General features: G+C 39.6%; 5 protein-coding genes across 6 annotated transcripts in view; 3 read left to right on the top strand and 2 right to left on the bottom strand.

The window, feature by feature from the left end:
* Positions 1-418, top strand: part of LOC122703436 (olfactory receptor 1J4-like) — a 12,340-nt gene extending 11,922 nt beyond the window's left edge. For both annotated transcript variants that reach the window (XM_043917720.1, XM_043917722.1), the window contains exon 2: positions 1-418. This exon is cut by the window's left edge. In XM_043917720.1, coding sequence (XP_043773655.1) covers positions 1-418 — 418 coding nt within the window.
* A 9,178-nt stretch (positions 419-9,596) lies between these two features.
* Positions 9,597-36,515, top strand: LOC122702576 (olfactory receptor 1N2-like). The gene is given in 3 exon segments (XM_043916144.1): positions 9,597-9,911; positions 9,913-10,094; positions 35,561-36,515. Coding segments are annotated over 3 exon segments (1,452 nt in total).
* On the bottom strand, positions 19,227-42,477 carry LOC122702577 (olfactory receptor 1N1). The gene is made up of 2 exons (XM_043916145.1): positions 41,973-42,477; positions 19,227-20,164 (listed from the first exon to the last, which is right to left on the bottom strand). The coding sequence occupies exons 1-2, from the start codon at positions 42,475-42,477 to the stop codon at positions 19,227-19,229; spliced, it is 1,443 nt and encodes a 480-aa protein (XP_043772080.1).
* A 19,483-nt stretch (positions 42,478-61,960) lies between these two features.
* On the top strand, positions 61,961-62,902 carry LOC122702940 (olfactory receptor 1J1-like). The gene has a single exon (XM_043916949.1). It carries the CDS (start codon positions 61,961-61,963, stop codon positions 62,900-62,902), a length of 942 nt encoding a protein of 313 aa, XP_043772884.1.
* Positions 62,903-68,030: 5,128 nt separating this feature from the next.
* Positions 68,031-68,966, bottom strand: LOC122703086 (olfactory receptor 50-like). The gene has a single exon (XM_043917179.1). It carries the CDS (start codon positions 68,964-68,966, stop codon positions 68,031-68,033), a length of 936 nt encoding a protein of 311 aa, XP_043773114.1.
* Positions 68,967-72,089: the final 3,123 nt, after the last annotated feature.

A 72,089-nucleotide genomic window follows, 5' to 3' on the forward strand; every position in this document is an offset into this window, starting at 1 on the left:
CCATTTCTTCTGTGACCTTGGTGCCCTGCTGAAGCTCTCCTGCTCAGACACATCCCTCAATGAGCTGGCCATTTTCACAGTAGGAGTGGTTGTCATCATCCTCCCACTAGTATGCATCCTGATCTCTTATGGACGCATCGGGGCCACCATCCTGAAGGTCCCCTCCACCAAGGGGATCTGCAAAGCATTGTCCACATGTGGCTCTCACCTCTCTGTGGTGTCTCTGTATTATGGAACAATTATTGGGCTGTATATTTTCCCCTCATCCAGCACCTCCAGGGACAAGATCACCATTGCCTCTGTGATGTACACAGTGGTCACTCCACTGCTGAACCCCTTCATTTATAGCCTAAGGAACAGGGACATGATGGGGGCCGTGGAGAGACTCTTGCACAGGGCAAAAGTCTTGTCTCAATGACATTTGCTTGTCTTTGTAACAGCCATGAGTGTTCACAAAACCTCAGATCATATATACCTAGATTTGATCCCAGCATGGAATGAATAGTCAGTAAATGTTTGATAGTTGAATTACATTCCTTTACAATTATTATCTATTTCCTAACAGTTCACTAGCATAAATTGTGAATTTTGAGTTTATGGTCTTGATTTTTGATCTTGTCGATAAGGCTGAGAATTATAGCTGGTAGTACTTAGTCTCTCCTGTTATAACCTGGGAATTTATTTCTTTTTAAAAAATGTATTTAATTAGTTATTTATTTTTCATTGGAAGATAATTGCTCTACAATATTTTGTTTGTTTTTGCTGTACCACAGTTGAAACAGGTATAAGTACATATATACTTGCCCTCCTGATCCTCCCTCCTACCCTCCCTATGTTTGCAGCCCTCAGGTCATCACAGAGTTCCACACTGAGTTTTCTGTGCTATGCAGCAGTTTCTCATTAGCAATCTAATTACACGTGGTTGTGTACATATGTCAATGGTACTCTTTCAATTTTTCCACCCTCTCCTTTCCTGTGAGCAAACTATGTGAAGAACAGGAGAGCCTCGTATGCTGCAGTCCATGGCCTTGCAGAAAGTCAGACATGTGACTGAATAACAACAACTCCTCCTTCAACTGTGTCCAGAAATTCATTCTCTATGTCTGCTTCTCTATTCTTGCCTGTCTAATCTGCTCATCACTACCATTTTTCTAGATTCCATGTATAGACATTAACATATAATATTTATTTTTCTCTTTACTCTGTATGTCAGACCCAGACACTTTGTAGACCCATTCACATCCCGGCAAATGGCACAATTTTGTTACATTTTGTGGCTGTATAATATTCTATTGTATATATGTGCCACATCTTCTGTATCTATTCCTCTGTCAATGGACATTTACTACAGTGTATAAAATAAATACTAATGAGAATCTACTGTATAGCACAGGAAACTCTGCTCAAAGCTCTATGGTGGCCTAAATGGGAAGGAAATTCAAAAAAGGGGGGTATAGATATATATACGTACGGCAGATTCATTTTTCTGAGGCCAAAAAATATAACATTGTTATGCAACTATAGTCCAATAAATTTTTATTAAAAATTTTCTTTGGAAAAGCAAATGCCTTTTATTTTTTTGAAATCAAGATTCTGCTCTTTTCCTTGTAGTGTTATGACTTTTGTGTCCTATTTAAGAATATGTTGCCTACCCCACATTTACCAAAATTTTGTCCAACGTTTCTTCAGAATAGTTTTATAGTTACAGTTCTTACACATTTGACCCATTCTGAGTTATGTTTTGCATGCACAAGAGTCCATGTTCACTTAAGACATATTGATACTGAAGCATGCTGGCACCATTTATTGAAACTCTATCCTTGCCACATTTAAATTGCCTTGGTGCATTGTAAACTATTAATTGACTTTATGTGTATTGATCTATTTCAAAATTATTCACTGTTCTATTGATCTATATTCCTATTCTCATGCAATGGCTTTTATTTTGCTTGCTATGGAGTATAAAAGTTTTGAAATTAGGTAAACTAAGTATGGCAGTTTCCTTTTCATTTTAAGATTTTTTTGTCTTCCCTTTTGCTTGTATGTAATATTAAGAATCAGCTTCTGCAAGTAGGCTACTGATACATTGCCTTTGATTGCACTGACCCTATAGATCAATTGGAGGAGAGACCTGGCTCCATAATGATATTGAGTTATCCAGTCTATGGGCAAAGTGTATCTGTATTCATCCTCTTTAAATTTACCATGAATGTGTTTGTAGTTTTTAACATACCAGTACTTTGGTAAATTCATCCATAAGCATATTTTGCTTTTTAAACTGTTTTAATTAGTATATTAAAATTTCAATTCTCAGTACTCACTGCTAGGATATAAAGTATCAGTGATTTTTGTTCTTTATTCATCAATTTGTAATCCTGCTACCTTGAAAATCTCACTTAGTACAAATAGATTTGGAGAAAGATTTTTTGCTTTCTTTTCCCTCTTTTTGGCCTTCTTTGAGATTAGTTTATACTATTCATTTTATCTCTCTTATTGACATACTACATATATGTCTTTTTTTGAGCATCATGTTTTTACCCCTGTTTTTTCATCTTGTCCCTTTGCGCGTGTGTGTCTGCACTATGCAAGATGTAATATGTTTACCAATGTTATACAGAAGCAGAAGACTAATTAGCATGTAACCAGTAGCTGGAGTGACATGCAAGGTTGTGATGATGTCCACAACTCTAGTCTGTTTGGGGTGTAAAGATGGAAATCACACTTTTTGAAAGCCTTGGATATATGATACATGTATAAAATATTATGATGCGACTTTCCTCATTATTCATTTATTTCATTCCATAAGCTCTGACTTAGATGATTCCTTAGGTGAATGAAGACAGTCTGGCTTTATTGCCTCTCTTTCCATGGGCTTCGACCTAGACTTCCAGCCTTCATGTATTTTCATGGGCATTTTCACAGCTCGGTTGTTCTCTCTTTAAAGGAGCAAGCCACAGGCATGGGGAAACTAAGACATTGGAGCCTTTTAAAATGGATGCTTTGGAGATAATAAAGTAACTTTGATCAGACAACAGACTCAGGAAAAGATTTCAGGGTGTACTATAATATTTAATAAAGTTTTACCTTATTGAAGAATTAGAGATCCTTTGTTAAAGAATCACTCAGTTAATTCAGCCAGAGAGTAACTAAAAATTTGAAAATTTATAAGATTAATGTATTGATGTTATGTATATTCTATGCACTGATAAGCAAAGACGTAGACTTGCAAGTATTATTGCAATAAATTTATCTTAGGACAAGAAAGCTCTAAGATACCATGCAAAATAAATCCCATTTATGTAAATATGTCCTAAAAGATGATGCTGTTAAACAGCTGCACTCAGTAAGCCAGCAAATTTGGAAAACTCACCAGTGGCCCCAGGACTAGAAAAGGGAAGTTTTTATTTCAATCCCAAAGAAAGGCAAGGCCAAAGAATGTTAAAACTACAGTACAACTGCACTCATTTCACATGCTAGGAAGCTTATACTCAAAGCCATTCATACTAGGCTTCAGCAGTATGTGAACCAAGAACTTCCGGAAGTCCAAGCTAGATTTAGAAAAGGTAGAGAAACCAGAGATCAAATCGCCAACATCTGTTGGATAATAGAAACATCAAGAGAATTAAAGACACTCCTCTTTCACTGACTATGCTAAAGCCTTTGACTGTGTAGATCTCAACAAACTGGAAAATTTTTCAAGAGATGAAAATACCAGAGCACCTTACCTGCCTCCTGAGAAACCTGTGTGCAGGTCAAGAAGCAATAGTTAGCATGGGACATAGAACAACTGACGGGTAACAAACTGGGAAAGGAGTACATAAAGGCTGTATATTGTCACCCTGCTTATTTAATTTGTATATAGAATGCATCATGCAAAATGCCAGACTGGATAAATCACCAGCTGGAATCAAGATTGCTGGGTGAAATATCAACGACCTCACATATGCAGATGACACCTCTTTAATGGCAAAAAGTGAAGAGGAACAAAAGAGCTTCTTGATGAGGGTAGAAGAGGAGAATGAAAAAGCTGGCTTAAAATTCAACATGCAAAAGACAAAGATCATGGCATCCCATCCCGTTGCTCATGGCAAATAGATGGGGGAAAAGTGGAAACAGTGACAGATTTTCTTTTCTTAGGTTCAAAATCACTTCATTCGGTGACTGCAGTCATGAAAATTAAAGACACCGATCTTGGAAGAACAGCTATGACAAATCTACTTGGAATATTAAAAAACAGAGACATTACTGTTCTAAAAAAGGTAATTTAGTCAAAGTATTGGTTTTCCAGTAGTCATGTACAGATGTGAGAGTTGGGCCATAAAGAAGACTGAGTGCCAAATACTGATGCTTTTGACATGTGGGGCTGGAGAAGACCCTTGAGAGTCCCTTGAACAGCAAGGAGGTCGCACCAGTCAATCCTAAAGGAAATCAACCCTGAATATTCATTGGAAGGACTGATACTGAAGCTGAAATTCCAATACTTTGGCCACCTGATGCAAAGAGTCAACTCACTGGAAGAGACCCTGATGCTTGGAAAGATTGAGGACAGGAAAAGAAGGGGATAATAGAGAATGAGATGGTTGGATGGCATTACTGACTCAATAAACATGAGTCTGAGCAAACTCTGAAAGACAGCAAAAACAGGGAAGCCTGGCCGAGTGCAGTTCATGGGGTTGCAAAGAGTTGGACAGAGCTTAGGAATTGAAAACAACAAATGGTTGAACAACATTGGAGTTAAACAACAAGTCCAGTATTCTTGCCTGGAGAATAAAAGAGGGGAAATACGTTGGCTTTCTCATTTTATATTTGAATTTCTACCATGAAGCAGATTTACTTAAAAGGCAACAAACTAAGAAGGCATCTCGGCTTGGGAGAAAACTCCATCCTCAAATCCCAAGCTTTGACTTAACTAGTGGAAACTTTAAGCTTGTAGGAAGGGTCAATAATGGGGTCCTTCCACATCTCATTTGGGCTCACACTCACAGGGCATCATCATGGCATTCTTCCTAAGGACACCGTTTTCTCAGCATTGGCCCTTAGGACCACATGTGTCAGAGTTCCCTGGTCACAGAGTTCAAGAATGAGCATCACTGGAGCTGGAGCTGGGATCTGCATCTTTAATAATCTCTCCAGGGCATTCTAGGGAACATCAAAGTTTAGGAACCACTGCCATAGGGCATGTGTCCTGGAGGGAGAAACAAGAAAACTGAGCAATTAATACATGTTTAATGCATGTCTGTAGCCAAGAGCTTGGAGCCCTGTCCCTTTGGGTCCCCTCCCTGGTGGACAGAGCAGTTTTCACAGTTCCGTTTCTGAAGTTGGTGAATTGAGGTTCAAACTCCTTTTTCTCTGATGCTGGTGAGTGTTTCAAGACCACAGAAGTGGATAAATCTTGTCTCCAGGTGTCCTACAGAGAAGCTGAGAAACCAGTTCTTACTCAAGGCATCTTGATCACTTGAGCATAAAATTCGGAGAATAACTGGGTCTCCTATGGCAATAGCAGGTGTGTATTAGTTTGTGTGTGTGTGTGTGTGTGTGTGTCTGTGTCTGTGTGTATATATATATATATATACACACATATATACACAGATGCTCAGGACTTCTCTGTGTTCTTGCTTATGATACTTTTTATTACTAGTTCTTAAAGATGAGGGGAGAAGGCATATCAGGGAGTATCTCTTCAACACCTCTTGGCAGCAACTGTTTTTATTTTGGATTAGACAACTGGTCAACAAGAGGACTTTGTTGAATCAGGAGGATATTTGAGGATGATAAATATGAGTAGTAGGTGAGTGATCAGACCATTGTGATTATCTGGGTTGTGAAGATCTTTTATGACAGTTCCTCTGTGTATTCTTGCCACCTCTTCTTAATATCTTCTGCTTCTGTTAGGTCCATATCATTTCTGTCCTTTATCGAACCCATCTGTGCATGAAATGTTCCCTTGGTATCTCTAATTTTCTTGAAGAAATCTCTAGTCTTTCCCATTCTGTTGTTTTCCTCTATTTTTCTTTGCATTGATCGCTGAGGAAGGCTTTCTTATCTCTCCTTGCTATTCTTTGGAACTCTACATTCAAATGGGAATATTCTTCCTTTTCTCCTTTGCTTTTAGCTTCTCTTCTTCTCACAGTTATTTGTAAGGCTGCCTCAGACAGCGATTTTGCTTTTTTGCATTTCTTTTCCACGAGGATGGTCTTAATCCCTGTCTCCTGTACAATGTCACGAACCACTGTCGATAGTTCATCAGGCACTCTGTCTATCAGATCTAGTCCCTTAAACCTATTTCTCACTTCCACTGTATAATCATAAAGGATATGATTTAGGTCATACCTGAATGGCCTAGTGGTTTTCCCTACTTTCTTCAATTTAAGTCTGAATTTGGCAATAAGGAGTTCATGATCTGAGCTACAGTCACCTCCCGGTCTTGTTTTTGCTAACTGTATAGAGCTTCTCCATCTTTGGCTGCAAAGAATATAATAAATCTGATTTTGGTGTTGACCATCTGGTCAGATAATCACGATGGTGTGATCACTCACCTAGAGCCAGATGTCCTGGAATGTGAAGTCAAGTGGGCCTTAGGAAGCATCACTATGAACAAAGCTAGTGGAGGTGATGGAATTCCAGTTGAGCTATTTCAAGTCCTGAAAGATGATGCTGTGAAGGTGCTGCACTCAATATGCCAGCAAATTTGGAAAATGCACAGTGGCCACAGGACTGGAAAAGGTCAGTTTTCATTCCAATCCCAAAGAAAGGCAATGCCAAAGAGTGCTCAAACTACTGCACAGTTATGCTCATCTCACATGCTAGTGAAGTAATGCTCAAAATTCTCCAAGCCATGCTTCAACAGTTCGTGAACCATGAACTTACAGATGTTCAAGCTGATTTTAGAAAAAGCAGAGGAACCAGAGATCAAATTGCCAACATCCGCTGGATCACTGAAAGAGAGTTTCAGAAATACATCTACTTCTGCTTTAATGACTATGCCAAAGCCTTTGACTGTGTGGATCACAATAAACTGTGGAAAATTCTGAAAGAGATGGGAATACCAGACCACCTGACCTGCCTCTTGAGAAACCTATATGCAGGTCAGGAAGCAACAGTTAGAACTGGACATGGAACAACAAACTGGTTCCAAATAGGAAAAGGAGTATGTCAAGGCTGTATATTGTACTCTGCTTATTTAACTTATATGCAGAGTACATCATGAGAAACACTGGGCTGGAAGAAGCACAAGCTAGAATCAAGATTGCCAGGAGAAATATCAATAACCTCAGATATGCAGATGACACCACCCTTATGGCAGAAAGTGAAGAGGAACTAAAAAGCTTCTTGATGAAAGTGAAGGAGAAGAGTGAAAAAGTTGGCTTAAAGCTCAACATTCAGAAAACTAAGATCATGGCATCTGGTCCCATCACTTCATTGCAAATAGATGGTGAAACAGTGGCTGACTTTATTTTTTGGGCTCCAAAATCACTGCAGATGGTGATTGTAGCCATGAAATTAAAAGACACTTACTCCTTGGAAGGAAAGATATGACCAACATAGATAGCATATTAAAAAGCAGAGACATTACCTTGGCAACAAAGGTACGTCTAGTCAAGGCTATGGTTTTTCCAGTGGTCATGTATGGATGTGAGAGTCGGACTGTAAAGAAAGCTGAGCACTGAAGAATTGATCCTTTTGAACTGTGGTGTTGGAGAAGACTCTTGAGAGTCCACTGGACTGCAAGGAGATCCAACCAGTCCATCCTAAAGGAGATCAGTCCTGGGTGTTCATTGGAAGGACTGATGCTGAAGCTGAAACTCCAATACTTTGGCCACCTCATGCGAAGAGTTGACTCATTGGAAAAGACCCTGATGCTGGGAGGGATTTGGGGCAGGAGGAGAAGGGGACGACAGAGGATGAGATGGCTGGATGGCATCACCAACTCGATGGACATGAGTTTGAGTAAACTCTGGGAGTTGGTGATGGGCAGGGAGGCCTGGCGTGCTGCGATTCATGGGGTTGCAAGGAGTTGGACACGACTGAGGGACTGAACTGAACTGAACTGAACTGAAATATGAGTACTAGTATGAAAGTGAAAGAGAAGAGTGAAATAGTTGGCTTCAAGCTTAACATTCAGAAAACTAAGATCATGGCATCTGGTCCCATCACTTCATGGCAAATAGATGGTGAAACAGTGGAAACAGTGAGAGACTTTATTTTTGGGCTCCAAAATCACTGCAGATGATGATTGCAGCCATGAAATTAAAAGACGGTTACTCCTTGGAAGGACAGTTGTGACGAACCTAGAAAGCATATTAAAAAACAGAGACACTACTTTGTCAACAAAGGTCTGTCTAGTCAAGGTTATGGTTTTTCCAGTAGTTATGTATGGATGTGAGTGCTGGACTATAAAGAAAGCTGAGCATGAACGCATTGATGCTTTCGAACTATGGTGTTGGAGAAGACTCTTGAGAGTCCCTTGGACTGCAAGGAGATCCAACCAGTCCATCCTAAAGGAGATCAGTCCTGTGTGTTCACTGGAAGGACTGATGTTGAAGCTGAAACTCCAATAGTTTGGCCACCTGATGCAAAGAGCTGACTCATTTGAAAAGACCCTGATGCTCGGAAAGATTGAGGGCAGAAGGAGAAGGGGACAAGAGGATAGATGGTTGGATGGCATCACTAACTCAATGGACATGGTTTGGGTGAACTCTGGGAGTTGGTGATGGACAGGGAGGCCTGGTGTGCTGCAGTTCATGGGGTTGCAAAGAGTCGGACACGACTGAAAGACTTAACTGAACTGAATTGAAACTGCTATAAAGTATTATAACTGACAGTAATATTTTTACTTCATAGAGCAGTGATATTGCAAGATTGGCCTCTAAGTTCAGTTGACAGTTAAGCATCTTTCTTCAACCTTTATACATACTGGAGCTGACTATTTATTTGCTTATTTATTTTTAAAGAAATTTTTTCATGTCGATCATTTTTTAAATTCTTTGTTGAATTTGTTACCACATTGTTTTGTTTCATGTTTTGGTTTTTAGCCATAAGGCATGTGATATCTTTATACCTGGAACAGGGATTGAACCCACACCCCCTGACTTGCAAGGTGAAGTCTTAAGCACTGGACTGCCAGGAAATTCCTTGGCTGTGTACTTTTGATCCAGTTTCCTTTAAGAATTTGTTAATGAAACGTCCTCCTTATACTTTACATATGAAAGGACTTTGAATTCAGATTTCAATATGTCAATATGTCACAGCCTGAAGGTCTAAACCTTATGATTATATGTATAGAAATAGAAGAGATATTAGGGAGGTTTTTAACTTACTATTTCTCTGCTAAGACAGTGTGACACTTTCTGTTTACTGAGGTGATGGAAAAATGCCACTGAGCCAGTATCTCGTTTGTATAAAATTGTCTTCTTGGTTGGTAAATTCTCTCATTATACATGGTAATACCATTCATCTTAGGGGTTTTTGCAAGGACATAGCAATGCAGACAGACACTGACATATTCACCAAGAGAAAGGACTCATTTATATATACCTACTGCAATCAAAATATACTTCTTTCACTCTCCTTTCATTCCCAGCAGACAGGCGAGGAACATGAAGAGGGAGAATCAGAGCAGCATGTCTGAGTTCCTCCTCCTGGGGCTCCCTATCTGGCCAGAGCAGCAGGGTGTGTTCTTTGCCCTGTTCCTGGACATGCACCTGACCACAGTGCTGGGCAATCTGCTCATTGTCCTGCTCATCAGGCTGGACGCTCGCCTCCACACCTCGATGTACTTCTTTCTCAGCCACTTGGCCCTCACTGACATCTCCTTTTCATCTGTCACTGTCCCGAAAATGCTGATAAACATGCAGACTCAGGATCAATCCATCCCCTATGCAGGATGCGTAACACAGATGTATTTTTTCCTATTTTTTTACTGGTCTGGATGACTTTCTGCTCACCTCGATGGCCTATGATCAGTACATGGCCATCTGTCACCCTCTCCACTACAGCACCATCATGGGACAGGGGCTGTGCACCTTACTAGTAACTGTGTCCTGGATTCTCTCCTGTGCCAATGCCCTGTGTCACACCCTCCTCCTGACCCGGCTGTCCTTTTGTGCTGACCACACTGTCCCCCATTTCTTCTGTGACCTTGGTGCCCTGCTGAAGCTCTCCTGTTCAGACACATCCCTCAATGAGCTGGCCATTTTCAGAGCAGGAGTGGCCATCATCATCCTCCCACTAGTATGCATTCTGATCTCTTATGGATGCTTTGGGGCCACCATCCTGAAGGTCCCTTCCACCAAGGGGATCTGCAAAGCATTGTCCACATGTGGCTCCCACCTCTCTGTGGTGTCTCTGTATTATGGAACAATTATTGGGCTGTATGTTTTCCCCTCATCCAGCACCTCTAGGGACAAGATCACCATTCCCTCTGTGATGTACACAGTGGTCACTCCACTGCTGAACCCCTTCATTTATAGCCTAAGGAATAGGGACATGACGGGGGCCGTGGAGAGACTCTTTCACAGGGCAAAAGTCTTGTCTCAATGATGTTTGCTTGTCTTTGTAACTGCCATGTGTGTTCACATAAACCCCAGATCCTACACCACTAGATTTGAGCCTGTAAAAAATGAATACTCAATGAATGTTTGACCACTTGATTGCATTCTGTTAGTTATTGCTCCCTTATGATTTATTATTGTGAATTATGGATTCTGAGTAGATATTCTTGATTTTTGATCTTGCATATTAGATTGAGAAATTACACAGCTGGTCATACTTTTGTCTCTAGTCTTATTTTTCAGGAATTTATTAGTTCTATCTATGAGCTAAAATTGTCATATACACATTGTATATATTTACTGTGCATGTTTGATATTTTGATGTATATGCATTGTGAAATAACCACTACAATCAAGTTCACATATTCATCATCATTATCAGTTTAATACATTTGTGTGTGTGTCTGTTAAGAAGATATAATTTATTATCCACTCTACTAGTAAATATCAAGCATACAGTATGTGTGTGTTTGTTAAACAGTCATATCCCACTCTTTGTGACCCCATGGGCTGTAGCCCACCAGGTTCCTCTGTCCATGAAATTCTCAGGCAAAACTACTGGAGTGGGTTGTCATTCCCTTCTCCAGGGGATCTCCCCAACCCAAGGATCAAACCCAGGTCTCCTGCATTGCAGGCAGATTCTTTACCATCTGAGCCACCAGGGAAGCCATACAATATAGCACATTTAACTTTAGTCCTCATGCCATACTTTGGACCCCCCAAGAAGTTGTACATCTGCATAACTGGAACTTTGTACATCATGCCAAGTGAAATAAGTCAAATTCAAAAAAGAACAATATTTCATGATCTCACTTACATATGGAATCTAATATAGTCAAATTCATAGAAGCAGAGAACAGAATCGTAGTTCCTAGAGGATAGAGCCAAAGAAATGGGGTGCTTATGACCTGCTGGAAGATACTAACAAGCCTCCCACAGCATAGAAAGCTTGGGACTTGTAATGTATCTCCTTTCCTTTCCTCACTTCCTCTTCAGCGTTCTTTTCAGTTTTTCTTGGTGATGGTAATGATGGTGGATCAAGAGAAGAAACTGTTTAGTAGCCTTTATTGCTCCAGGAAACAATCTACAGATATGAGTTCAGGTCCCCCACTTTAGGACTCAAAGCTTGTTCTTGATTTAGAAACACTGAAACAAAGTGTATGGACTTTTCTGACTGCATGTGTGAGTTTCAAGAAGATACCTGCTCAGTCCAGACTGGGACTGGAGTCTTCGGTTGCCCACACTGAATTTGGAGCATGTCACATTCAATGTCAAAATCTGTCTCCCAGAAACTCATTTATACTCAGTTTAGTGAACCTAGGTTTGTTTTATAAGCCACATAATCTATTTTCTTTGACATCCAGTGAAGGATCGCATAGTTTTCTTTGTTCAGGCTGCAGTCATTTAAGGACAAACATGATCAACTCTGCTGCTGAGGCTCAGCACCACATAGCTATAAGAGGAGAGTATTTGGGGAAGACAGAGCTCATGGAAGTTGTATCTGCCATAGGGTATGGCCTCAGACAACTCACTTAACTCCTCTAAATATCAATTTCTCCTCTGTAAATTAAAATATTATAAAACATTTATATATTTTTGATTAAAAAATTAAATACTAAATTTTGTCAACTTTACAATTGACCAAGAATAACCAACATTAGCTTTCCCTACCGATTCATCAGAGGTGAATTTTGGAGGAGAACTTGCATAAGTATTCCTGAATTACGCTGACTTGGAATCATGGAATAGAGATTATATTCCCAATACAAAGGTAATCTGCTGTCCTAAGGACACAGTTACACATCTTGACTGATGGGGCTAGAACCAAATGACTAAGAAGCAATGGATAAGTTGGTGGTTGAGTAGATGAGGAAAGAGATCAGAAGAGTATCTTAATCTCTACTTGTTTAGCATTCACTCAGAGAGTGATCCTTGACCTGGAGCGGATATGCTCATGTTCAGTCGTGTCTGACTCTTTCTGAGTAGCCTATGGACTGTAGCCCACCAGGCTCCTCTGTCCATGGGACTTTTCAGGCAAGAATACTGGAGTGAGTTGCCATTTCCTTCTCCAGGGGGTCCTCCCAACCCAGGAATCGGACCTGTATCTCCTGTGTCTCCTGCATTGCAGGCAGATTCTTTCCCAGCTGAGCCATTAGGGAAGCCCCTGGAGCTGATGAAGCTGCTAGTCAACATCCCAGTTTCCTTTGTAGGAGGACAAATGTGTCCCTACCCCAACCCTGAACAATGAAGCTGCAGATGTGGAGTTACTGCGTCCGCGGGCTTAGTATCCTCCAGCTCCAGAACCCAAACCTGAACAGAGCTGAGGACTTTCGTGCTGTCCTAGAGAAAGGATGCTGTGTGTGACCCGGACACACCCATGAGTGCCTGGCTCAGCATCCCTGTTAGCACTGGAGTTCTGTTTTTGGATCCCCGATCTTCTACCTGGTCATCTCTGGCCCATTCCCTAAAGAGGTCATTGCTGTTCTTCACATTTTTGGTCATGTGTGGGTGACAGTGCTCTGAATGGATTTTTCTCAAAAAAAGTCAAAGGCACTTGCTTGTTGGGAAGAATTTTATCACCACCTGCTATGCTAGATTGGCTTTCCTTGGCTGTGGACAGTCCAAAGCAAGCTGGTACGTGCCATATGGATTTGGTTATGTATATAAAACTTCTGAAAATCTCTCTGAAAGTATGAACTTTGTTTGGAGCATTTTCTCTCAACCATGCCAGGGCTGTCTACACTGTAATAGTCTTAAATGAGAGAGAGAATCAGTTTCTAACTACCTGCTTTTTTATAAAAGGGCTCCAAACAAGAAGAAGGCAAGTACACTGAATAGTAAAGGGGTGACCAGAAACTTCATCACCCACCCACGAACAGATCCCAATTAAAAGCACTTCTTACTCACATTACACTACCAAAATGCAGAGTTAGAAATGGCTTGTAATCCAGTGTGAATTGTTTTAATGTCAATATCACATTAACTTTATTTGAATTGGGGACCTAAAATAATTGAGTGTTGAACTTAAAGGTTGGGGTCTGGATGATAGGATGTATCAGGAGATAAATAAGTTTGTAAATTTGAATACAGTGATAACTATTCTGGTTGTGGTGAACCCAGTCTCATCTCCTAGTCTGTCTGGGACCTGTAGGATAAATGTAAATCCAGCCACCTAGCAGGGTTCTTATGTGCACTCTATTGTTACTGGATTAAGATTACCTGAGGGTCAGAATGAGTAGAGAAGGTGAGCTGATGGGGCCAGTGTGAGCAGCAAGTTCAGGGTATCAGAGGGGTCATGGATGGCCAGGTTGGTTGGATGCTGTGTTCAGTAATCTCACATCCCAGCCCTTGTCATGTCCATGTGATCTGTCAACATGAGCTTTATTTATTTATTTTTTTAAATTTTTATTATTTATTTATTTATTTTTATTACTTGGAGGCTAATTACTTCACAACATTTCAGTGGGTTTTGTCATACATTGATATGAATCAGCCATAGATTTACACGTATTCCCCATCCCAATCCCCCCTCCCACCTCCCTCTCCACCCGATTCCTCTGGGTCTTCCCAGTGCACCAGGCCCGAGCACTTGTCTCATGCATCCCACCTGGGCTGGTGATCTGTTTCACCATAGATATGCTGTTCACATGCTGTTCTTTTGAAACATCCCACCCTCACATTCTCCCACAGAGTTCAAAAGTCTGTTCTGTATTTCTGTGTCTCTTTTTCTGTTTTGCATATAGGGTTATCGTTACTATCTTTCTAAATTCCATATATGTGTTAGTATGCTGTAATGTTCTTTATCTTTCTGGCTTACTTCACTCTGTATAAGGGGCTCCAGTTTCATCCATCTCATTAGGACTGATTCAAATGAATTCTTTTTAACGGCTGAGTAATATTCCATGGTGTATATGTACCACAGCTTCCTTATCCATTCGTCTGCTGATGGCCATCTAGGTTGCTTCCATGTCCTGGCTATTATAAACAGTGCTGTGATGAACATTGGGGTGCACGTGTCTCTTTCAGATCTGGTTTCCTCAGTGTGTATGCCCAGAAGTGGGATTGCTGGGTCATATGACAGTTCTATTTCCAGTTTTTAAAGAAATCTCCACACTGTTCTCCATAGTGGCTGTACTAGTTTGCATTCCCACCAACAGTGTAAGAGGGTTCCCTTTTCTCCACACCCTCTCCAGCATTTATTGCTTGTAGACTTTTGGATAGCAGCCATCCTGACTGGCGTGTAATGGTCCCTCATTGTGGTTTTGATTTGCATTTCTCTGATTATGAGTGATGTTGAGCATCTTTTCATGTGTTTGTTAGCCATCTGTATGTCTTCTTTGGAGAAATGTCTGTTTAGTTCTTTGGCCCATTTTTTGATTGGGTCATTTATTTTTCTGGAATTGAGCTGCAGGAGTTGCTTGTATGTTTTTGAGATTAATCCTTTGTCTGTTGCTTCATTTGCTATTATTTTCTCCCAATCTGAGGGCTGTCTTTTCACCTTACTTATAGTTTCCTTTGTTGTGCAAAAGCTTTTAAGTTTCATTAGGTCCCATTTGTTTAGTTTTGCTTTTATTTCCAATATTCTGGGAGGTGGGTCATAGAGGATCTTGCTGTGATTTATGTCAGAGAGTGTTTTGCCTATGTTCTCCTCTAGGAGTTTTATAGTTTCTGGTCTTACATTTAGATCTTTAATCCATTCTGAGTTTATTTTTGTGTATGGTATTAGAAAGTGTTCTAGTTTCATTCTTTTACAAATGGTTGACCAGTTTTCCCAGCACCACTTGTTAAAGAGGTTGTCTTTTTTCCATTGGAGGTATATCCTTGCCTCCTTTGTCAAAGATAAGGTGTCCATAGGTCCTTGGATTTATCTCTGGGCTTTCTATTCTGTTCCATTGATCTATATTTCTGTCTTTGTGCCAGTACCATACTGTCTTGATGACTGTGGCTTTGTAGTAGAGTCTGAAGTCAGGCAGGTTGATTCCTCCAGTTCCATTCTTCTTTCTGAAGATTACTTTGGCTATTCGAGGTTTTTTGTATTTCCATACAAATTGTGAAATTATTTGTTCTAGTTCTGTGAAAAATACCGTTGGTAGCTTGATAGGGATTGCATTGAATCTATAGATTGCTTTGGGTAGAATAGCCATTTTGACAATATTGATTCTTCCAATCCATGAACACAGTATGTTTCTCCATCTGTTTGTGTCCTCTTTGATTTCTTTCATCAGTGTTTTATAGTTTTCTATGTATAGGTCTTTTGTTTCTTTAGGTAGATATACTCCTAAGTATTTTATTCTTTTTGTTGCAATGGTGAATGGTATTGTTTCCTTAATTGCTCTTTCTGTTTTTTCATTGTTAGTATATAGGAATGCAAGGGATTTTTGTGTGTTAATTTTATATCCTGCAACTTTACTATATTCATTGATTAGCTCTAGTAATTTTCTGGTAGAGTCTTTAGGGTTTTCTATGTAGAGGATCATGTCATCTGCAAACAGTGAGAGTTTCACTTCTTCTTTTCCTATCTGGATTCCTTTTACTTCCTTTTCTGCTCTGATTGCTGTGGCCAAAACTTCCAACACTATGTTGAATAGTAGTGGTGAGAGTGGGCACACTTACACCTAAAGCAATTAGAGAAGGAAGAAATGAAGAACCCCAGGGTTAGCAGAAGGAAAGAAATCTTAAAAATCAGGGAAGAAATAAATGCAATAGAAACTAAAGAGACCATAGCAAAAATCAACAAAGCTAAAAGCTGGTTTTTTGAAAAAATAAACAAAATTGACAAGCCATTAGCAAGACTCATTAAGAAACAAAGAGAGAAGAACCAAATTAACAAAATTAGAAATGAAAATGGAGAGATCACAACAGACAACACTGAAATACAAAGGATCATCAGAGACTACTACCAGCAGCTCTATGCCAATAAAATGGACAACTTGGATGAAATGGACAAATTCTTAGAAAAGTATAACTTTCCAAAACTGAACCAGGAAGAAATAGAAGATCTTAACAGACCCATCACAAGCAAGGAAATGGAAACTGTAATCAAAAATCTTCCAGCAAACAAAAGCCCAGGACCAGATGGCTTCACAGCTGAATTCTACCAAAAATTTAGAGAAGAGCTAACACCTATCTTACTCAAACTCTTCCAGAAAATTGCAGAGGAAGGTAAACTTCCAAACTCATTCTATGAGGCCACCATCACCCTAATTCCAAAACCAGACAAAGATGCCACAAAAAAAGAAAACTACAGGCCAATATCACTGATGAACATAGATGCAAAAATCCTTAACAAAATTCTAGCAAACAGATTCCAACAACATATTAAAAAAATCATACACCACGACCAAGTGGGCTTTATCCCAGGAATGCAAGGATTCTTTAATATCCGCAAATCAATCAATGTAATACACCACATTAACAAATTGAAAGATAAAAATCATATGATTATCTCAATAGATGTAGAGAAAGCCGTTGACAAAATTCAACACTCATTTATGATTAAAACTCTCCAGAAAGCAGGAATAGAAGGAACATACCTCAACATAATAAAAGCTATATATGACAAACCCACAGCAAGCATCACCCTCAATGGTGAAAAATTGAAAGCATTTCCCCTGAAAACATGAGCTTTAGAACCCTGTCAGAGATGCCTTTCCTGAAAGAGCCAATCATGAAGGGCAGAAGATATTTTCTTGCCAATTCGAAGGAGAGAAAGAATGCTAGAGGTTAATAGTTCGGTGAGACTAGACTATCAGTTCCCCATAGACTGCAAAATAACAGATGTCAAGAGAATGAAAGGAGAGTCATCGACAAGAAGATGGGACAGAAGGACTCTGGGCTTCAATAGCTCCAGCTCTGATTATTTGAGATGGTCCTCCTCATAGCCATCCTCTGTGTCTGCATCTCTATTCCTGACCTGAAAATAGGTTCATCTATACCATTTTTCTAGATTCCACATATATGCATTAATATTTGAATTTGTTTTTCTCTTTCTGACTTATTCATTTCATATGACATGACAGACTCTGTGTCGGTCCACATCTCTACAAATGAACCAATTTTGTTACATTTTATGGCTGAGTAGTATTCCATTGTGTATATGTACTACATCTTCCTTACCCATAAACCTGTTATTGAACATTAAGGTTGTTTCTGTGTCCTGACTATTGTAAATAGTGCTGCAATCAATGAATTGGGAGATTAGGATTGACACATATACACTATCATGTGTAAAATAGGTAGCTTGTGAGGACAGGCTGTGTAGCACAGGGAGCTCAGCAATGAACTAGAGGGGTGGGAGGAAGGTCCAAGAGGGAAGGGATATATGTATACATATAACTGATACACTTGATTATGTAGCAGAAAGTAACACAACGTTATAGAGCAACCATGCCTCATTACAAAAAAGGGAAAAAAAGAAAGCCCCTCTCACCGAGTCAAGGACTCCTAGAGAGACTATCCGGAAAGGAGATCTCAAGAGAATAGAAGCCCCACCTCCAATCAGCAAACAAATGGAATCGTCAAGTATTAAGATGAGGCGTGCTGCTTGAAATGATTCATATTTGTGCCTTCCACTGCTGAAGGCTGGGAGAATTTGATTCCATGAAGGATGCTCAGTAATTAAAATTAATTTAAACATATAGGTATTATGAGACATTTTAAGACAGACTGATTCTGAGAAACAAACTGCTTTGGGGAGGGGTTTTAGGTAGCCAGTGGACTCCTGGTCACACCAGGAGGGTGTGAGGAGTCAAAATTTTATGGTCGTTATTTTTAACAATAATATTTTTAATGTGTTTAAGATTCTCAAAGGTAGAAGAAAACTTAGGTGCCCATAAAAAGGTTGGTTTTTTTTTTTTTTTTCTATTTCTGCAATTGTTTAAGCTGTGGTGGTGCCCCTTTTAGACCTGAAGACAAACCTGAAGGTAAATAAGGAAAAGTTTGCAGTGTTCACTCCTTCAGGTCACACAAAAGATGCTTGGCATTGAACATTTTGGCCTGTAAGTAGGATGAAGAGGCAGCCCATGGAACTCAATCATCTTTCCTGGTTGAAATTTTGGTAAACCGTGGAATATAAAGTAACCATCATGGAAACCTAAACACTGAAATATCAGTGTTCTGTCAGGGGAGTCTTTACCTATTTTGCATCTCCTAGAATGGACTTCTATTCTTTATTTCTTTTGTCCAAACCTCCACTTAGTGCTGTAAACAGAGAGATGACCCCCAATTTTTGTGATTGACAAATTAACAACCTGGAATGAAAGTGTCACGAAAGCAAGGTCAATGTCTTGTTCAGGGTTCTATTCCCAGAAATTATTAAACCTCCCCCCACATAGTAGGTGTCTGGTGTATATTTGTTTAAAGAGTGGATCTCAAACAAAAGATTTTTATACCTTTTCAGTGAAAGAGGGATGAAGATTGAGGATGATGCTAATAATGATAGCCATCATTTATTAAAAACATCCTATTATGAGCCAGTATACTACACACACTTTGTAGTTTATCTTAGTTAATCCTCCAAGTCACGTTATTAAATAGATATTATATTTCCATTTTATCAATGAGAAGTCTAAGGTTCAGCGAGGTTAGGTAACTTTTATGACTATTGTGTGGCCGATCAAAACTGAAGCCAAGTTTGACTCGTCTATGTCTTTTCACTGAAAGTTACTATCACTCGCGCTAAGAAGCAATAATTCTCCTATGACCGAGGAGCCTCTTGAGGGCCACGTTCATGTCCTTGTTTCGTAGGCTGTAGATGAAGGGGTTCAGCATGGGGGTCACTACAGTGTACACTGCAGCGGCTGCAATGTCTTTGTCTTCAGAGGCAACGGATGGAGGACACAGATAGGCGCTGAAGAGGGTCCCATAGAAGACACAGACCACACAGAGATGGGAACTGCAGGTGGAAAAGGCCTTGCCACCCCCACCAGGCGTTCGGACCCTCAGGACGGCAGATACAATGTGAATGTAGGAGATGACAATGCATATGAAGGGGACCATGAGCACGGTGCCTCCTAAGGCAAAAACCATCAACTCATTGATGTGGGTGTCAGAACAGGACAGCTTCAGGACAGGAGTTATGTCACAGAAAAAGTGAGCTATTTCCCCAACAACACAGAAGGATAGCCGAGCCATGAGGAGGGTATGAGTCAAGGCAACAATGTGGGTGAGGCTCCAACACAGTGCAAGCAGCAGGACACAGGCTCGCAGACTCATAACCGTGCAGTAGTGGAGAGGGCGGCAAATGGCCATATAGCGATCATATGCCATCACGGCCAGGAAGAAGCTGTCTAGATCACCGAACATCAGAAAGAAGTACATCTGTGTGAGGCAGCCAACATAGGAGATGGTACGAAGTTGTGTCTGTACATTTACCAGCATCTTGGTTACTGTGGAGGATGTTAAACCCATGTCAACAAAAGACAGATTGGCCAAAAAGAAGTACATGGGGGTGTGGAGGTGTGGGTCAGAGACGATGGCCAGGATGATGAGCACATTCCCCGTCAAGGTGACAAGATACATACACAGGAAAATTCCAAAGAATAACTGCTGTTGCTCTGGTGAGCCAGATATTCCTCGCAGGAAAAATTCAGAAATGCTGGTTTGGTTTTCCATGACTTTGCTGCACCTGGAAGGTAGGAAGGAGAGTTAGAATGCTAGATTTCTTCTAGAACTCTGTCTGTGCTGTCTCTCAAATTTTCCAACTCCCAAATCTCCCTTTTATTTCATTTTCATCCCTAATCCGGACTTCACCTCCAATCTGACCATACTTCCTTCCTTCCTCCTTATGAATATCATAGTTTTTCTCTTTCTTCTCTCTTCCCTCTGGTCAATCTTTTATACAGACATGATTCTTTTAGGGAGTCTCTGGGCATGTTCAACTTCAGTCTTACAAAGTTTTGGTCTACTTCTCTAGCCCTGTATCAGTGTCATCACTTTTAGTAGCGTGGATCCACGAGTAGGTGGAGGTGAGTTAAATCTTATACTCTGTTGATAGCTCCTGAATTCCATAAAAAAATTGTTTTTAAAACCCTCACAATATCTCATTTTAGAGTGAAAGGCATTATTTTCTTATCTTTTCTTCTGAAATAGAAACTGTGGAGTGCATTTTTTCCCTGCCTTTCAGTTTTTATCTTTGGCATAGGGTCATGCTGCAGCTAACATTTGTGTCCGCTTGTTACATGTCAGGTGCTCAACTAAGCACTTCATACATATTGTCTGCTTTAGCCCTTAAACAAAACAAGGAAGGAGAGATTGTTACACTTAAGACTGTGTGTTGAAGAAAACTGAGGCTAAGGATACTTGAATCATTTGCACCAACAATTTGTAAATATTGGAGCTAGAATTCAAACCCATAGCATTAGATGCCAGAGACTGAATAATAAATCAATATAGATAGAAAGTGGTTTTCTATTTACATTTTCTATTTTATTTTATCTCTTTATATTTTATCACCTTTATATTTTATCTCTCAGTATTTCTATTTTAGAATCTTTAACCTCACTTGTGGTTTTGCTATCTTATATACTTATTTTTCATAGAAGTACAATGAAATTTAAGAACTAGATAGAACCAACAGAATCATATGGCATTCCTGGGTGACTCAGTGGTAAAGAATCCACCTGCCAATACAGGAGTCGAAGGAGATGCAGAGTCAATCCCTGGGTCAGGAATATCCCCTGGAGGAGGAAATGGTCCCCAATCCAGTATTCTTGTCAGGAAAGTCCCATAGACAGAGGAGCCTGTCGAGCTGCAGTCTGTGGGGTCACAAAGAGTTGGACATGAGTGAGTGACTGAGCACACACACATATACAAGATCATATGGCCTAGAGATCCCCAAACATTGGTCACAATCATAACCAAATGAGACGCTTTTTAAAAATACAGACTCCTCAGACTTACCCAAATTTACTGAGTTAAATTTTTTAGGATATAGTCTGGTTACCCAGTTTAAATACTGGGTATTATTTAAAAACAAAAGCTAACTTCTCCTCAAGTATTTTAATGCTCAGTAGGGACTAAGAAGGGCTTCCCTCATGGCTCAGATGGTAAGAATCTCCCTGCAATGCAGGAGACCCTGGGTTCCATGCCAGGCTCCGGAAGGTCCCCTGGAGAAAGAAAGGACAATCCACTCCAGCATTCTTGCCTGAAGAATTCCACGGACAGAGGAGCCTGGCGGGCTACAATCCATGGGTCACAAAAAGTTGGACACAACTGAGTTATTAACACTTTCACTTTTTCAGAGACTAAGAATAAATAATTTTGCTTAACTCCTCCGTTTGATTCACAGATGAATAAGCTAAAGTTCAAAAATAAAGTTATTGAAATAATTTACATCTGTGCTTTAGAGGAAGATATGGTATGGCAACCAGGATATTCAGCCTCTCTGACTAGTGCCCTGTCTATTAAGTTAGTTATCTTTTTTATTATTTTTTTTGTTATCAGTATCTTGAGGATCTAAATATGTTCCTATTCCTAACTTCTATTCAAACTCCACACCTAAAGAAAAACTTACATATAGATGGATAAGAAGATTTACTGAAACATTATTCATATTTTGAAGTTAATACTTCATGAACATGAAGAATATCTGATTTCTATTGCATATTTATTTATTCCTGAACCCTGTACTAATTTAGGAATGTATCTCAGAACTATATAACTTTTCTCAAGAGGTCATAAAACCACTAAGTTATTTTTCTCCTACTCCATCTTTCCATGGAGAATACGATGCCTCATAAAGATTGGACTCCCCTGACTGGGCATATTCTAATAACCATGTTCTGGAAAGTGACAGACTCTTAAGACCCAAATGATTGTGTATCTCATTGAGAGGAGAGTGATACAGATTGAGTGACTAGACAATTTTATGCTTTCCTGACTGCAGACCTTGCCTTTAGTGAGAACATCTACTTATCCCCACAAAGCTTCTCAAGGGGACTGTAAGTTATCTTAGGACGGAGTTGCATTTGTTTCACTATATCTGTCAGCATGTAATGCCTGAATCAGGTTATTCCCTAAGTGCTCTCTTCATCAATAGCACTGACCATTTAACATCAGAAAATTTTCAAAATCCTCAACAAAGGGTCTGAAACTCTCCATTGTAAACCCTGATTTGTACCTTTTGTCTTTTTTTCCCCTATCCAGGGCCTTATCCTTTGATTCTAATGTCCTATCCTTTGGTTCTTCTTTCCCTAAAAGAGTTTCTCATCCTTCATCCTGACTATAACCTCAAAAAATTCTACAGATCTTAGAGACAAAAATGAGCAGCTCCAGATCCTTGGGCCAGCTTCTGTCTTTATCACCCCAGGGTGATAAGTTCCCTTTACTTAGTTCTGCTGCTTCTTCACCTACTATGTCGCCAACAGGTAAGAAATGGCTTGGCCTTGACTTGGAGAGGATTTTTCTAAAGGCAGGGCTTACTATTTCGCAGCTGTTTGTTTCATTTCTCTTCTTACTGCTATACCAGTTGCCAGGAAGAAGGTACTATGGTTATCCTTAATTTGGAAGGAAGGAGGAAGAGCTCAGATTCTTCCTGACAACCTTCGTGATGGGATTATGTGGAATCAGGATTTAGGATCAAGAATAATACAATTGGCAAATATCCAGAAACATAAGTCAGATTGCTAAACTGATGTTAAAAACAAGTTTAGGGTGAGGAAGGGAGAGAAAGAAATACCAGAATTCCCAGTAAGGATCCCAGGAAATAAACAAAAGATTGCAAAGTCAATCCATGGCTAGGTGTGAAGGGGAAGTCAGAGCAATCACAGTTACCTTGGTCAACTGGAACAGAGAAGCCCAGAATGAGAAGCATTTAAGACTATCTGGGACACATGGTACACTGACCCCACTCAGGTCTTCAGGAATTTTGAAATATTTTATATTTATATTTTGAAACCTGAACAAGGGACTCAGAAATGGAGAGACTAATACCAGGAAGAGGCTGAACAGGGCTCTACATTGGCCATATGTAGACAGGGAGTCATGGGAAAGAGTTCCCCAGAGCCTTGTTAGAACAGTCATAATTGCCCACTTTCTCCTCTATATCTCATATAATAGACCAAATTAGTACAGTGTTGGCTTCATTAAAACAACTTGGAAGCTTTACTTATTTCTTTTCTTAAATGGTAGCATTAAGGATTGGTGCTATTTGTATTGATTTGCAGTCTATGACAAAAATGCCACTTTCTATGTAAAGAAGTCTCCTAGCTGCCCACTTGCAACAAGATTACTGTCCCTAAGCTCCTCCTTTAGAAAATGAAGAAACAGACAAAGGATTAATCTCAAAAATATACAAGCAACTCCTGCAGCTCAATTCCAGAAAAATAAATGACCCAATCAAAAAATGGGCCAAAGAACTAAACAGACATTTCTCCAAAGAAGACATACAGATGGCTAACAAACACATGAAAAGATGCTCAACATCACTCATTATTAGAGAAATGCAAATCAAAACCACAATGAGGGACCATTACATGCCAGTCAGGATGGCTGCTATCCAAAAGTCTACAAGCAATAAATGTTGGAGAGGGTGTGGAGAAAAGGGAACACTCTTACACTGTTGGTGGGAATGCAAACTAGTACAGCCACTATGGAAAACAGTGTGGAGATTTCTTTAAAAACTGGAAATAGAACTGCCATATGACCCAGCAATCCCACTTCTGGGCATACACACTGAGGAAACCAGATCTGAAAGAGACACGTGCACCCCAATGTTCATCACAGCACTGTTTATAATAGCCAGGACATGGAAGCAACCTAGCTGCCCGTCAGCAGATGAATGGATAAGGAAGCTGTGGTACATACACACCATGGAATATTACTCAGCCGTTAAAAATAATTCATTTGAATCAGTTCTAATGAGATGGATGAAACTGGAGCCCCTTATACAGAGTGAAGTAAGCCAGAAAGATAAAGAACAGTAATGTATGTAATGCTGTAAAGCATACTAACACATATATATGGAATATAGAAAGATAGTAACGATAACCCTATATGCAAAACAGAAAAAGAGACACAAAAATACAGAACAGACTTTTGAACTCTGTGGGAGAATGTGAGGGTGGGATATTTCTAAAGAACAGCATGTATACTATCTATGGTGAAACAGATCACCAGCCCAGGTGGGATGCATGAGACAAGTGCTCGGGCCTGGTGCACTGGGAAGACCCAGAGGAATTGGGTGGAGAGGGAGGTGGGAGGGGGGATCGGGATGGGGAATACGTGTAAATCTATGGCTGATTCATATCAATGTATGACAAAACCCACTGAAATGTTGTGAAGTAATTAGGCTCCAACTAATAAAAAAATAAAATAAAAATAGATTACAAAAAAAAAAAAAAAAAGAAATCCAGAAACTGCCTGTATTCACATGTGCAGTTTAGTGGCGTACGACATGCTTAAAGAATTCTTGAACTTCTGGTTCAAGATGTTATGTTATAGCCATGCATTCAATTTTACCATCCCCCCAAACCTACTAAAAGTAAAGTGACTTTTTAAAAAAGACATAAAACCCATGAGGGCAGAGAAGAGTGGAAAGCAAACAGTAGTAAAATTTCAAAAGTTGGAAAGCAGAGTGATGAGTGAGTGGTTATCAAAACGCTCTTTCTTTCCTCAACTTGACTAAATGTTAGTTTTTTCCTGACTATAGACTGCTGACCTCCCATTTTTTAGAACATCTATTTTAGAAAAATTGTGTTTTAAAATTCTTTCTTTGCCCTTTTGGGCTGTAAGTCTCCCAGGTTCTTGTCTGTTATACTAGTTCTTATACCTTAAGAATGTCTTTCTCAAGGCCCTGGGAGCTATCCCTTTGAAATGTAATTATCAATAAAGATAACACCCCAGTCTCCCAGTCTCTGTGAATGGGTAGGAACCTAACTTCAATAGATGCCAATTAGCAAGCATATTAAAAGATGGTCTATATCTCTGACCTACCTTCTTTATAACATCCTCCAATACTTTTCCACTAGCTAATCCCAGCTCTTATAAATCCCCCTGCCTTTGTTTCAGCAGAATTGACTTCAGTCTGTCTCTCCAATTGCAGTTCTTGAATAAAGTCTTTCTTGCTTCTTTAACTCCACATGTGTAATTTATCTTTGACAGTGGTGAGTGGGTTAAAAGACATGAAAAAGCTAGATACTAAGCTGGCAGTAGATGAAATAAAACAATCAATTTTGTCAATACTGAAGAATCCACAAAAAAAACCCAGAAACTGGGAGCTCTGGGTATAGGAAATAAACCCAGAGGTGATAGCTATTTCAGAAATTGAATCTCTAGATTCTAGTTTTCACTCCTCACTACTGGAATACTGTCTTCTTTTATCCCAGCAGAAGTTGGTAGTTTTACTTTCTGGAGAAGTTGTGACTAGGGATTGCCACATAAAATTCAGATTAATGAATCATATACAAAAACGGGAATTACATGACTATGTGCATGTGTGCTAAGTTCAGTCATGTCCAACTCTGTACGACCCTACGGATTGTAGCCCTTAAGGCTCCTCCATCCAAGGGGATTCTCCAGGCAAGAATCTGGAGTGAGTTGCCATGCCCTCCTCCAGGGGATCTTCCCCACTCAGGGATAAACCCATCTCTCTTGTGTCTTCTGCATTCGCTGTGCTATGCTTAGTCACTCAGTCACGTCCTACTCTTTGTGACCCCATGGACTGAAGCCCACTAGGCTCTTCTGTCCATAGGGATTTTCAGGCAAAAATACTGGAGTGCGTTGCCATGCCCACCTCCAGGGGAATCTTCCCAACCCAGAGATCGAACCCAGGTCTCCCACACTGCAGGCGGATTCTTTACTGTCTGAGCCCAGACGGGTTACCACTAGCACCACCTAGGAAGCCTTTTGCATGACTCTGTGTGTGTGTGTGTGTGTGTGTGTGTGTGTGTGTGTGTGTGCGCGCGCATGTGCGCACTAAATTCTTCAGTCGTGTCCGACTCTTTGCGACCCTATGGACATAACCCGCCAGGCTCCTCAGTCCATAGCATTTCCCCAGGCAAGGATACTGGAGTGGGTTGCCATTTCCTTCCCCAGGGGATCTTCTTGATCCAGGGAGGGAACCCACCTATCCTGCATTGGCAGGCGGGTTCTTAACCACTAGCACCACGTGGGAAGCACTTACATGACTATATATAACACTAAATGATAAATCCTGAAACCTGCAGACCTGTATCATGAATACAGAATAGTGTAAGAATTTCTTTGACATTCAAGTAGCTGAACAGGAAAGAACTAAGGATACTGGCATTGGCCTTCCTCCGAAAGTTTTCCCAGCCAGATAATCCTACAGTGAAACTCAAAATCAACAGCTCCTTCTATAAACACAGTGCTTCCAGACAGTTCCAGTGCAAAATTCGTTGTAGTTAGCACTTCAAATTTATATGCTTTTCACAAAATTGTCACAGTTAATTGGACATTCAAATGAAAAATCAATTAATTTGATTCCAACCTCATGTTGCATAAAAAATCCAACTAGATTCATATACAAATAAAAGACAAAATAACAAAATTTTAGATGAAAACACAATATCTTCATAATCAAGAAGTATGCAGCTATCTCTTAAACAGGACACAAACAGAATAACTGAAAGTAAATAAATAAATGGAACCATATTAAAATTAAGAACTTCTATTTTTCAAAAAGCACCAATAAAAGAGTGAAAAGTCAACACACAGGCAAGAAGGAGACATGTGTCATGCATGCACTTCACAAAATATTGTATACTAGTATATATAAGACACTTTTCAAATCAAGGAATAGGAATAAACTCCAAAAGACAATAAAAATATATCAGAATGTAATGTCAAATATTTTTAAAAACACATGAAGATGTTTCCAACCTCATTAGTTATCAGGACAGCTTAAATTTAACCTACAATGTGTTACTACTACACATCTATCAGAATAGCTAAAAAGAAAAAGACTGTACCAAAAGTTAGTGAGATTGGAGCAACCAGAATCTCATAATCACTGTCAACACCATAGAACAATCCCTCTGAAAAACTAAAGCTGAATACATGTAAAACCTAGACTTCCCAAATTCTACTATTAAATATATACCCAACCAAAATGTGGATACACATTCCTCAAGAGGTCTGGATAAAAATGTTAATACCAGCACTATCTATAAAATACCAAACTGAAAATCAGCTCAACAGTTATCAACAATAGATTAGATGAATTGTGGTAATTTCCTAATGAATATCAGCAGCAATGAGAATGAATGAAACACAGCTTTGAGTTTCCTGCTTGCTTCCCTGCCTATTCTCCCACTTCCAGAGGATTTCCACTGTAGTTATCCCATGTCTGCACCACCCTTGTATTGGGTATATGTGTAGAGGACATAAAATCCAAGTTCTTCAGACTGAAAGGAACACTACACAGAAGGGTGCATCTAAGGAGACATTTTTCCACTTGGACCTCATTTAGATGACAAGATCTTGGACCTTGATCACATGTTCCAATGGAATGAGATTCTGAGGCTTTTTCAGTTCAGTTCAGTTGCTCAGTCATATCTGACTCTTTGTGACCCCATGGACTGCAGGATGCCAGGAGTCCAGGTCCATCACCAACTCTTGAAGCTTGCTCAAACTCATGTCCACTGAGTCAGTGATGCCATCCAACTATCTCATCCTCTGTTGTCCACTTCTCCTCCTGCCTTCAATCTTTCCCATCATCAGGGTCTTTTCCAATGAGTCAGTTCTTCCCATCAGGTGGCCAAAGTATTAGAGTTTCAGCTTCAGTATCAGTCCTTCCAGTGAATATTCAAGACTGATTTCCTTTAGGATTGACTTCTTTGATCTCCTTGCAGTCCAAGGAACTCTCAAGAGTCTTCTCCAACACCACAGTTCAAAAGCATCAATTCCTTGGTGCTCAGCTTTCTTTATAGTCCAACTCTCACATCATACATGATTATTGGAAAAACCATAGCTTTGACTAGATGGACCTTTGTTGGCAAAGTAATGTCTCTGCTTTTTAACATGCTGTCTAGGTTGGTCATAGCTTTTCTTCCAAGGAGCAAGCATCTTTTACTTTCATAGCTGCAGTCACCATCTGCAGTGATTTTGGAGCCCAAGAAAATAAAGTCTGACACTATTTCCACTGTTTCCCCATCTATTTGCCATGAAGTGATGGGTCCGGATGCTATGATCCTCATTTTCTGAATGTTGTTTTAAGCCAACTTTTTTTACTCTCCTTTTTCACTTTCATCAAGAGGCTCTTTAGTTCTTTGCTTTCTGCCATAAGGGTGGTATCATCTGCGTATCTAAGGTTATCTATATTTCTCCCAGCAATCTTGATTCCAGCTTGTGTTTCATCCATCCGGCATTTCGCATGATGTACTCTGCATATAAGTTAAATAAGCAGGGTGACAATACATAGCCTTGATGAACTCCTTTCCCAATTTGGAGCCAGTCTGTTGTTCCATGACCAGTTCTAACTGTGGCTTCTTGATCTGCATACAGATTTCTCAGAAGGCAGGTGAGATAGTCTGGTATTACCATCTCTTGAAGAATTTTCCACAATTTGCTGTGATCCGCAGTCAGGGTCTTTGGCATAGTCAATAAAGCAGAAGTAGATGTTTTTCTGGAACTCTCTTGCTTTTTTGATGACCCAGTGGATGTTGGCAATTTGATCTCTGGTTCCTCTTCCTTTTCTAAATCCAGCTTGAACATCTGGAAGTTCATGGTTCACATATTGCTGAAGCCTGGCTTGGAGAATTTTGAGCATTACTTTACTAGCCTGTGAGATGAGCGCAATTCTTTGGTAGTTTGAGCGTTCTTTGGCATTGCCTTTCTTTGGGATTGGAATGAAAACTGACCTTTTCCAGTCCTGTGGCCACTGCTGAGTTTTCCAAATTTTCTGCATATTGAGTCCAGCACTTTCACAGCATCATTTTTTAGGATTTGAAATCACTCAACTGGAATTCCATCACCTCCACTAGCTTTGTTCATAGGAATGCTTCCTAAAGCTCACTTAACTTTGCATTCCAGGATGTCTGGCTCTAGATGAGTGATCACACCATCATGATTATCTGGGTCATGAAGATCTCTTTTGTATAGTTTTTCTATGTATTCTCACCACCTCTTCTTAATATCTTCTGCTTCTGTTAGGTCCATATCATTTCTGTCATTTATTGTGCCCATCTTTGCATGAAATGTTCCCTTGGTATCTCTAATTTTCTTGAAGAGATCTCTAGACTTTCCCATTCTATTGTTTTCCTCTACTTCGTTGCATTGATCCCTGATGAAGGCTTTCTTATCTCTCCTTGGTATTCTTTGGAACTCTGCACTCAGATGGGTATATCTTTCCTCTTCTCCTTTGCTTTTAGCTTCTCTTCTTTTCTCAGCTATTTGTAAGTCCTCCTCAGACAACCATTTTGCCTTTTTGCATTTCTTTTTCTTGGGAATGGTCTTGATCACTGCCTCCTGTACAATGTCATGAACCTCTGCCTACAGTTCTTTAGGCACTCTATCAGATCTAATCCCTTGAATCTATTTCTCACTTCCACTGTATAATCATAAGGGATTTATTTTAGGTCATACCTGAATGGTCTAGTGGTTTTCCCTACTTTCTTCAATTTAAGTCTGAATTTGGCAATAAGGAGTTCATGATCTGAGCCACAGTCAGCTCCTGGTCTTGTTTTGGCTGACTGTGTAGAGCTTCTCCACCTTTGGCTGCAAAGAATATAATCAATCTGATTTCAGTATTGACCATCTGGTGATGTCCATGTGTAGAGTCTTCTCTTGTGTTGTTGGAAGAGGGTGTTTGCTATGACCAGTGTGTTCTCTTGGCAAAACTCTGTTAGCCTTTGCCCTGCTCCCTTTTGTACTCCAAGGCCAAATTTGCCTGTTACTCCAGGTATCTCTTGACTTCCTACTTTTGCATTCCAGTCCTCTATGATGTAAAGGACCTCTTTTTTTGTATTAGTTCTAGAAGGTCTTGTAGGTCTTCATAGAACTGTTCAACTTCAGCTTCTTCAGTATTACTCATTGGGTCATAGGTGTGGATTACTGTGATATTGAATGGTTTGCCTTGGAAATGAACAGAGATCATTCTGTCGTTTTTGAGGTTACACCCAAGTACTGTATTTTGGACTCTTTTGTTGACTATGAGGGCTACTCTGTTTCTTATAAGGGATTATTTCCCACAGTAGTAGATAAAATGGTCATCTGAGTTAAATTCACCTTTTCCAGTCGATTTAGTTAACTTTGCTAAAATGTCAATGTTCACTCTTGCCATCTCCTGCTTGACCACTTCCAATTTACCTTGATTCATGGATCTAACATTCTAGGTTCCTATGCAGTATTATTCATTACAGCATAAGACTTTACTTCCATCACCAGTCATATCCAAAACTGGGTGCTGTTTTTGCTTTGGCTCCATCTCTTCATTCTTTCTGGAGTTATTTCTCCACTGTTCTCCAGTAACATATTGGGCACCTACTGACCTGGGGAGTTCATCTTTCAGTGTCCTATCTTTTTGCCTTTTCTTACTGTTCATGTGACTCTCAAGGCAAGAATACTGAAGTGTCTTGCCATTTCCTTCTCTTGTGGACCATGTTTTATCAGAACTCTCCACCATAACCATCCGTTTTGGGTGGCCGTCCATCTTGGGTGGCCCTACGCTGCATGGCTCATAGTTTCATTGAGTTAGACAAGTCCGTAGTCCATGTGGATTCTGAGGCTTTACAGAAGGAACAAGTCTATTCTGAATCTGGGAAGAATATAAATAATTTGAGTCAAGAGTGCAGGCTGTACTAAATGAAAGAGGGTCCCAAATTCTTTCCTATTTTTCCTATGGAGGGATGGAGCTTAACTTCTTTCCCTTAGTCACTGGGCTGGCCTTAGTGATTGATTGCTCTATAGAAGACAGTGAAAGCGAGATTCTCGGATTTCCAAAGCTAGGTTTTATGAAGACCATGTAGCTTCCATCATGACTTCTTAGATGGTTGGCTCTCAAAATGCCCCATTTCTGAAGCCTGCTGCTGTGCTGTGAGTAGCCCAGATATATATGGAAAGGCTAGGTATAGGTGCTCAGACCTAACAAACAAATGGAGAATGTGTGAGTTACTAAAAAGTGGTACTGATAAAACTGTTGCTGTTGTTAGTCACTCAGCCATGTCTGCTGACTCTTTGTGACCCCATGAACTGCAGCCTACCAGGCTTCCCTGTCCTTCACTATCTCCCTGAGTTTACTCAAACTCATGTCCATTGATTGAATCGATGATGCCATACAACCATCTCATCCTCTGTCACCCCCTTCTCATGCCCCAATCAAACTAGCTATGTGTGAAAAATTAAAAGTAAAGATAGATCCTTTTTTCTCACCCCACAGCAACATAAATTGCAAGTAAATGAAAAACTTAGTGTAGTGTTTAAAACCAGAAGAAAGAACTAAATGGAATTTCCTTGATCTACATGATGGAAAGGACATTTTAGTATAAAAGTAATGGGAAGAAATACAAAGCTAAATATCTATCAATTTTGACTAAAAAATAATTTTGAAATCTTCTATAAAAATAGATGAACAGTCAAAGTTTGATGCATGAAACAGGGCACTCAAAGCCGGTGAACTGGGACAACCCAGAGGTATGGGATGGGGAGGGGGCTGGGAGGAGAGTTCGGTATGGGGGACACATGTACACCTGTGGCTGATTCATGTCAATATATGGCAAAAACCACCACAGTATTGTAAAGTAATTAGCCTCTAATTAAGATAAGTTAATTAATTTAAAAAACAATAAACATTCAATAGAAAGGACATAAAAAACACCACAAATAAAATGTTTTAATTTTGTTTTATTGCCTTTAATATCCATTTTAAAAACACAAACACCCCAGTAGGAAGAAGACAAATATATTAACAGGATAATTTGAAGAATAATTACTCATGGTTAAAAATCAGATGAAAAAAAATAGTCAATCTTGCTAGCAACCAAAAGCACACACAGAGAAAATGAGATTTTCACATAGAAAATGAGATTATTCTGTGCCAGTGATATTGCTGCTGCTGCTGCTGCTGAGTCGCTTCAGTCGTGTCTGACTCTGTGTGACCCCATAGACAACAGCCCACCAGGCTCCGCCGTCCCTGGGATTCTCCAGGCAAGAGTACTGGAGTGGGTTGCCAATGCCTTCTCCAATGCATGAAAGTGAAAAGTGAAAGTGAAGTCACTTAGTAGTGTCTGACTCTTCACGACCCCATGGACTGCAGCCTGCCGGGCTCCTCCATCCATGGGATTTTCCAGGCGAGAGTACTGGAGTGGGTTGCCTTTGCCTTCTCTAGCCAATGATATTGCTAATGATTAAAATCAACAATGATACTGGGACAAAGTATGGTGGTTAAGAGCATGGACTCAAGCCACTCCATCCTTTCTTCCTTCTTTCCTTCCCCTGTGTACACTCTCCATCTCCAGGTCTCCATCCAACTTCTGATTTTCTCCTGTCTCTTTTCCAGTCTGCCAATACTACACCCTGCACTATCTGTCTCAAAAAAAAAAAAAAAAAATGTGGACACTAGAGTCATGTAGACATAGATTAGAATTCCATACTCTCCATTTAGTTGGTCAAGTCATTATCTTCACTGGGCCTCAGTTTTCTCATCTGTAAAATAGGGAAAACAATAGTTTCTTTATTCTAATAAACTTATATTACTTGAGATCATTTAATGGAAGTGTGCAGTAAGTAATACAGTATTTTTTTAAAGACATTTTATGTGGACAATTTTTAAAATCTTTATAGAACTTTTTACAATATTGTTTCTGTTTCATGCTTTGGTTTTTTGACCCCGAGGCTTGTGGGATCTTAACTCCCCAACCAGGGAGAAACCTATGCCTTCTGCACTGGAAGGTGAAGTTTTAACCACTGAATCACCAGGGAAGTCCCAGTACTACTAGTATTAATGACGATACTGAAGATGTTACATTTTTGCTGTGGTTATGTATCAGATATTATGGCTGGTGTGTTCTACATAGGCTGCCTTATGTAACTGAGAGTTTAGGACTTGGGGGAGTTGCTTCTTAGCATTACTCTGTTTAGAGAGGTAATACCTAGGTGGCACTAGTGGTAAAGAACCTGCCTGCCAATGCAGGAGACATAAGAGATATGGGTTCGATCCCTGGGTCAGGAAGATCCCCTGGAGGAGGGCATGGCAACCCACTCCAGTGTTCTTGCCTAGATAATCCCAAGGTCAGAGGAGCCTGGCAGGCTACAGTCCATTTACAGAAATCACCAGCAGGGCCATTATATTTTAAGCTCTTACTGTCTCCCTCAATCCAGTTTAACCTAGAACCTGGGACAGACATTAAATGGTCCAGGGCAGAGGCAAGAGTTCCCAGGAGAACTGCTGGTCAGGCTGGAGTGCACAGCATCCCAGCTAAAGGCCTCAGAATCTTACCCCTGAGTCCCCCATCTGAGAGCTTAACCCCTGGGAAAGAGATGCCCTCTATTCCCCCAGGGCCCCAGCAGAGCTGGCTGGAGAACAGGCTGCAGGGGAACACTGAGGTTGGCACTAATGAGCACTTTGGGGATGATGTCCTAGGGATCTTTAAAACCCCAAGAAAGACTCCTGTCTTCCCAGGTCTGAAAAATTCATTATACACTCCAGGTATTCCTGATGACCCCAGGACTCCATAGACCCCAGCTTTACAAGGTCAGAAAGATCTCAGAGAGTTCCTTATTGTGAATCTCCCATCCACAGGAGAGAATTGGAGAATCTGAAGATGCTTGAAACCAGTCCACACTCTGATAGGTGAGAGAATCTGGAAGGGTAGGGCACAAACACACACACACTTATACAAACACCTCCCTTCCCAGCCCAAGGACCAGGTAGAAGTTTTTAGGGTAGCCGATCTGAATGCCTAAGATTAGAAGCCTCTCTATAAACCAAGAACAAATGGAGTACTAATGCAGTGGCAAAATCTAATAAGGTCTGGGCGAATGTGAAATGACATCTTATACCAGCTTGCTCCAAATCCTAGGAGAACTGAAGGTCAGAGTGGCCATTTTCAAGCCCAGAGAACCAGACACTGATTCCTTCTACCTTCCCTTTGATGAAAAGAAACATCAGAGAGTTAGAGTACAAGTGTAGAGGGAAGGTATAGACATTGAAGTCAGACACACCTGCTGTTGAATCACATTCATTAGCTTTTTGATCTTGAGTACATCAAATATTTCTAAGACTCAATTGTACCATTTGCAGAATTGTGGAGGAGAATGATACCTACCGGACTTGAAAGAACAAAAACCATGCCATCAAATTCTCTGGAACATAGCAAGCATCTACAAAGAGGTACCGATCATGTTCATGTCCAAGAAACTAGGAAGAGAGAAATATCAGTTTTCAAATGTCTAGATGTGCCACAGGGAAGATGCCAGCAAAAAAAGAGAAAGAGTGATGAGGGTCAAGGGTTGGCAGCCCTGTGCTGGTTGTCTTACTGTGGATGCAGAGAATGGAACATCATAGACACTCCCTGCCCTCAGCCCATATATCCATGCCCCCAGTGAGGTAAGAGTACAGGGAGTGGAGCTAAATGGGTGAAGTCAAGTTCTAGGGATTGAGGAGGCTAGTAGAAATAGACTATCTTGTCTATGGTGTATGTCAAGGGGTGGGTGTTGGGGGAGGGGCAGCAAGGAATATCATGCATTTCCTTTTTACTTGGTGAGCAAAAGTTATTTTTCCAATCTTGCCTTTAAGGATATGCTCAATTCTTATCTCCTCCAATTGCCAACATGGACTTCTCTGGTCAAACTGATCACTTTCCTGAGGACCCTATTATATACAGCTATGAAGGCACGGTTCATATTTGCATGGGTATTGGTTTGCCTGTTCTCTAATGCCCCATGTATATTTTCTCACACCATAATGACATCCAGAGATTCTCATGGGCAAAGTCCACTTCTTCTTTTTTTCCTGGAACAGTTTGGTCTACACAGATATTATCTGTGAATTGATCTAATATGTAAATATTGACATGTGAAAGTGTTTTATCTGCACAGATAGCAAAACTACAAAGGATGGGAAAACCAAGCAGAGTGAACCAAACCACCCTTTCAGACTTCCTCCTTCTAGGGATCTCTGAGCAGCCAGAGGAGCAAACTCTCCTGTTTGTCATCTTCCTGGGCATGTACCTGGTCACTGTGATGGGAAACCTACTCATCATCCTGGCCATCACCTCTGACCCTCACCTCCATACTCCCATGTACTTCTTTCTGGCCAACCTATCAATAACAGATGCCTGCTTCACTTCTGCCTCCATCCCCAAATTGCTGATCAACATGCATACTCAGAGTCAGACCATCTCCTATTCTGGGTGCTTTGCACAGCTGTATTTTCTCCTTGTGTTTGGTGGCCTTGACAACTTACTTCTGGCAGTGATGGCATATGACCGCTATGTGGCCATCTGTCAGCCACTTCATTACAGCACAGCTATGAGTCCCCAACTCTGTGCATTAATGTTGAGCATTTGCTGGGTGCTAACCAACTGTCCTGCCCTGACACACACACTATTGCTGACCCGTGTGGCCTTCTGTGCCCACAAGGTCATTCCCCACTTCTACTGCGATCCCAGTGCTCTCCTGAAGCTTGCCTGCTCAGATACCCGAATTAATGAGCTGATGATCATCATCATGGGCCTGATGTTCCTCACTGCTCCCCTGCTGCTGATTGTCCTCTCCTATGTCCGCATTTCCTGGGCTGTGTTTGGCATCTCATCTCCTGGAGGGCGGTGGAAGGCCTTCTCGACATGTGGTTCTCACCTCACAGTGGTCCTGCTCTTCTATGGGTCTCTTATGGGTGTGTATTTACTTCCTCCATCAACTCACTCTGCGGAGAGGGAGAGCAGGGCTGCCATTCTCTACATGGTGATTATTCCCATGCTGAACCCTTTCATATACAGCTTGAGGAATAAAGATATGAATGAGGCTTTGAGTAAACTCTTCGGCAGTGGGAAAACCATCTCTTTACCATGAGAGTGATGGCCAATCCTGGTATCTGAATTAACCCCTGCTCTTCATCATTTGAATGACCCCGCTATTCTCAGACTGATTTAAGGGAACTTTATCAAGACATTTAAAAATTAGGTGTTTAACAAAGAAGATATTTCCATTCTTTCACTGGGCCCTGGCAACCACCATTCTATTCTCTGCTTCTATGATTTGACCGTGTTAGATGCCACAAGTAAGTGAAATCATACAGTATTTGTCTTTCTGTGTCTGACTTATTTCACCTAGCATAATGTACAAAGTTCCAGTTATGCAAGATGAATGAGTTTTTTGAGATCGAATATTCAGCAAGATGACTATAGTGAATGACACTGTATTGTGTGCTTGTCATGTACTATGAAGGTGGGTCTTGAATTAAGTCTTCTCACCAAACACACAAAAATAAAATGGTCATTATATGGAGGTGATAAATACATTAATTAACTTGACTACGGTGATAATTTCACAACATATACATACCAAATATCAAGCTGTACATTTTAAATACATACAATATTTATATGTCAAATATACCTCAATAGTGAAAGTGAAAGTCACTCAGTCATGTCCAACTCTTTGTGATCCCATGGACTATACAGCCCATGGAATTCTCCAGGCCAGAATACTGGAGTGGGTAGCCTTTACCTTCTCCAGGGGATCTTCCCAATCCAGGGATCGAACCCAGGTCTCCCAAATTGCAGGCAGATTCTTTACCAGCTGAGCCACAAGGGAAGCCCATATACCTCAATAAAGTTGTTTAAAAAAGAACAGCATCGAAACATGTATATTATCTATAGTGAAACAGATCACCAGCCCAGGTTGGATGCATGAGACAAGTGCTCAGGCCTGGTGCATTGGGAAGAGCCAGAGGAATCGGGTGGAGAGGGAGGTGGGAGGGGGCATCGGGATGGGGAATACATGTAACTCCATGGCTGATTCATGTCAATGTATGACAAAACCCACTGCAATATTGTAAAGTAATTAGCCTCCAACTAATAAAAATAAATGAAAAAAAAAAGAACTAATAATTTCTCAGGAAATAAGACTAGAGACTTAAGTTCTACTAGTGATGTTAATTTCTCAATTTAATACACGAGAGCTATCATTAATAATAACTAGAATTCACAATTTATATAAAGAATTACTAAGACAAGAGAATAATTAGAAACAAATGCAATTCAAGCTGTCATATATTTTCTGAGTATTTATTCCAGCTTACTGCTTCTCCTAGTTAAGTCACAGCTTGGGAAGTGAAGAAGGATTTTTCTCCTAAGTGGAAATTCCTTTTTGATTTGCTGCTTTTAAAATGAAATCTGCTTTATGATGGAAATCCAAATATAGTAACATAGACCTGAAAACGAAGGATACAAAGTACTTCACTCTTCTGTTATTCATTTTTTATTCTTCTAAAATGGTTCTTATTCGTAAAATTTTATGTTTGCATAAATGGGATTTATTTTACATGGTATTTTATAGCTTTCCTTTTCTATAATAATTTAGTTTTATTGTATTATAATATCTACATTTCTGCTTCTATACATATCAATACATAGAATGTACACAGCATCAATACAGCAATCCACTTAAAATTTTTAAGTTTTAGTTGATCTTATTGAATTAACACAATAATTCATTGTGAAACTTTATTAACAATTATACTACACTTGAAATGTCTTGTGTCAGTTGTCTTATCAAGGTTACTTTCATATCTCCAAAGCATCTATTTTAATGAGCTCCATTGTCTTAGTTCCCCAGTGCCTGTGGCTTGCTCCTTTGAAAAGAGAAGCATGAACTTTGAAAATATCCATGAAAATACATGAAGAATGGAAGTCTGGGTTCAACCCCATGGAAAGCGAGACAACAAAGCCAGATTGTCTTCATTCACCTAAGGGATTGCCTAAGTCAGAGCTTACAAAATGAAATAAATGAATGATAAAAGAAAGTTGCTATCAAAATATACTACATATGTAGTATATTGATATCAAATATCAAGCTTCTTCCAAAATTTCTGACTTCCATCTTCATACCTCAAACAGACTAGAGTTGGGGACCTCACCTTAGCCTTAAATGTCACTCCAGATGCTGGTTGCATACTAATTAGTCTTATATTTATGTACAAAATGGATAAACATATTGCATTTTACATAGGGCAGACACATACACACAAAGAGAAGAGGAAAAGGTGGGTAAAGTAGCCTCAATGCCCATAATATTGGATTCAAGACAAATTCTATCCTTTGTACTGTGTCAAGAAACATGGCAAGGTACATGAGGGCTTTTAGACATGAATAGCGTCATACAACAAAACCTTTATAGTGTCCTGTCAAGAACTCAAGTGGGACTTCCCTGGTGGTCCACTGGATAAAAATCTGCCTGCCAATACAGGGGACACTGGTTTCATCTCTAGTCTGGGAAGATTCCACCTGCCCTGGAGCAACCAAGCTCCTGAGCCACTAAGCACCTGAACCACAACTGCCGAAGCCCATGTGCATAGAGCCTGTACTTTGCAACAAGAGAAGTCACCGCAGTGAGAAACCTGCACACCACAACTAGAGAGTAGCCCCTGATTGCTGCAACTAGAGAAAGCCCACGCAAAGCAACGAAGACCCAGCATGGCCAAAAATAATTAAATATTAGAAAAGAACTCAAAGGTCCCTTTGTGGAGGTACAGATGCTCTGAAATCAACTAATTCTGTATAACAGATGTACAGTTTTTGGCAGCATATGTGAAATAACTGTTAGTTTAAAATATTAAAATGGGGGAGGGGAAGGAAGGGATACATGTATAATTATGGCTGATAAGCATTGTTGTACAGCAGAAACCAACACAAACTTCTAAAGCAATTTTCCTCCAAATGAAAAATAAATTAAAAAACAAAATATTAAAATGTTTTTGAGTGACATTAGCAAAGCTGCAAGTCACACTGAAATTCCACGTAGCTTAATAAAAACAAGAAGCCACCAATGAACATAGAATGCAATTTTTTTTCCAAAGCTTTGGGTTTTTTTCATTGAACATACAGTCAGCAGTGTCTGATATGTCTGTAGTGTGTGTGAAAGAGAGAAGAGAATCCGATAGCTCAGGAACAATCCTCTTCTATTTGAAATTGAAAAAGGGAATTTACTGTAGCTAGAATTAATCAGAAAATATCACCATGAACCACTGATTCCTCTATTCCCCAAATAATCCGAGTGTTCTCTTGTTTCACTCTACCCACTCTCTCAGAATTCTTGGAAGATGTTATAAACCTGCATCCTACCACTTCCACCGTTTAATTTTTCACTGATCCTCAAGTCACTGTTCACAAATCTGCAGTGTCCACATCATGTGGGAGCTTGTTAGAAATGCAAATTCTTGGATCTCGTCCCAGAACTACGGAATTGGAATGCACGGAGATAGATTCAGGAATCTCTGTTTTAACAAGCTTTCAAGGAATTCTTAGGCATGTTAAAGTTTGAAAAGCCTTGCTTTCATTCTTTATTTGGGAAAGCAAGAAGTCCAGGAAGGATAGAGAGTGCTGACTCTGCAGTGATATTAACAAAAATCAGTGACGTTTTCAGAGATTATGCACTGGAATAATCTAGTGCGTTTCATTATACATACAAAGGAGGCCAGCACTACGTGTACTTTCACTGCTGACTGTGTTTGGGGGTTAATCAATGTCAACCACACAGTGCTGGCAAAGGGGAAATTCCTGGCCAGTCTTGATCTCCTCCAGGTTCCCTTATCATCAGAGTTGTTTTTGTAACATTTTATACCACAGGCAGAAAGTTATGCATTTCCTTTTATTTAAGTGACAGTTTGGATTCTATGATTTAATAGACCCATAAAGACAAAAAGAAAATCCTGCATTTTCTGCATAAGAGTGTAGTGTAAAAATATAGGTAATTCTTTAGATTCTCAGGGTGCAAAAGCCTGAGATTATGGGCCTAAAATATATCGGTTTCCAAATTCTCCTCAAATAAAAGATAACTAAATGACCTGTAAATTTCTGTATTATTAATGCCCCCAAGTTGTAGAAATAAGTAATAAAATTAATTTAGCATTTTCTGATCAAAAGTTGTTTCTGAAGGAGAGCACTGCTTGTTTTTTTTAAAATTTTTATTGAAGTATAGTTGAGTACAATGTCGTGTTAATCCCTGTTGTTCAGCAAAGTAATTCAGTTATACATAGATACACATTTAAAAAATATTTTTTACTATATCGTTTATCATAGGGTACTGAACATAGTTCTCTGTGCTATACAATAAGACATGGCTGTTTATCCATTCTATATATAATAGTTTACATCTGCTAACCCTCCTGTCCATCCTCCCCCATTTCTCTTCCCCTTGGCAACCACAAGTCTGTTCTCTATGTCCATGAATCCGTTTCTGTTTCATAAATAAGTTCATTTGCGTTATATTTTAGATTCCATGTATAAGTGATAGCGTGTGTATTTGTCTTTCTCTTTCTGAGTTACTTCATGTAAGTATGATTGATAATCTCTAGGTCCATCCATGTTGCTGTTAATGGTGTTATTTCATTCTTTTTTATGGCTGAGTAATATTCCATTGTATATATATACCATATCTTCTTTATCCCTTCATCTAAACGTTGGTGGACATTTAGGTTGTTTCTATGTCTTGGCTATTGTAAATAGTGTTGCTATGAACATAATAAGGGTGCACATATCTTTTTGAATTACAGTTTTGTTTGGATATATGCCCAGGAGTGGGATTGCTAAATCATATGGAAATTCTGGGAGACCTCCATCCTGTTTTCCATAGTTACTGAACCAACTTACATTTCTACCAACAGTGCAGAGGGTTCCTTTTACTCCACACCAGGAGAGTACTGCTAATAAGGGAAAGAAATTCTGGTCAACGAACATTTGTCAAGCAAATACAACATGCCATCATTTTTCTTAGGGTTTGGAGACATTAAAGCTTTGAGTTATATTCAAATGGAAAATCAAATACAAGAGATGAATCAAAATGAGGTTCTGATTTAAATAAAAGTTGAGTGTCACTGTAAGAAAAATATTGCTCTACTGCAGAGCTTCCCCAGGGCCCCCTTTATGTCCTTGTTCCTAAGGCTGTAGATAAAGGGGTTCAACATGGGTGTGACCACCGTGTACATCAGAGCCACAATGATGTCTTTGTTAATGAAATCGCTCAGTGTTGAGAAGAGGTACTGCCCAAATATGGACCCATAGTACAGAGTCACTACAGAGAGATGGGAGCCACACGTGGACAATGCTTTGCAGATTCCCTTGGTTGAAGGGACCCTTAGGACGGTGACCCCGATGTACCCATAAGATACCAGGATACATGTGAATGGCAGAGTAATGACCACCACGCCTACTGTGAACATGACCAACTCATTGAGGAAGATGTCTGAGCAGGACAATTTGAGCAGAGCACCAAGGTCACAGAAGAAATGGGGGATGGTGTTGTCAGCACAGAAGGATAATCGGGTCAGGAGGAGAGTGTGAGAAAGGGAGCTGGCACCAGACAGGATCCAGGATCCGGCGACTAGGGAGGCACACAGCTCCTGCCTCATGATGGTGGTGTAGTGAAGGGGGCGACACACAGCAACATAGCGGTCATATGCCATAGAGGTAATAAGGAAGCTGTCCAGATCAGTAAAAAATATGAAAAAATACATCTGTGCTATGCACCCTGCATAGGGGATGGATTGGTCCTGGGTTTGCATGCTTATTAGCATCTTAGGGACGGTGACAGATGAAAAGGAGACATCAGTGAGGGCCAAGTGGCTGAGGAAGAAGTACATGGGGATGTGGAGGTGAGGGTCCAGCCTGATGAGCAGAATGATGAGCAGATTACCCAGCACCGTGGTCAGGTACACGCCCAGGAACAGGGCAAAGAACACACCCTGCTGCTCTGGCCGGATGGGGAGCCCCAGGAGGAGGAACTCAGACACACTGCTCTGGTTCTCCCTCCTCATGCTTCTCTCCTGTATGCTGTGGATGAAGAATGATTGAGAATATGAAGCTCTCTGAAATAATTTTAGCAGTCATGTAAAAAATACATGTCTGATTTTGGGAAGTGGGAAACAACGTCTTTCTTATATACTCCTTATATGTTGACACATAAAGGAATTAGAAAAAATTATCAGCAAGGGACTGGTAAAGAAAGCCACTTTTTCTTGATTCACTAGCAAAATAGCATTCGTGTATCTGTGTCGCCGAGGGTGAGTACATGATGACACAGCCATTTTACTGCCCCGTGAGTGCTCTGTAATGAGGACCATCAACCACTGCACAGCAACCTTTAGAAGAGCTGACTTCAACAACCACTGTTAAATTTTGTAAGGGAGTTATACTTTTCATATGAAAGGATAAAAAAAACTATTGTATTTGCTAAAAAGCACTCATCACATATACATATTTTGTAATTTTTTTTCAATTCACAGAGGATCCTTAAGAAACTCTGGGTTAGGTGGGATGCATGAGACAAGTGCTCAGGCCTGGTGCACTGGGAAGACCCAGAGGAATCGGGTGGAGAGGGAGGTGGGAGGGGGGATCGGGATGGGGAATACGTGTAACTCTATGGCTGATTCATATCAATGTATGACAAACCCATTGAAATGTTGTGAAGTGATTAGCCTCCAACTAATAAAAAAAAAAATATGGCACATAATGTGAGAGTAGTACTGTATGTCTTTGGCTATTTTTAAATGCTGAATTTTGGTAGAAAACTACTACATACTTTCCATCAGTTTTTCTTTGTGTAAGTTAATGTGAGGATGTCAGCTTCCTCTGGGAAATAAAGCACTTAACATTCTGGAATACAGAAGGGCCAAAGCAATAATTTGTGCTTATTTGAAGAGTGAAATCAGGAGGGATTTAAGCTGAATGCATCAGGTAGTCTGTTAACTTCTTTTTCTTAAGTGTTAAGCTGTCAGTTAGCAGAAAAATATAAATGAAAGATCCTTTCCAACAGATGTGGGCTTGTGGTAGTACATCTTTACTTTTTATAGAACCATTTTGATTCTCATATCCATAGACTTCTTGGATATTTCCTTTTATTTAATTAATGACATTCATATTATAAATTGTTAACTCGGTTCTTACTATGTGCTAGACATTATGCTACATACTTTGTCATTTAATTAAAAACATACTTCTATAAGGCAAGTATTGTCATTTTTTCAAATATCACAAATAGTCCAGAACTCTAGTGTAAGACAGTCTCACACTAGAGCTTGTCTTTTAACCAACGTATATACCACCTATTGATAGAAATGGGGTTAACTATAGTATTTCTACTCATTATCTCTAGTTTAATCAGTAGGGTCTATGGAAAAGAATCAGTTTCTTTCAACCAACTCAAATGAATCCTCTACTGAATATTATTTTGTGTAACATTTCATATCTATTCATTAATTGTTCATTTTGACTAGATAATAGCAATTATCAGAAGCATTTATTTTATACTGGGAAGTTTTCAAAAATATACATGTTATTCAACCTTTGAACTTTCTTTAATTTTGCTTTTTTTGTTATCTACAAGTGAACGGCTTAAATTTGCTATGAAAAATAATATGGGTCTTGTTAATATCCTTCAATAAAGTTTTACTTTCCCCCCACCCCAAAAAAAAGAAAGAAACTCTGGGTTATGTTAATCCATTCTCGCTCTTGCAGCCAAAGAGAGATTCTTTTAAAAATATATATATATTTAAAATATATATCTATATTCCTTTTTTGAAAACCTATATGACTTCCCCTGTATAAAAATTCTCAAAGGATTCCCATGGATCTTAAGATGAACTGAAATAACCTTAAGATGGTTTAAAGACCCTAAGAAATCTGCGTGTGTCTCCTATGTTTCCAATCTCTTCTTCCTCATCCCCACCATCCTCAACCTTGCTGACATCTCTGTTCCAACTTTCCTGAAAAGACAGATTTGATGTCAGTTAGACTCCCTCCCCTTTGGTGGTTGTACGTTCTCTGGGATTCTATGTTATGTTAAGAAAACAAAGACCAATCAGACTTCCAGCAAATATTTCATGCAAATTTATTTATGGTTTATTTTCTACATAGAAGGCTAAGGGATGATGTAACATCTTATATATACAAAGTATACAAAATACAGCCCACGGAATTCTCAAGGCCAGAAAACTGGAGTGGGTAGCCTTTCCCTTCTCCAGAAGATCTTCCCGACCCAGGGATCAAACCCAGGTACCCCTCATTGCAGGCAGACAAGGGAAGGCCAAGAATACTGGAGTGGGTAGCATATCCCTTCTCCAGCAGATCTTCCTGACCCAGGAATTGAACAGGGTTTCCTGCATTGCAGGCGGATTCTTTACCAACTGAGCTATAAGGGAAGCCCTATATATACAAAGTATATCATTTTTAATACATTCCCTTTCCTCTCTATGCAACATAATAACATCTCATTTAAAAAAATAAGGACTATTATCAAAAGATGCCAAAATAAGTGAAATTTTAGCTGTATCCCAAACTTTCATCTCCTTATTAGATGGTCCTGCCTTTTAATACACCCGCTAGTTGGTTATGATAAGCAGAAAGTAACCTGCAAAGATGTCCATGTTCTACTACCCAGAACCTGTGGATATGGCAAGAGAGGAATTAAGCTACAGGTGGAATTGAGGCTGCTAATCATCTGACTTTAATATGAGATTACCCTGGATTATCTTGGTGGGCCTGCTGTAGTCACAGTTGTCTTTAAATGTAGAAGTGGAAAGCAAAAGTTTGTCAGAGAGAGATTTTAAGACATTATGCTCCTGGCATAGAAGATGGAGGAAGGGGCTACAAGCAATGAATGCAAGTGTCTTCTGGAAGCTGGAAAAGGCACAGAGACAATTCTCCTTTAGAGTCTTCAGGAGAAATGCCAACAAGTCAAAGACCTTCAGAGTTGTAAGATAATAAATATGTGAGTTTTTTAAGTTACTAAATTTGTGGCAATTTGTTAGAGTGGAAATAAGAAATGGTCATACCAATAATGGGAAGATTTCAGGCATATTAAAATATTTTGGTTATTTGGGCACCAATGTGCAACAAAATCCCTGGGTCCTTCCCTAACTTTCACCTTGTATATCACACACACACACACACACACACACACACACACACACACACACACACACACACACACAATACAATAGCTTCATAGAGCAAACTCCTACCTAGTATGTAAGGACATGAGGTTACTATCTCATTGGAAGCATTTGCCATTGGTCACAACAGTGACTCAAAAACATCCCTTCTCCTACATTCAGCAACTGGACTCTGTCAGGACCCAAAGCAAGTAGAATTCCTCCTGAAAGACTCTGTTTCTCTGAATCTCTGTTTTTTTCTCTTGGTTCACTTTTCTCTTTTTTTGCTTTTTCTCTCTTCCTGTTCCCGCCTTCACTTTATTTTTCTTTCATTTTCTCCTACTTTCTCTCTCAGTTCTCACTCTCTCTGCCTCTGCATCTCCATTCTTTGTCACTCCAAGTCTCTAATCCTTCTCCCTACTCTCTCTTATTTTCTCTTTTTACCTCTCCCTTTTCCATGCCAAAATCAGCTTTCTGATTTTTCCTCACCCATACCCATATTTTAACTTATATATTGCTGAGAAAAAAAAATATCCATTCCATCCCCAATACTGACCTTAAGTGCATTTATGACCCAGTGTGAGGTGGGTAAATATGTCCTGAGATTGTCTTTAGGGGACCTGAATATCAGCTTCCAAGGTCATCAACATTTCTTGAGGGTCAAAAAGAAAAGCTACAAGCTCAGACTCTCACTCCTGTTTACCAGCCCCACATCTATGAATTGAGGAGTATAACTAGCCAAGGAAGGAGCCCCAGGGGATGGGGGAAAGAACTTGTAATTTACAGTTTAAAGATGTCCTTCAGACTTGGGTTAATTGCCCAGTTTCCCCCTTGGTTCCTCTAGGAAATCCGTCCCATGGGAAGGATGTTTGTGTTGGAGCCTTATAGAATGAGCCCACGGAGGAAGAATCTCAGGCACCCCCGTTTTCCTCCTGCTTCAGGTTCTGTTTCCCAGCTTTATTCACATTTTGGTGTAAGACAAACTCCAGAGAGTCATTTTTTAAAAAGTTACTGGTTCCAATGAGGTCCAGATAGCCAAATGACCAAGCAGTGTCTGAGAATTTAGATAGAACTCAATCCCACTCATAAGGCTTTTATTGGGCCATTCCCACCAGATAACCCAAAGGAAATGATTTTGCATTTTCTCTCTCTGGTGGTCATTATGCAATGCACGAGGCAGTTTTTTCTTTAGAGGTTTTATTCCTTTCTTGACAAACTTAGGTTTGGTTACATCAAATAAAAACAATTCTCAAGGAAGGAGGAAAAGAAGGGAAGGATGAAAGAAGGAGGGGAAGAAGGAAAGAAGAGAGATGAAAAATAACCCACAAAAGAAACCAAGTTGGAAATGGGAAAGGATGTTGATACACACAATCCAGAAAAGTTGACTCAAAATTGAACAGCTTCAGATTCTTTAAAATTGACTTTTTGAAGAAAATGATTTGTTGTGCCACTAGTGATTGTTAGGAGTGAGGTACACAGGACAAATAAGTGTTTATGGCTTGAAATAGTCTTTGAAGATCTTTTTTCAACCTGCATTTCTCTTCTTTTTTAAAAAAACTTTATTTGTTTATTTTTGGCTGTTTTGAGTCTTCATTGCTGCATATGGGCTTTCTCTAGTTGTGGTGAGCAAGGGCTACTCCCTAGTTGTGGTGCTCGGACTTCTCATTGCAGTGGCTTCTTTTTTTTTTTTTAATTTTTATTTATTTATTTATTTATTTTGTCATACATTGATATGAATCAACCATAGATTTACACGTATTCCCCATCCTGATCCCCCCTCCCACCTCCCTCTCCACCCGATTCCTCTGGGTCTTCCCAGTGCACCAGGCCAGAGCACTTGTCTCATGCATCCCACCTGGGCTGGTGATCTGTTTCACCATAAATAGTATACATGCTGTTCTTTTGAAATATCCCACCCTCACATTCTCCCACAGAGTTCAAAAGTCTGTTCTGTATTTCTGTGTCTCTTTTTCCGTTTTGCATATAGGGTTATCATTACCATCTTTCTAAATTCCATATATATGTGTTAGTATGCTGTAATGTTCTTTATCTTTCTGGCTTACTTCACTCTGTATAAGGGGCTCCAGTTTCATCCATCTCATTAGGACTGATTCAAATGAATTCTTTTTAATGGCTGAGTAATATTCCATGGTGTATATGTACCACAGCTTCCTTATCCATTCGTCTGCTGATGGGCATCTAGGTTGCTTCCATGTCCTGGCTATTATAAACAGTTCTGCGATGAACATTGGGGTGCACGTGTCTCTTTCAGATCTGGTTTCCTCAGTGTGTATGCCCAGAAGTGGGATTGCTGGGTCATATGGCAGTTCTATTTCCAGTTTTTTAAGAAATCTCCACACTGTTTTCCATAGTGGCTGTACTAGTTTGCATTCCCACCAACAGTGTAAGAGGGTTCCCTTTTCTCCACACCCTCTCCAGCATTTATTGCTTGTAGACTTTTGGATAGCAGCCATCCTGACTGGTGAGTAATGGTACCTCATTGTGGTTTTGATTTGAATTTCTCTAATAATGAGTGATGTTGAGCATCTTTTCATGTGTTTGTTAGCCATCTGTATGTCTTCTTTGGAGAAATGTCTGTTTAGTTCTCTGGCCCATTTTTTGATTGGGTCATTTATTTTTCTGGAATTGAGCTGCAGGAGTTGCTTGTATATTTTTGAGATTAATCCTTTGTCTGTTGCTTCATTTGCTATTATTTTCTCCCAATCTGAGGGCTGTCTTTTCACCTTACTTATAGTTTCCTTTGTAGTGCAAAAGCTTTTAAGTTTCATTAGGTCCCATTTGTTTAGTTTTGCTTTTATTTCCAATATTCTGGGAGGTGGGTCATAGAGGATCTTGCTGTGATTTATGTTGGAGAGTGTTTTGCCTATGTTCTCCTCTAGGAGTTTTATAGTTTCTGGTCTTACATTTAGATCTTTAATCCATTTTGAGTTTATTTTTGTGTATGGTGTTAGAAAGTGTTCTAGTTTCATTCTTTTACAAGTGGTTGACCAGTTTTCCCAGCACCACTTGTTAAAGAGGTTGTCTTTTTTCCATTGGAGGTATATCCTTGCCTCCTTTGTCAAAGATAAGGTGTCCATAGGTCCTTGGATTTATCTCTGGGCTTTCTATTCTGTTCCATTGATCTATATTTCTGTCTTTGTGCCAGTACCATACTGTCTTGATGACTGTGGCTTTGTAGTAGAGTCTGAAGTCAGGCAGGTTGATTCCTCCAGTTCCATTCTTCTTTCTGAAGATTACTTTGGCTATTCGAGGTTTTTTGTATTTCCATACAAATTGTGAAATTATTTGTTCTAGTTCTGTGAAAAATACCGTTGGTAGCTTGATAGGGATTGCATTGAATCTATAGATTGCTTTGGGTAGAATAGCCATTTTGACAATATTGATTCTTCCAATCCATGAACACGGTATGTTTCTCCATCTGTTTGTGTCCTCTTTGATTTCTTTCATCAGTGTTTTATAGTTTTCTATGTATAGGTCTTTTGTTTCTTTAGGTAGATATACTCCTAAGTATTTTATTCTTTTTGTTGCAATGGTGAATGGTATTGTTTCCTTAATTTCTCTTTCTGTTTTTTCATTGTTAGTATATAGGAATGCAAGGGATTTCTGAGTGTTAATTTTATATCCTGCAACTTTACTATATTCATTGATTAGCTCTAGTAATTTTCTGGTAGAGTCTTTAGGGTTTTCTATGTAGATGATCATGTCATCTGCAAACAGAGTTTCACTTTTTCTTTTCCTATCTGGATTCCTTTTACTTCTTTTTCTGCTCTGATTGCTGTGGCCAAAACTTCCAACACTATGTTGAATAGTAGTGGTGAGAGTGGGCACCCTTGTCTTGTTCCTGATTTCAGGGGACATGCTTTCAATTTTTCACCATTGAGGGTGATGCTTGCTGTGGGTTTGTCATATATAGCTTTTATTATGTTGAGGTATGTTCCTTCTATTCCTGCTTTTTGGAGAGTTTTAATCATAAGTGAGTGTTGAATTTTGTCAAAGGCTTTCTCTACATCTATTGAGATAATCATATGGTTTTTATCTTTCAATTTGTTAATGTGGTGTATTACATTGATTGATTTGCGGATATTAAAGAATCCTTGCATTCCTGGGATAAAGCCCACTTGGTCATGATGTATGATTTTTTTAATATGTTGTTGGATTCTGTTTGCTAGAATTTTGTTAAGGATTTTTGCATCTATGTTCATCAGTGATATTGGCCTGTAGTTTTCTTTTTTTGTGGCATCTTTGTCTGGTTTTGGAATTAGGGTGATGGTGGCCTCATAGAATGAGTTTGGAATCTTACCTTCATCTACAATTTTCTGGAAGAGTTTGAGTAAGATAGGTGTTAGCTCTTCTCTAAATTTTTGGTAGAATTCAGCTGTGAAGCCATCTGGTCCTGGGCTTTTGTTTGCTGGAAGACTTTTGATTACAGTTTCGATTTCCTTGCTTGTGATGGGTCTGTTAAGATCTTCTATTTCTTCCTGGTTCAGTTTTGGAAAGTTATACTTTTCTAAGAATTTGTCCATTTCATCCAAGTTGTCCATTTTATTGGCATAGAGCTGCTGGTAGTAGTCTCTTATGATCCTTTGTATTTCAGTGTTGTCTGTTGTGATCTCTCCATTTTCATTTCTAATTTTGTTAATTTGGTTCTTCTTTGTTTCTTAATGAGTCTTGCTAATGGCTTGTCAATTTTGTTTATTTTTTCAAAAAACCAGCTTTTAGCTTTGTTGATTTTTGCTATGGTCTCTTTAGTTTCTTTTGCATTTATTTCTGCCCTGATTTTTAAGATTTCTTTCCTTCTGCTAACCCTGGGGTTCTTCATTTCTTCCTTCTCTAGTTGCTTTAGGTGTAGAGTTAGGTTATTTATTTGGTTTTTTTCTTGTTGCTTGATGTAAGCCTGTAATGCTATGAACCTTCCCCTTAGCACTGCTTTTACAGTGTCCCATAGGTTTTGGGTTGTTGTGTTTTCATTTTCATTCATTTCTATAGATATTTTGATTTCTTTTTTGATTTCTTCTATGATTTGTTGGTTATTCAGAAGCGTGTTATTTAGCCTCCATATGTTTGAATTTTTAACAATTTTTTTCCTGTAATTGAGATCTAATCTTACTGCACTGTGGTCAGAAAAGATGACTGGAATGATTTCAATTTTTTTGAATTTTCCAAGACCAGATTTATGGCCCAGGATGTGATCTATTCTGGAGAAGGTTCCGTGTGCACTTGAGAAAAAGGTGAAATTGATTGTTTTGGGGTGAAATGTCCTATAGATATCAATTAGGTCTAGCTGGTCCATTGTGTCATTTAAGGTTTGTGTTTCCTTGTTAATTTTCTGTTTAGTTGATCTATCCATAGTTGTGAGTGGGGTATTAAAGTCTCCCACTATTATTGTGTTACTATTAGTTTCCTCTTTCATACTCGTTAGTGTTTGCCGTACATATTGCGGTGCTCCTATGTTGGGTGCATATATATTTATAATTGTTATATCTTCTTCTTGGATTGATCCTTTGATCATTATGTAGTGTCCTTCTTTGTCTCTTTTCACATCCTTTATTTGAAAGTCTATTTTATCTGATATGAGTATTGCGACTCCTGCTTTCTTTTGGTCTCCGTTTGCATGAAATATTTTTTCCAGCCCTTCACTTTTAGTCTGTATGTGTCTCTTGCTTTGAGGTGGGTCTCTTGTAGACAGCATATATAGGGGTCTTGTTTTTGTATCCATTCAGCCAATCTTTGTCTTTTGGTTGGGGCATTCAACCCATTTACATTTAGGGTAATTATTGATAGGTGTGGTCCCGTTGCCATTTACTTTGTTGTTTTGGGTTCACGTTTATACAACGTTTCTGCATTTCCTGTCTAGAGAAGATCCTTTAGCATTTGTTGAAGAGCTGGTTTGGTGGTGCTGAATTCTCTCAGCTTTTGCTTATCTGTAAAGCTTTTGAATTCTCCTTCATATCTGAATGAGATCCTTGCTGAATACAGTAATCTAGGTTGTAGGTTATTCTCTTTCATTACTTTCAGTATGTCCTGCCATTCCCTTCTGGCCTGGAGGGTTTCTATTGATAGATCAGCTGTTATCCCTATGGGGATCCCTTTGTGTGTTATTTGTTGTTTCTCCCTTGCTGCTTTTAATGTTTGTTCTTTGTGTTTGATCTTTGTTAATTTGATTAATATGTGTCTTGGGGTGTTTTGCCTTGGGTTTATCCTGTTTGGGACTCTCTGGGCTTCTTAGACTTGGGTGGCTATTTCCTTCCCCATTTTAGGGAAGTTTTCAGCTATTATCTCCTCGAGTGTTTTCTCATGGCCTTTCTTTTTGTCTTCTTCTTCTGGAACTCCTATGATTCAAATGTTGGGGCGCTTCACATTGTCCCCGAGGTCCCTGAGGTTGTCCTCATTTCTTTTGATTCTTTTTTCTTTTTTCCTCTCCGTTTCATTTATTTCCACCATTTTATCTTCTATCTCACTTATCCTATCTTCTGCTTCCGTTAGTCTACTCTTGGTTCCCTCCAAAGTGTTTTTGATCTCATTCATTGCATTATTCATTTTTAATTGACTCTTTTTTATTTCTTCTAGGTCTTTATTAAACATTTCTTATATCTTTTCAATCTTTGTCTCCAGGCTATTTATCTGTAACTCCATTTTGTTTTCAAGATTTTGGATCATTTTTATTATCATTATTCTAAATTCTTTTTCAGGTAGATTCCCTATCTCCTCCTCTTTTGTTTGACTTGGTGGGCATTTTTCATGTTCCTTTACCTGTTGGGTATTTCTTTGCCTTTTCATCTTGTTTAGATTGCTGTGTCTGGAGTGGGCTTTCTGTATTCTGGAGGTCTGTGGTTCCTTTTTATTGTGGAGGATTTACCCCGTGGGTGGGGTTAGACGATTGGCTTGTCAAGGTTTCCTGGTTAGGGAAGCTTGCGTCAGTGTTCTGGTGCGTGCAATTTGATTTCTTCTCTTTGGAGAGCAATGGAGTGCCCAGTAATGAGTTTTGAGATGGGTCTATGTGTTAGGTGTGTCCTTGGGCAGCCTGTATGTTGACGTTCACGGCTATGTTCCTGCGTTGCTGGAGAATTTGCGTGGTATGTCTTGCTCTAAAACTTATTGGCTCTTGGGTGGTGGTTGGTTTCAGTGTAGGTATGGAGGCTTTTGGACAGTCACTTATTACTTAAAGTTCCATGTAGTCAGGAGTTTTCTGGTGTTCTCAGGTTTTGGGCTTAAGTCTCCTGCCTCTGGATTTCAGTTTTATTCTTCCTGACTTCTCCAACTATACAGCACTGATAAGAAAACTTCTAGGTTAATGGCGAAAAGATTCTCCCCCGTTAGTGACACCCAGAGAGGTTCACAGAGTTACATGAAGAAGAGGAGAGGGAGGAGGGAGATAGAGATGAGCAGGAGGAGAAAAAGGGGGACTCAAGAGGAGAGAGACAGATCTACGCAGCTGTCTGTTCCCAGAGTGTTCTCCGTAGCCCAGTCACCTACAAAGATTCACATAATTGGATTGGGAAGAGAAGGGGGAGGGAGGAAATAGAGGTGTTCTGAGGTAGAAAACAGAGAGTCAAGATTGGGAGAGAATAATCTTCGGTTTAAAGATAGGGCTTCTCTCTTTTTTTTTTTTTTTTGTAAGGTTATAGTGTATTGAAAATGAAAATTAAGGAGTAGTAGAGGAGTACTAGAGGACTTTAAAAGAAATAAGAGAAAAAGAAAAATAGAAAATAGAAGAGAAAAAGGAAAGAAAGAAAAAGAAGAAGAAAAAAAAGGAAAAAGAAAGAAAAAAGAAAAAAAGAAAGAAAAAAAATTTTTTTTTCCTAATTAAAAAAATCGTAAAAATCTATGGAAATGAAAGTTAAGGAGTAATGGGGGAGTAATAGGGGATTTTAAAGGAAAATAAAAGAGAAAAAATAAAAAAGAAAAAATAAAAAAAAATAATAAAAAAGAAAAAATAAAGAAAAAAAAAAGAGAGAAAAAAGTAAAATTATATCTAGGAGTTTCTCTGGAGCTGTTGTGGTCAGTGTGGGTTCGGCTCAGTTTCAAATAGCTCCTCATTCCAGCTTACACTTCTCGATATCTACAGGCCCCTTCCGGTGTAGTCGGTGTTTTCTAGAGGGATTTTAATCTGTTGCACCAGTCCCTTCTGAGGCGGTTCCCTTTGTTTATTTGGCTTCTGTTTGCCGGTCTCTTCAGAGCCTCATTTCCGCCCTGACACAGGCGGGCGGAGGTGGACTCTTATTCAGGTAGCTAGTTCCGTCGCTCTGCGGGGCAGGGAGGGGCTGGCGCTGCAGGGAGGGGCTTGCGCCGCGGGGACGGGCTGGCGCTGCCGGGAGGGGCTGACGCTGCTTTCTCCGTCTGCGCTGCTCAGGCTCCCGGCTGTTCTTTATGGAGCGCGGCCCGCGCTGCGCTAGGTTCCAGCCCTCGGGTGTTCCACAAAAGCGCGGAACGAAAAGCTGCGCCTGCTCTCTGTGCCTTCCCCATCAGAGCGGTCCAGGCAGCCAGGGGCTTGGTGGGCGCACTCTCCCCAGGTGTGGCGTGCCCACTCCCTTCCACGGTCCCAGTTTCAGTTTCCTCTGGCGCCAGTTGGGTGGACGCGCCTTCTGCCCTCCGCGTCCCCAGCCCCAGTCCCTGCCCGCGCCGGTCGGGTGCCTGCGCCCTGTGTCTCGCCGCGACCTTCCCCTCCCCCCTGCCTCCTGCCTCCGGCGGGGCTGGGCCGGTCCGCAGCCTGCGAGCTCTTCTCTGGACTTTCTCGGTCTCTTTGTTCTGCGAGTGGCTGGCAGTGTGTTCGGGCCGGTTAATTTTCTCTCTCTCTTTTGGTCTCCCACAGTTCAAGTTGGCACCTCACAGAAGCTCCCTCCGATTGTCCTCAGGGCACTCAGGCCCGGACCCTACTCCAAGCAATGCCGCCCAAGACTCTCTTCCCGGGACGGGTCTCCGTCCTTAGCTCTTTTGTCTCACTTTTAATCTTTTATATTTTGTCCTACCTCCTTTCGAAGATAATGGGCTGCTTTTCTGGGCGCCTGATGACCTCAGCTAGCGATCAGAAGTTGTTTTGCGAAGTTTGCTCTGCGTTCAGTTATTCTTTTGATGAATTTGTAGGAGAGAAAGTGGTCTCCCCGTCCTACTCCTCCGCCATCTTGGCTCCTCTCTCCTGCAGTGGCTTCTTTTGTTGCAGAGCATGGACTCTAGAGCACTTGGGCTTCAGTAGTTGCGACTCTCAGACTTGATTGCCCCATGGCATGTGGAATCTTCCTGGACCAGGGATTGAACCCGTGTCCCCTGCATTGGCAGATAGATTCTTAACCACTGGACCACCAGGGAAGTCCCCATCCTCTTCTTAAAGTTTGTCAACCCATGGACTTTTCTTCCTGGACACTCTTGTTCCCATGACTCAGCAAAAGTTCACAAAACTATTATTTTCAAGACTTATAAAGGAAAGGCATGATTATACAAATATTATGGACGGAAGTATTTTTAAAATACATATGTCTCTGCTCTCAACAAAATACTTTAACATTTTGGAGCACATGATTCTAGGTTTTAAGAAAATCATAATCTGCATCTTTGCAAATAGTTGTAAATATGCCTATGTACAAATTTTCTATTATGTCATTGCAAAAATTATATATAAGCTTTTCATAAATATCAGTTTAACAGTTACATAATATTCCAATGGGAGTATACTATAGTGACTTTCACCCCTCCCTTATTGATAGAAATTAAGCTGTAACTATTTATTATCTTTTAAAAATATACCACAATTAGACATTTTCCTAATTATAATTCTAAGGAAAACTTTTTTCAGTACAGGGCAAAGAGTAGAAAAGTGCAAATGATTCAACAAGACTTCCAAAGTTCTGCACCATTCATTCCTGCTAATTTCTCTTGCCACAACCCGAACTCTTCCCCTGATGAAATGTACATTTCAGTCTTTCACTTTTCCTAAATAGTTTCCTGAATTTCTTGCTTTTTCTCTTTTCCATGCCTTTTCCTGTTCCTCTGTTTTCCTCTCTTCCAAGTGCTCTGTCTTTCACTTTCCATGTCACCTTTCACTTGTTTTTTAATCTTAGGCCTCTGCTCATCTGTAACTTCCTAAAACCTACCTTACTTGACTCCTTACACTTGGATTTGGCACCCTTCCTCTGTGCTCCTGTAACTCTCATCACTTGCCTTTGTTCCAACACTTGACACGCACTCTTTTGTCTCTCCCGCTCACTAGATTGGGAGCTCTTTTAGGGAAAAGAAATGTGTTTTCAAATCTTTACTCAGAGTCTCCCACAAAACCCTTGCCACATAGTAGTTACACAATATTTTTATGAATGAGTAAATAAATACTGTTGGAAAATACTGAGTAAAATGCTATCTCCTCCACTTGATTCTGTATCTTTTGTTTTTATTTTTGCCAGTCTAAATGGAGTAGATTTCTGACACTGATATCTTCTCACACTCATACTTATGGCTAAAGAGTATATTTTAAGCCCTAATTATGTGCCAACTACTGTTATTTGTCACAACTGACCCCCCAAAAAATCACTGTATGGATTTAATTATTTCTATAAGAAGAAAAAAATTCTATTTCTGAGAAGAAGAAACCAAATGATTCTTTGTTAAATGTCTTCACTCTCCAGGGACAAGTATTAATAGCAACTTTCCTCCTAGTTCAAGACTGAATTAATAGCAGCTTTCCTCCCAGTTCCAGACTGAATGTGGAAGGAAGAAATCCACACTATTCAGAGCCCACTGTGAAAAGAGAGGCATCATGGTGCAACAGAACAGGGCTTTAGATGTGAAGTTAACGTCTTGGGGTTTGAATCCTCATTTGGCCGTTTGCTTTTGAGTCACTCTCATTGCAATAAGGGCTACCCATGTGGCTCAGTGGTAAAGAATCTGCCTGCCAATGCAGGAGATGCAAGAGATGGGTTCGATCCCTGGGTCAGGAAGATCCCCTGGAGGAAGAAATGGCAACCCACTCCAGTATTCTTGCCTGGAGAATCTCATGGGCAGAGAAGCCTGGTGGACTACAGTCCATGGGGCCACAAAGAGTCAGACATGACTGAGCAACCGAGAACATAACACATTACAATAAAATGGGAAAGCTACTATCTACCTTGAAAATGATTGAGAGGGTTAAATGAGTTCCTAGATGCAAGCATTCTTTAAATGAATCTGAAATAATAAGTCCTCATTTGTATTCCCAAAGGAATTGACTGTCTGTAGTATCTGGCGAAGATACATCCACTGGGATTGGTTAAGGGAAGTGCATTTATCACTCCCAAATTGTTCCTTCCCAGAAATTGGTGCCCTTGGTCTCCTGGGTCCCAACCTAGCTGCTAAAAATGGATACCTTTGTCCTTGCCTTGGATCTGGTGAAAAGTGGATCCTCCCACTTCAAGACTGAGTGTGTGACTTTTTCCATTCCCCATATCAAAGTATTTTGGAGAGAAAATGAAAAATTAGTTCATACCCTTGCATACTGCATGATAAGTCGCTTCAGTCATGTCATACCTTTGAGCTGACACTATCTGAATTTATCACTCCTGTGCTAGGTAAGGCTGGTATTTATAGATTTCACTCAGTAGTGTGTGTGTGTGTGTGCGTGTTTGTGTATGAATGAATGGTCTGGTACAAAATCTGAAAGATGATTATACTGTGCTTGGCACTTTTATAATTTTGTTGTGTCATCTCAATAACTTAGTTAGACATAATAACCATAATTCCTTGGAGTTTATACCTTCCCCTTTAATAAATTGTTCTCTTTTTCACAGTTTTGATGGCTATCTGGCATGCATGCAAGCTGAGAACGAAACCTTCCAGGTTTAATAATAATAATATAATCTGTATTGTTTTTGCAAATAGTAGTAAATATGTGTGTGTGCTCAGTTACTCAGTCGTGTCTGACTTTTTGTGACCCCACGGACTGTACCCCGCCAGACTCCTCTGTCCATGGAATTTTCCAGGCAAGAATACTGGAGTGGGTTATCATTTCCTACTCCAAGGGATCTTCCCAACCCAGGGATCAAACCCAAGTGTCCTGTGTCTCCTGCACTGGCAAATGAATTCTTTACCACTGTGCCACCTGGGAAGCTTTCTATTATGTTCCTTCAAAAATCATACTACAAGCTTAATGAACGCATTTTATCAGCCACATGATGTTACTTCCAATAGATGTTTACCATAATTGTCTTAACCTTTCACTTATTGATAGAAATTAGGTAGTCCATGAAAAATACTGATCAGAGTTTGATCTGCTTTTGTACTGTAGCTCTAAGAAACTCATTTTGTAGGCAGCTGTCTTTGTAAATTCAATAGCTGGTCTCCTAGTCTCTCTATTCACTTCTGATTATTTATTTAAGGACTGATGCAGTGCATCCATCCAAAAGCTTTGGGGGGAATTATGGATCTCACCTTTTTCTCTCTACTGAGGAACATGTATCCAGATGCCTCTTTTTTGTCAGTTGACTCTGCTGGAGTCAGTGTAGCATGGTGACTGGGAACACGCGCTTGAAATCAGATAAATATGGAAGCGAATGATCTGGCCATCATTTTCTTGCTTAATGATTTATGGCAAATTATTTACACTTGTAAGTGCAACTTTCCAGCTGTTTAAGTGGGAATGATGCCTTTTTGTGGTCCTTTTAGATATGATATGATATAAAGTACATCACAGCAGCTGGCTCATGTTATTTGAACAATAAATATGTGGCTGAAAAATGATTGTTAATATAATTTTATTATCAGTATATTGACATGACCATCTAGGCACTTATCTTGAAACCACAAATCTTCCACTCATCCTCAAACTTCCTGATTTACTTCCAGGTATTTTTGAATGTTCTTAGGCAGCAAGTACTGTCTTATCTGAGGATATAGGCAATGAGGGCATGTAATAGTGGGAAGAATATGATCTTTGAAGCCAGGTAGATGTGGGATCAAATCCCAGGGTCACGATATAGTAGTGCTATAAGACTGGGCAAGTTTTATCACTGAGTCTCAATGCTCACCTCTCTAATGAGGATCTGAATACCCATGTTGAAAAGTTTAGGGAAGAAGTAAAGAGTATTTGAAAATCACCTGGTACAAATCAAGTGCCAAATCAACGTGACTATTTCTAGCCCTATCGTAGTCATCCGGCCGAACCGGAAAGACAGGAAACTGGCCTCTGTCTCCAGCCTCTACTCTTATTCTCCCTATATTTCCCCACTTTGTCTGAAGAGGTCAGTGCCCTTATTCAGCCACCCAAACCTGGCCCCCAAATATGAACAGTTCCCGGTCATTCTATCTCAGTGAATCCCTATGGCTCTCTCTCCCAGGATTGCTTATTTCTAAACCTAATCTATAATTGGAACCTTAAAGTTTTTTTTATCTAGCTGAAAGAGTTTTAGGTACCAGCAGCCTGTGGAGGGTGGATTTCTGGGTAGAGATACAGAAGGTTCAATGTTGATCTGCAAATCACACTACACAGGCATAACTCTGCATGTCCCCCAAGAAAAACTGTCTCCCAAAATCTGAATCTTGAGAATATTAGAGTATTGCATTGCTCATTTCCCACACTCCATAAAGATTTGGGGGTCGGGGTTGGGTCCGAGGTGCTAGAAATCTGGCCAGAAAAGCTTCTGCCTCTAGGAGTAAGTAGCAAACTATCTTTCATCTGTTTCTGGAAGACTTAAAGGTAAAGAATTCATAGATATAATAATCTGATATCTGATTCCCACTTTATTGGCTCCTTTGCTGTAATCTCTGAAATCACATCATTTGACATGGATTTTCAGCTACTGGATTAAGTTGGTTTGTTATTACACTGTTCCTTTCACTTAACTGGGGGTGGGGAAGTGGTGGTACATGGTTTCCTTTGGAATCCAGTTGACAGAGTGACGGTGAGGCCAAGTCCTCATTATAAATGCATCTTTGTTTCTAGACTCTCTGTTCCTCTCCACTGCCTTATTGGTCTGTGCTTCTGAAAGTATATCATTTGTTGTAACTGGTATAGCTTTATAATAAAGTTTGATAGGTTGTAGTGAATTCTTACCTTCTCTTTTAAAAATATTTAGAGAAATTTGGATAAATACTGATTGGGGTAAGAAGATAAATATCACATAGGCTATTTTAGAGACACTGAAAAAGATTAGAATTCCTTTTATTTTTTTATTTTTTGAAAACAGTGACAAACTTTATTTTCTTTGGCTCCAAAATCACTGCAGATGGTGACTGCAGCCCCAAAATTAAAAGATGCTTGCTCCTTAAAAGAAAGGCTATGACAAACCTAGACAGTGTATGATAAAGTAGAGATATAACTGACAAAGGTCTGTATAGTCAAAGCTATAGTTTTTTCTGGTAGTCATGTACGGATGTGAGAGTTGGACCATAAAGAAGGCTGAGCACTGAAGAACTGATGCTTTTGAACGTGGGGCTGGGGAAGACTCTTTTTTTTTTTTTCCATTTATTTTTATTAGTTGGAGGCTAATTACTTTACAATATTGTAGTGGTTTTTGCCACACATTGACATGAATCAGCCATGGATTTACATGTGTTCCACATCCTGAACCCCCCTCCCACCTCCCTCCCCATCCCATCCCTCTGGGTCATCCCAGTGCACCAGCCCCGAGCACTTGTCTCATGCATCCAACCTGGGCTGGTGATCTGTTTCATACTTGATAATGTACATGTTTCGATGCTGTTCTCTCAGATCATCCCACCCTCGCCTTCTCCCATAGAGTCCAAAAGTCTGTTCTATACATCTGTGTCTTTTTTTCTGTCTTGCATATAGGGTTATCATTACCATCTTTCTAAATTCCATATATATGCATTAGTATACTGTATTGGTGTTTATCTTTCTGGCTTACTTCACTCTGTATAATGGGCTCCAGTTTTAATGGCTTTTAGGGTGTTCTTACTTGATTTTCACACTGTATAGCAAATAAATAACATGGGGCCCCTGAATGATTGGGATTAACCCTGGGTCTTGAAGAAGACCTAATGTAAATTTCTGGTTTTTTTCTTGTCCAACCTTTTAATAACCTGCTTGTTGTTCCCAAACCACTGTTTATTCTTCCCACATCACAGCACACTCCTCACCCAATTCCTCAACAGTGGCAGCCCTATTGCTGATCTATTTCCTCCTTCACACTAGTATTTTAAAATGTATTTATTATTTTTTAATTGGAGGACAGTTGCTTTACAATGTTGTGTTAGTTTCTGCTCTACAACAACGTGAATCACCTGTAAGTATACAGATAGCCCCTCCCTCCTGAGGCTCCTCCCACACCCATTCCGTCTCTTATCAGGGAGCACCACGCTGAGCTCCCCGTGCTGCGCAGCAGCTTCCCACTAGCGGTCTGTTTTGCACGTGCTAATGTGTACATGTCAGTGCTACTCTCTGTTTCATCCCACCCTCTCCTTCTCCTGCTGTGTGTGCAAGTCCATTCTCTATATCTGCATCTCACATTGGTCAGAATGGCCCTCATCAAAATATTTACAAACAGTAAGTGCTGGAGAGGCTGTGGGATAAAGGGAACACTCCTGCACTTTTGGTGGGACTGTAAATTGATCCAGCCACTACAGAAAACAGTATGGAGGTTCCTTAAGAAACTAGAAATAGAACTACCATATAACCCAGCAATCCCACTACTGGCATATACTCTGAGAAAACCATAATTCAAAAAGACACATGCACTCCAATGATCCTTGATGTAAGTTTCTTAAAGAGGCTGCCATAATGATTTTAACTGAATGTGACATCTTGTATTTGATCAACAAACTTATGATGTGTATGCATTAATTTTCTTTGATAGATTCTGGGTCTACAACCAATGAACAAATTAGAAGTAATCATGGAGGGTGTACAGAAGAGGATGCAGAATTAAACATATTGTTACACACAAAATTATGAAGGGCAAAGAGATTTCTGATGTCAAACAATTTGTCTTGCTTCCAGAGAACAAATTCTGGAGTCAACATGCTTGGGTCCGAATCCCAGCTTCCCTTCTTACCTCAGGGTCTGTGAGACTGTCTGCCTCAGGTACCCCATCTGGAAAGTGGAAATAATAATATTAATAGTACCTACCTAGCTCCCATTCTGAAGAATATTACATCAGTTACTACACAGAAGCTATAAGAACAGTGAATAAGGATAGTATTTAACAAAAACTGTTAATATTGTCATTTGCAGAATCTGGCACCAGATTGAGAAAGAAACATACACTTTTGATACATTTATCCAGCAAAATATGGTACAAATGTAAGAAAATATCAATGAAGACCTTCCCTAAATCAAAAGAACATCTTTATATGCTCTGCCACAATGATCACCTTATTATCCCAAGACATTCACCTTTTCCCTTCAACTTTCCCTACTAATCCCCTGCAGCTGATGACCATGGAGAACCAGAGCAGTGTGTCCGAGTTCCTTCTCCTGGGGCTCCCCATCTGGCCAGAGCAGCAGGGCATGTTCTTCGCCTTGTTCCTGGGCGTGTACCTGATCACAGTGGTGGGGAACCTGCTCATCATTCTGCTCATCAGACTGGACTCTCGCCTCCACAACCCCATGTACTTCTTCCTCAGTCACTTGGCCCTCACTGATATTACTTTCTCTTCTGTCACTGTCCCTAAAATGCTTATGATCATGCAGACTAAGCACAAATCCATCCCCTATGCAGGGTGCCTTTCACAGACATATTTTTTCATACTCCTTGCTGATCTGGACAGCTTCCTGATCACTTCGATGGCCTATGACAGGTATGTGGCCATCTGCCACCCTCTGCATTATACCACCATCATGAGCCAGAGTGTCTGTGTCATGCTGGTGCTTGGATCCTGGGTCATTGCTTGTGCTTGTGCTCTTTGGCACACCCTTCTCCTAGCCCAGCTGTCATTCTGTGCTGAAAACATTATCCCCTACTTCTTCTGTGATCTTGCTGCCCTGCTCAAATTGTCTTGCTCAGACACTTCCCTCAACCAGTTGGTAATCTTCACTGCAGGGTTAACAGCCATTATGCTTCCATTTGTATGCATCCTGGTTTCTTATGGCCATATTGGGGCCACCATCCTCTGGGTACCCTCTGCCAAGGGCATCTGCAAAGTCTTGTCCACATGTGGCTCTCATCTCTCAGTAGTGACTCTCTACTATGGGGCAATTATTGGTGTATATTTTCTTCCATCATCCAACAGCACCAATGACAGTAACATAATTGCTTCAGTGATGTACACGGTGGTCACTCCCATGTTGAACCCCTTTATTTATAGCCTGAGAAATAAAGACATGAAACGGGCCTTGAGAAAACTCTTGAGCAAGAGAACATATTCTTCCAACTGATATTTACCTTTCCTTTAAAAACAGTCCCTGTGATTCTATTTCCTCAATTACATGTAAATACAAATTATTGAAAATATGGCTCCCTTGTCTTCCTTTCTTAGCTGTCAGTCAGAAATCTTTATTGACAGTATTCTCACTTGTTGGGAAAAATATAAGGGGGGATATGCTTTATAAAACTTAATTTGCTCTTTTCTTGGATAATGGGGATTGGAAAATACTTTGAGGATGCTACGTCACTTTGGCTGCTGCCATTAAATGGAAGCTGTCAGGGCTGGCCCTTCCCCAGATTTTAAAGTTTTATAAAATGTGCCTGAACATTCATATCCCCATTTCTAAAGAATTTTCCATTTTGGTGAGAATATGGTTCCTCTTGCTCCCAGACACCTAGGCATCCAGAGACCCCGAGTCCTGCTAAAACTTGCAAGGAAAGAAAAATATTTTTTTTTTTTTTTTTTTGCCACACTGCAAAGCATGTGGGATCTTTTAAGTTTACCAACCAGAGATCGAACCCACATCCCCTGCAGTGGAACCACCAGGGAAGTTCTCTAGAACATATTCAATTTTTCTCTTCACACATAATACTTGTACTTCTTTTGTCCTTCAGGAATAGAACCCACACTTACTTTCTCCCAAGACCTTTGCAGATAATCAACAACAAAATAAATGTCACCTCTATTGTTTCAGGTGCCCGTCAGATAATTTACTATGTGATAAAATCTTCTACTTTAATCCTGACAGCAACCCTCAGAGACACGTTGAGAAACTCAGGCTCAAAGAGGTGGCGAACACTTTAGGATCACAGTTAGTGAAAAGAAGGATTGAATCTTGGCTGTCTGACTCAAGAGTGGTTTGTTGTTATTGTTTAGTTGCTCAGTCATGTCTGACTCTTTGCAACCCCATGAACTGTAACCTGCCAGGCTTCTCTGTCCATGGAATTCTCCAGGCAAGAATACTGGAGTGGGTTGCCATTTCCTTCTTCAGGAGATCTTCCTGACCCGGGGATCGAGTCTGCATCTCCTGAATTGGCATTGCCAAGGACTATAGTCATGTATATGGAACACTGTGTCCTGGGAAGAAGAATAGTTAGCTCAGCCTAGTGGCAGAGGATACATGAAAAGCTTCCTTGAGAAGATGTCACTTTACTTGAGACTTAACAAATCAGAACTATCCAGACGGACACATTCTAGCTCACTCTGATGATCACTGGTAGTGGGGGCAGTGTGTTTCAGGACAACAAACTGGCTATTTCAACTGAGGAACCAAGATTTGATAGACACCAGGTAACAAAGTGAGTTGTAAGACATAAAGTGAAGATGTTTATAGGAAATGTCCAATAATCAATGTCATAGCTCCTAAGACTCCCAAGCTAGAAGAAGGCTTAAGACATAGATTTTTAGATCTAAAAAGTGCTAAGAGGCCGGCATGAGAGGTTTTTGTAAAGATGTTTCTTTTGAAGAAAACATTTATGTTACTTACAATTCTGAGGGTTGGTTGAGGCTTGGCTGATTCAGTTCAGAATGGTGATTTTTCTGGACATGGCCGGTCTCACTCATGCTTCTGTGGCCAGCTGCAGGTTGAAAAATGAAAGTGAAAGTCGCTCAGTCGTGTCCGGCTCTTTGAGACATGTATAGTCCATGGAATTCTCCAGGCCAGAATACTGGAGTGGGTAGCCTTTCCCTTCTCCAGGAGATCTTCCCAACCCAGGGATCGAACCCAGGTTTCCCGCATTGCAGGCGGATTATTTAGCAGCTGAGACACAATGTTAGCGGATCTAAAATGGGCTCATTTGGGGTGGTTTTGAATCACACATCCCTCACCTTTTTCCTAGGACTTGCAGCCTCCTACCCAACCCCACCTTTCCTTATGCACTACTAGATTGTCTGTTGTGAATTTAGCATCATCATCACCCACTTTTAAGTCTTCCCCTCCTTGTAGCAATGAGGCTGGAAACATTTTCAGATTTTTCTTTTCTGTATTGTTCAAGTTTAATGCTTTCTAATAAGAACTCATGAGAAATTTAGAAGGCAGAAAAGGAGAAGGCGTTACTTTCTGGAGGTGATTACATTACAGGCAGAAACAGGCATAAGTGAAGTTCACAGAAATTTCCCAATGGACTTCTAAGAGCTGCCTGCATGGCTGCAGCAGGTTGAGACATTTTGGGGAGTTTTTCAGTATTTTTTGAGATTTTTCAGCTACTACCCATCAAACTTTTAAAACCATCTATTTTACATTTTAGGTTAAAATCTTTAGTTGTCGCTATTTTAGTCTTCAAGGGTCACTCCTTTGACCTTCATTCTCCAGCTCTTGTAATAGTTGGCTAAGCAAGCCCCTTTGTTCTACTCTTCTGAGCAAATCATCAAAATTACCCATCATTTATCTGAGTCTATTTTTTGGTATAGAGATGAAATTGCCAGATTGATACTTTCAATTTTAGTCAGGGACATCTATTGCAGAGTAGTGAAGAAAGCATGAACCCTTTAAAAATAAAATTTTAGAAGTTCATTATTACTGTGAAGAAACATTAAACTAAATCTTTATTTCCTACTGCATTAGAAACAACTCCATGTGTTTTAAGAACTAAAGGCAGGGAATTCCCTGGCTGCCCAGTAGTTAAGGCTCCATACTCTCACTGCCCAGGGCCAGGGTTCGATCTCTGTCAGGGAACACGAACCACATGGCATAGCCAAAAAATAGTGAGAACTGGAGGCAAAGTTTTTAATTTTTACATAAATGTCACACTATCTTTATGTGCACGAGTCAGGGGAGTCCTTTCTTTGCTTTTTAAAAATTCAGATATATTTCATATAAACCACACTGAAAATCACGCAATATACTACCAAATGCTTCAACAAAACCCTACTGAGGCATGGATGTCCAAAGTGCTACGAAAACTGAAGCTTGTTCAATTGTTAGCAAGAAATATACTACTGATATTCTATTATTCTATTCTGGTGACACGTAGCTCAGGTTCTTGTGCTGTATTAACAAGTACAGGGGAATGGGTTTTACTCCAGACACTCAATTGCTGCTATTTTCCAAAGTCAAGAAACTCCCCTGGACTCTGGACAATGCCTTGTACATAACAGCTGTTAGTCATATGGTGTTTGTGTGTGTTCCGTTGATATTAATTGATGTTTGAGTTTGAAAGACATTGACACTGACAGTGCAGCACCGTATCTGTCTTTTTTTTTAATTATAGATCTTACGGTTTAAGAAAAGTTTTAGGTTTACAGCAAAATTGAGTGTAAAGCATGGAGTTCTTATATACCCCTGTCACAGCACACCCACAGTCCCCCTGACTCCACCAGAGTGATATGTTTGTGACAGTCAGTTAACCCACATACCATAACTGTCTTGTTGTAGACTATTTTGCTGAACAACTCTACCCTGTACAAGGTAGACCCACCTAATGTTGAACCCACCTATAATAAATTGTATTAGAGGATATTACACTGGGGTATTCCTATTACTTATGCACATTCATGATGCTGACAAGAAATCTGAGTCCAGCTTTCTTCAGACCCTACATTTTTCTGATGTCACATCCCTTTCTTGTTGTCTGTAAAATACAGTGGTTGCCATTTTCAAGGTGACTTTCTCAAGGAAGCACTTTAAAGTCAATCATGCAAATCATAAAATGATACATTAATGACTTTAAGCACATTAAAATTAAAACATGGATAGAAAGTAAGAAGCAAAAGTAGCAAGCTTCCAATAATGGACAGCATTTATTTAAAATATATACAAAATGACAAAGGATTAGTTTCAAGATTATATGAAGTCTATCTGTACTACAGTTTGCCTTTTCCAGCATCTTATATAGTTGGAATCCTACAGTATGTAGTCTTTTCAAACAGAAACGACTACAGTATGTAGTCTTTTCTTGGTACAACTAGTTCAGAAGATTTAGCAGTGATAATTAAGTTGAACATACACATCTACAATCCAATAATTCTTTTTCTGGGTATATAATTTACATAATCTCTTGCTTGTACACAATAAGTAATGCACAAAAAATATTTGTTGCTACATTGTTCATAATAACATAATGCTTAAAATAAACAAAAAAGCCATAGAGAATAAAACAGATTAGTGTTTCTTTTATAAGAAATTATAAACAAAAGTATACAACTTGATGATTTGAAATACATATATATTGTGAAATAATTGCCAAGATTAAGATAAGTAACACACCTATCACCTCCTTTAGTTAATCTTTTCATGTGTGTAGTGATAATGCTTGTGAACTATCTTCAGAAACTTTCAAGTATGCAATGCCATGTTATTAACTAGCCATCACACTACACTTGGTTCTCAGAAGTTAATCTTCTTCAAGCTAAAACTTTGAACCATTTGACCTACATTACCCACTTCTCTCTACACCCTGCCCCTGGTAACCACCATTCTATTCTCTGTTCCTGTGAAATCAGCATTTTAAAAGTTTCCACATATAAGTGATACCATAGAGTATTTATTGTTGTCTGGTTTATCAAATTTTCACATTGTACACTCTAAATATATACAATTATATTTGTGAAAAAAAGATAGCCACAGAAAAAGAAATGTTTCAAAGAAAGCTTAAAAGAAAGGGATTTAAAAAATGTAACAGGAGGTTGCTTTAAAAGTAAAAATATAGTAATATTTTGAGAAAAAATTACAGATAGAATTAACACTAGATTTCTAATTAAGGTCAGTCAAAAGATAAATTTTAAATGTATTATGGAATTAAACTAAAAAGTAAAATCACAAACCAACCAGAAATAATATTTTTCTTATCTTGAGAAGGGGAAAATGCCTTGTTACATAAGGTCTATAAATTATCCACACCCCCTCACCAAAATAGTGACAGTTGTGACTACAAAATTTTTTTTCAAGGTTTGTGGAACAATGGATACCACAGAAAAAAGGAGGCAGGAAGGAAATGGTAGTTGTGCAGGTATATTTGTAAAATCTTCCCCTCTCTATAATGAGCAAAAAATTAAACAGAGAAGAAAGCTATGTCCAAGCTGAAGCAGAGACTGAAGATAGAAGGCCACATCGAGACTCAGTAAGAAACAACTAATTAGAGAGGAAAGGATGCTCACATTGTATGTATGGGATTCAATTAATAGGGAAACAAAGGTTATCCTTATGAAAATGTTCCTCTACTAAGTATATTTCCCAGAGCGCCTTTCATATCCTTATTTCTCAGACTGTAGATAAAAGGATTTAGCATGGGAGTGATCAGAGTGTACAATATGGCCACAATAACATCCTTGTCATTGGAGTAATTAGATGAGGGAAAAAAGTACAGTCCAATAATTGTTCCATAGTACAGAACCACCACAGAGAGGTGGGACCCACATGTAGACAAGGCTTTGTAGAGTCCCTTGGTGGAGGGGACCCTAAGGATGGTGGCCCCAATGCAACCATAAGAGACCAGTATGCATGCAAATGGCAGGGTAATGACCACCACTCCCACAGTGAGGATAAACAGCTCATTGACTGTGGTATCTGAGGTGGACAGTTTAAGTAAAGTGTCAAGGTCACAGAAGAAGTGAGGGAGAAGGTTGTCTCCACAGAAAGAGAGACGGGCCAGGAGGAGGGTGTGTAAGATGGCACTAACAGAGGATAGGATCCAGGACACAATTACTAACAGGAAACACAGGCTCTGACTCATAATTGTGATGTAGTGGAGGGGGTGACAGATGGCCACGTACCTGTCGTAGGCCATTGAGGTGAGAAGAAAGCTGTTAAGACATCCAAGCATTAAGAAGAAATACACCTGAGAAATGCACCCAGCATACGAGATGGATTGACTCTGTGTCTGCATATTCATGAGCATCTTTGGAGTTGTGACTGATGAAAAAGTGATATCAGTGAAGGCCAAGTGGCTGAGGAAGAAGTACATGGGGGTGTGGAGGTGAGGGTCCAGCCTGATGACCAGGAGGATGAGCAGGTTGCCCAGCACTGTGGTCAGGTACATGCCCAAGAACAGGGCAAAGAACACACCCTGCTGCTCTGGCCGGATGGGGAGCCCCAGGAGGAGGAACTCAGACAAGTGGCTCTGATTTTCCCTCCCCATGGTCTCTTTTGCTGGAGTTGAAAAAAAGAGATGAAAATGTGGAAGAATGAGAAATCATTATGACTATCACATAATGAAATATACTTTTGAACAAGTCAGTACATGAATCTTAACCTGAATGGCTCATGGTCTTTGCTCCACTAGTGGACTAGGGATGGTCAGGATAAAAGTGTCCACCTAGAAACCAGCACTGTTTCTTTTGGAGAAACCATGTAACATCAGAATTATTATTATATCAAATCAGGTTCAAACCTGAGTTCAGGAGTTTATAACAGAAATCTGAGATTATTAATAGAATATTAGGTTGCATGGCTATGTCAGTAACCAGTTATTAGAAATACCAGTAGAGACTCTACAAGTTGTCTGTTGGCCTTTCTTAACCTTCTGCATACTTCTCACACACTTTAGTTTATACTTTGTTTCATGGATTGGATCAAGATGAGACAACCCAATGGACTGCTCTGTATCTCCCAGAAATTGGGATTTGGAGACTTGGTGAAAACATGTAACTGGTCAAACAAAGGCACTAAAGATAGCAGTCTTTGTCAATAACATAAAAGATCTAGTGACATACCATGTAATATAATCAATTCTTCTCTTAAGAAAATGCTTTCCCATTCCTCAACATTTTCAATCTGCCATCATTTTTGTAGAGAGATTTTCATGAGACATGGAGGAAAAAAACCGTTTCCCTTCTAAATTCCAAACTTATTTCCTCATTTCTGACCAGATCATTTTATTCAAGTTTTCAAAACACCAGTAAATGCTTTAAATTCTTCCAATCATGTTCTGGATCTGCAAAAAAAAAAAAAAAAAAAAAAAACCAAAAAAAGCTCATCTTAAGTATCTGGCCAATATAATTTACTGAATAACTTTCACAGTCCTAACCTAGGTTTTATGCCAGTGATTCATAACTGATATTTCCTTGTTGCATTCTAACACTTTTAAAACTTTGCTAACATTATCATTTTTCTTCTTCATGTCAGTTAGATTTGCTCATGTGAATGCTCATGAAATAATAGAGAAAGAGAACATGGTGGTCTGTTGACTGAAAAATAGAATCCACATACTATATAAGCACATTTACTGTAAAGTTCTCTCTCTCTTTGGGAGCTGAGAAAGTATCTCACAATAGAACTCGTCTTTCACCCTGGGGGTTAACTGAAGTTTACATTATCTACCAGTCCTCTCAATTTGATTCAAGTTATCTCTACAATTTCTATATTCCCCAATTTACTACATTAAAAAATCCTATTTACTTAATATTATTACCTGAGATGAATTACACATTCAGTGTTGCTAATTATTACTATGCTAATACTAATCAGTTTATCACAATAAAAGTGCTAACTAGCTGTCTATGGGCATTTAGATTGTTTCTAGTATTTTACTATTTCCAATGATACATCATTAGTAACATTGTTCAAATGCCTTTTTCACATTAGCTTATATATCTGTAGGATAAATTCCTAGAAAGGCTATTGGAGGCTGTATAAATTCATGATAGTGATAGATACTGTTAAATTACAAGCTGAGGTGATGAGGAAGTCTGTCCTTACAGGTTCTTTAAAATGAGTTCTAGATAATAAAAATCCTGTTGAATAAAGCTCATAAAAACAGGCTTTGTAGTTATGTTGGATAGTACAGGACTATGGTGTTTGAGGAACAGGTAAAATTCAGGAGCAATGTAAGCACAGGAAACTTACATGGTAGGAGAATTATCCAGGAGTCAGCTTATTTAAGACCTTTTCTGCTGTGATTGAAAGCTTTGATTCTATTCTCAGAGCAATAGACACCTATGAAGATATTTAAGTAAAAGACTGAATGAAAAATTCTAAGTTGTATGCTGGCTACTGGATAGAGGACAGATTACATTAATAGCAAGGCAGGAGTGTTAGCAAGAATTTTAACAGGAGGCTATTGCAGTAGTTCAGGAACAAAAGAATATCTGCTTATTATACCTGGATCATAACAGCAGAAATGAAGATCATCACAGATTTAGGATAAAATTTAGAGGAAAAGCCAAAAAGACAACAATGAATGAGGGAGAAAAGTAAGAAGAGATATAGTTTTCCCTATCCTCTCAAAGATTGGCTAGAGGGTCAGTTTGAGATAAACTATTCTACATGGAACTGTCTGTTATATGCTGGTGAGAAAAGTGATAGAACTACAGGAGGGATCAATAATACACACTGGACACACACACACAAACATATGCATCACAGTACTGAATAAATTCTACTCCTCCTCTTGCCTCTTAGGTGGTGAGCACATATACCTTCAGCTACAAGGCATGGGAATGTTCTTTCATTTCTCTCTAGAAGACAAAAAGTACACTGAAACAGCGGAGGCTCTAAGGATATCGAAGAAGCCTTGCAAAGGGGAGAATTAAGATTCAAAACCAAGTAAGATAGATGTGCTAACACACATTTTCTTATAACCCCTGGGCAATGGGAATGGCTTTTAAATTTATGAGTAATGGAGAGGACCAGACTGGGGATGGGAGGGGAACCCCCACTGCTAGTTCCAGGCTAGAGACAAATGGGAAATAATTCCTTCATTGTCTTTGGTTCCCTGGAGGGAAGAACTGTCTGTTGACAGCAGGAAATAGGAGAGTTCACCCCAGAGGAATAATGGATAATACCCACAAAGCAACTTTTAGGAACTTGGTGATTCACAAAGCTTTTTTTGTTGTTGTTGTTGAACTTAAAATTTATTTGAGAGTCAGATTCATATTATAAAAGTAATAGAGAAAAATCAACTACTAATTGGAACTTGCAAAATATATTTTTACAGATTAATATGAAAAACAAAATTCACAAAGCTTTTTGCTTTCTCAGTTGACTTTGGGAAAAATGTGTTTCAGAGTCTATAACAAACCAAACTGGAGCTTGAGTGAGTTAACCAAAGTCTCTTGTTTCTGGATTCCATGTTATTTTAAAAACACCAGAAACACTTTAATACTCTTGTTCTCTGAACAAAAGATTGAGGGATTTTATGTCTCTTCACCACAACTGGACCCTGGGGAATGAACTACAGTTTGTTTACACATTATGATTAAGTTGATGATTTCTTAAGTTTGAATACAGTCTAACAACCCTGCATTCTTACTCCCTGCAACTA

Source organism: Cervus elaphus, chromosome 11 (genome assembly GCF_910594005.1).
Source record: "Cervus elaphus chromosome 11, mCerEla1.1, whole genome shotgun sequence".
NCBI lineage: Eukaryota > Metazoa > Chordata > Mammalia > Artiodactyla > Cervidae > Cervus > Cervus elaphus.

What these genes read in the sequence shown, in the direction of transcription:
- LOC122702577 (XM_043916145.1), bottom strand. Translation starts at nt 42,477, where the DNA reads ATGAGGAGGGAGAACCAGAGCAGTGTGTCTGAGTTCCTCCTCCTGGGG. An exon ending in CCTGACCCGATTATCCTTCT is followed by an intron (nt 20,165 to 41,972) that starts GTGCTGACAACA and finishes GGTGCAGCAAAG; the next exon opens with TCATGGAAAACCAAACCAGC.
- LOC122702940 (XM_043916949.1), top strand. Translation starts at nt 61,961, where the DNA reads ATGACCATGGAGAACCAGAGCAGTGTGTCCGAGTTCCTTCTCCTGGGG.
- LOC122703086 (XM_043917179.1), bottom strand. Translation starts at nt 68,966, where the DNA reads ATGGGGAGGGAAAATCAGAGCCACTTGTCTGAGTTCCTCCTCCTGGGG.